The 72,089-nt window shown below is 41.6% G+C and overlaps 2 protein-coding genes across 3 annotated transcripts; both read right to left on the reverse strand.

The window, feature by feature from the left end:
* Positions 1 to 3,464: 3,464 nt before the first annotated feature.
* Positions 3,465 to 25,919, reverse strand: LOC112106040. Its single transcript, XM_024199078.1, has 5 exons — positions 25,819 to 25,919; positions 20,860 to 20,879; positions 19,006 to 19,096; positions 11,812 to 11,933; positions 3,465 to 7,000 (listed from the first exon to the last, which is right to left on the reverse strand). Exons 3-5 carry the CDS (start codon positions 19,019 to 19,021, stop codon positions 6,062 to 6,064), a joined length of 1,077 nt encoding a protein of 358 aa, XP_024054846.1. The 5' UTR covers positions 19,022 to 19,096; positions 20,860 to 20,879; positions 25,819 to 25,919; the 3' UTR covers positions 3,465 to 6,061.
* An 870-nt stretch (positions 25,920 to 26,789) lies between these two features.
* Positions 26,790 to 44,479, reverse strand: ANP32E (acidic nuclear phosphoprotein 32 family member E). 2 transcript variants are annotated; one of them, XM_024199080.3, is made up of 7 exons: positions 44,232 to 44,479; positions 40,765 to 40,914; positions 39,164 to 39,286; positions 37,501 to 37,666; positions 35,799 to 35,956; positions 32,837 to 32,888; positions 26,790 to 30,005 (listed from the first exon to the last, which is right to left on the reverse strand). In XM_024199080.3, the coding sequence occupies exons 1-7, from the start codon at positions 44,283 to 44,285 to the stop codon at positions 29,938 to 29,940; spliced, it is 771 nt and encodes a 256-aa protein (XP_024054848.1). In that variant the 5' UTR covers positions 44,286 to 44,479; the 3' UTR covers positions 26,790 to 29,937. The 2 variants fall into 2 exon arrangements, with proteins under 2 accessions (XP_024054848.1, XP_024054847.1); XM_024199079.2 differs by having other exon boundaries at positions 26,790 to 30,002; positions 44,232 to 44,376.
* Positions 44,480 to 72,089: the final 27,610 nt, after the last annotated feature.

Here is a 72,089-nt window from a genome sequence, read left to right on the forward strand (position 1 = left end):
AATCACCACGAGAAATGCAGTTTTCATGGATATGTGCATGTAGGAGCAGGTCACTATTGGTTCAAATGGGGGGCTGGTGAGACAGCATAGAAACAGGCTGAGATACCAAGTTGGAGTGGGGTCTCGTACTTCAGGGTAACGGTTTTGGAGACCTTTAAGGAATCTTTTTGTCATTGGGTGGGTAAATACCGACTGACTTTCTATTTTGGAGTGGAATACAGTAATGGCAGCCAAATGTATGCAAACAGAACTTTTGGATAGCCCCAATCTCTTGAGTTCTAAGAATGTAATCCTGAATGAATGGTAAAGGAATGGTAATTAATGGGATATGTTTGGTGTCGCACCAATTCCGAAACCTTTTCCATTTTGTAAGTATAGCAAGTTGTCGAACATCTGCTATTTAAAAGAATCTCCTTTACTCCTTCTGAACAGGTCAACTCCGGATCCTGAAACCATGAGGGAGCCAAGCCTTCAGATGGAGAAGTTCTAAGTTCTAGGATGGAGAATCTGGCCTCTCTCCTGGGAGAGGAGGTGTGGAGTAGACAGCAGGATGATCGGTGGACAGATCGCCATGCGCAAGAGGTAAGGGTATCATATATGTTGTGGCCATGTTGGGGCTATGAGGATGACTCTGGCTTGTTCCACTTGTATCTTGTGGGGCACTCTAAATAGTAGGGGAAAGGGTGGGAAAGCATATAGGGAGGGGTGAATCCCACGTAATGAAGAAGGTGTCCACCAGAGATTGGTGACCTAGACCTGCTCTTGAGCAAAATTGTGGGCATTTGGTCTTTTGGGGAGTGGCAAACAGATCTATGTTTGGGAATCCCCAGCGATTGAATATGTGTTGTAGGAGTTTTGTGTTCATCTCCTACTCGTGTTCTTGTGAGAACCTCCTGCTCACTGAGTCTGCTGTGGTGTTCAGGTGTTCAGATAGGTAAGTGGCAGAGATATTGATGCATTGTTGGATACACCAGTTCCACAATTTCAGAGCTTCTGTACATAGGGATTGGGACCTCACTCTCCCCTGTTTGTTGATACAGAGCATGCAGGCGAGGTTGTCTATCATTACTGTTATGGTCCTTTGTCTGATTACTGGTAGAAAGTGTCGGCATGCATTGTGGACTGTTCATAATTCTAGGAGGTTGATGTGCAATACAGATTCTGAGGGGGACCACTTGCCCTGTACAGTGTGAATCTGTAGATGTGCTCTCTCCAACCAAGTAGTGAGGCGTTGGTCATCAGTATCAAGGATGGTGCTGGTTGGAGGATGGGGACCCCCATACAGATATTTCGGGGTTGTGTCCAACAGTCTAATGAGTCCTTGATCTTGATCAGTATTGAGAGCAGTTTGTTTAGCCTGTGTCTGTGGGATACATACACTGTGTGTAGCCATCCCTGAAGGCAGCAAATGTGCAACCTGGCATGTTTAACCATGAACGTGGCCACTGCTATATGACCGAGCAGCTGTAGACAAGTCCTGGCGGAGATTGATGGGCTAGTTCTCATGGTGGAAATGAGACTGGTTACTGTGGAAAATCCATGAGCTGGGAGAAAGGGTTTGGCCTTTATAGCATCCAGTAGGTCCCCAATAAATTCAAGATGGAGTACTGGCAACAGTATCGATTTTTGTATGTTTATCTGGAGACCAATGGTGCCAGTAAAAGTTTTAGCTTCAATTCACAGTCCTCTCTGGACTGAGCCTTCAATTTGAGGCAGTGGGTACACTTTTGTGATATGTGCCCCTCACCCAAACAGCATATGCACCGTGAGTGGCCATCACTCACTGAGATGTCCTCATGACAGCAGAGACACCTTAAACCTGGGGAATCCGGGCATAGCGCTGGGTAAGGAGAACTTCCTGGTAGAAACAGGTAGTGTAGAAAAGGAAACCTACACTAATCTAAAAGTAACAGGGAGGAAAGAGCCAAGGGGAAAAAAATGTTTTATGAGGGGGTAAAGGGAAGAAAAAAATTAAAGGAAACAGCTGCTAACTAGGAAATAGAAATGAAAGTACTAGTATTATTAAGGGAAGTAAAGATGTACGCAGTGCTCTGCTAAGGATTCTGTCCCAGACCAAGGTGGTTGAGAAGGAACTGAGGGTGTTTGGACCGCACAGCGCTAAATAGATGCCGCTCATGTCACAAGATGAGGAGGAGCGCATGTATGGCACAACGGGCACTGCAATCAAAGAGCTCCAATTCCAGGCACAGGGACTCTACACCTACAGCGGAGCACCCATATGGACAGTACTCAAAGAAGAAGCTTCACACCCATGGACAGGAAGTTCCAGTAAGGCAAGAAACCATTCATGTTCCTTCTTTCGTGGCCCCCTTCCACAGGTTTTCTACACTGGGGAAATCTGGCCTAAGGTTTGATTAGAAGTTTTAGAATATTGTAAAGATAAGATATTTTAACATTTAGGGGGAGATTTTCAAAGGCACAAACGGGAGTTAGGTGCCCAACTTCTATTTACTTTCAGTGGAAGTTGGTGCCTATGTGCCGTATATGACTTTGAAAATCTCCCCTTTATTCTGTATTTTTGTGCATATTTTAAATAACTAAATCTCTTACTCACCAATCAGATAGCAAATAGCTAGGACTTTCACAAGCTATTGCTGTATTTTAAGGCACAAGGGAAAGGGGGTAGACATCCTGCCAAACACCTTGTTATACAGAATATGGCTCTTTGTAATATGCAATTAAAAATAATTGAAAGTACTAAACTGGAAATTACTATCATGTAACTGGAGTCTTGATATTAGGAACTGATTTCACAGCACTTAAACTCCTTTAGAAAAAAACAATAAATTTTGTTGGCATTTGACTTCTGGTTAACACGGTGTAATGTGATCACAGTAACAGTATTACAGTCCAATCCTGCACTCCTTACAGAAGGAAAGCTGAATTTGACTTCAGTGAGACTTTTCCCTGTGTGAAAAATTCAGGATTGGGCCTTTAATAACAATTTACACTATTAAGCAACATATTTAATAATATCAGCTGTCAAAGAGGTATGGTTTAATGATGGGAACAGAGGCCTGGGGCCAGGACTTTCTGATTTCCAATCCCTGCCTTGACAATTACTTCTACTGTGGGTTTCTGTAAATCTTCTTATTCACTTGGGCAAGTCTACTTAATATTTCCCTTCTGTAAAATGATGTTTGCAACGTTTATTGACCTAGGTATTATCAGGACTGATGTTTATAAAGCATTCTGAACAAGAAAAATATTGATTATTATACCATCCTGCCCACCATCTTGCATGCAGAACTTTTCTTCAACATAGTGATGGGTTTTGCATAAAAATCAATGGCAAGATATTCCCCATAGTTACATTTTTTTCCTATGCCCACTCTATTTTCTTGTTAACTGTACTAAAACAGAGAAACTTTACAAATGACTGTTTTATAAATAGCAGATGGTTGGCTTTTGCAACCAATACAACAAAAATATTTTCTAAAGGATAATGAAAGACATTTTTATATAAATGTACAGTAGAAAATACAATATAAGATATAAACAATTATTTTACAAGGAACGCACAAGATAAAAGGTACACTGAAATACACAAGGGAAATATAAAAGTTTGTACAAAATAAAGAATATCTATTTTAACACTGCTAAAGAAAATACAGGGCAGGGTAGACAGGCCAGAAGCAGGACACAAATATTTTACCCACAAATATTCTGCACCCAGTGAAGCTCCAATGGAATTTCAAGAGGAAACTGTGGCCAGTGTGGGTCTGTAGTAGAGAGGCCCCAATAAAGCCAAACTATGAAGGAAGCTGCTGAGAGTACGGGCTCATAGGCATTGGGCCTCTGAACGGATGATCAGGGCCTATCACGGATTCTCTGGGAACCACTAGATTTGTGCACTGAGTCCATAGTCTCCCCAGCCCCTCCACACAGATAGTGGTGATACCCTACAAGGGGATCTTCATGGAGATTACTGCCTCAGAGCCACATCATGGTTCGGCCCTGACCTTCAACACAGTTTATATCAGTAGTATAGAGTGTCCCGTAGAGTGTATGACATATGCACTAAAAGATGCAATTAATTCTAATTAGCTAACTATGAAAGCTCCAAGTCTGAAACTAGTCTAAGGTTAGTTACAATACATCTCTTTTTATATATGCTATAGTTTTATCCTCTAAAGCAGAATTTTAAAAAAGGAAGAAAAAAATGGGGGAAAACCCAGAGAAAGGAATTCCAGCACAGATCTTTACAACTCAGACTGGCCTGATAGGTTAGTGTTAAAAGACTATATTACATTTGATAGTGTTTTCAACAAAGACTAGTAGCTGCTCCATGATAGCAAGTTCTCAGCATGTTGGTAAGATGATTCGTTAAAGCTGAATTCCATTCAACACTATCTTTGGAAGAAAATTTGAATGAATATTCAGCGTATGACCCATCATTTTTTAAAGTGGCCCATCTGCTGAGGACTAACTGACCCTCTTGATTTCAAGAATTAACATTGTGCATGTGATTGTGTACTTTGACTTAATATAGTATTAATTATTTCACTATGTTAATATTAAGAGTAATTATTTCACTTATTGTCCCTTGAAGTTTAGCATTAATGTAAAGGTGTATTCCAGCCAAAATCAACCCCAGATACAGTTCCTTCTGACAGTCTATTTCTAGACAAGATGGGAATAATTTGCAGAGGGGCTATGAGTGGAAGGCATGACCACATCAGTGAGCATACATGGATAGACATCTCAATCATATCCCCTGACTATTAGATCACATCATATATAAAGCCCCTTCTGCAGCTCTAGTCATGGAAAGTCTGTGGGGAAACCACTTTCTGATTGTGACTGTAAGAGACTAGAATAAGTACAGCCAACTTCTGCCCTGTGCTCCTATTGCTGGCTGTGGGTTTTCTGGAGGCTGGCTATTTTGCAGTGCCAGAATTTGGCCCACTGAACTGTGTAGAAGTTACAAAGACAAAAAGAAAGTCAAGGATATGCAAGTGAAAATATTGGAATAGAGCCCAAAGGGCAATCAACCCTTTTAGAGTCTGCACTTATGCGATGTTATTTTAATGGACTTGCTTACTGTTTATCCAAAGTAACTTCAGCTACTGTATATGCTTGATATAACACACTCATGTGAATGAACACAGAGAATCAATATATTTGAATATGAACTTAAAAGTCTAGCTAAACAAAGTCATATTTCAATAAAGTACCATTAAATACTAACAAACTTCTAATATTTTATTTTGGTGGTAAAATACTTGAATTCACTTTGGCTGAATAACATTAGCTTGAAGAATTTTTATTAAACAAATTAATGATTTTTTCTAGGAAAAGAAAAAGTTCAAATCCACTTCTTTTTCAGTTTCTTTTCCTTCTACCCTAGAGACTGAAATTGAGATGAAGATATTTTTATAGAGCTTAACTTTGCTTTTTTCCTCCCAATTTGCAATATGAGAATTTATTTCACCTCAACACTTTTAGATTTTAGTCAGTGTTTCACAGGAATTTTTTAAATTGAGGCATGTTAAGGAGTTTCTGAGGGGGTTTTGGCAGAAGTTTTGGTCAAATGTTTAACATTTTCCTGTGCCTGCTTCAGCATCTGCTGTAGTAAAATACTAATGAATATCTTTAATTCTCTTAGCAGTTCATGCATGTGGCCAAGTTGCATTTGTTTTGATCTGCTGTTAGGATTGTTTGGTATGTGTTTTACTGTTTCTGACAGCTTCAAATGAGTAACTAGGCTAGCAGTGTTTGCTTCCTTTCTGTGCCAATTACTTGTCTTCTGTCTCTTAAAATGAGTTGACATCATTATGGTACTTCCAAATTTGCTGTGAATGGGGATTTTCTAGTAATCAATCCTACATTTACTATTTTGTGGTGAATTTTATAAACTGATTTTTTTCATCTGTTTATCTTTTAAACCTTCGAATAAAAGCTATAATTTTGTGCCTCTAGATCTTTCTGCCATTCCCTTTTCTATTTTCTTTATCTGCTTTACCGTTTCTTTGTTCCCTTTGGTTTTTAAAACACTATTCTGTTCATTTGCTCTAACTGTATTGAGTCTGAATTTATGCTAAGAATTATGTTTTGTTTTTTTTAAAGAAACAGAATGAGGAGTTTTCCAAGAGTTCATGTGTGACATCTTTCTTTTCTTTTCTGCTCTTCCCATATGTTTTGGGAAGGACAGTATTCCTGGAGGCTGAGCAGTACTTTTTGATAATATTAGAATTTTCAAGTTTGGTTTTTGTGTTCCTATGGAAACATGAGACTTATTTGGGGATTTTTTTATTTTAAGACTAATATCAATTCCTGTAACTTTTTCATTACCAACTGTTCTGTGTCTTGCAAGGTATTTAAGAAAATCACCAAATTTCTGCAAGAAATTATTCAAAGATCTTTCTCTTGTATTTCTTCTAAAACCAATTAGGTTTCTCCTTAGTCTTTTTGATAATTTACTCTGAACAGTAACTGGCGTAACATAAACTGTCAAATAGTTGGATGAGTTATCGTGAACTACTGGATTTTTAAAAACCTTTACTCTTTTCTGTATGTATATTTCTCTTTTTCTTCTTTCCTTCAGTACTAACATTTGCTCCTTCTTGGCATTACTTGTTGAGTTCTTTTTTCTCCAGTTAGCTTTTCTGTTCTTAATATATTTAGTATATTTTAATGTTTGTTGTTTTTTGGCTTTTCCAGTACAGGGATATAATCCTCTGACACATTTAGGAGTTTGTTTCTGATTTCTAAACTTTATATTCCTATCTTGTTCCTGCATTTTGCCTTTACAGGTCTGTTTGTTTTCTATCATAAATATTTGTGTTTTATTGTATTTTCTGGAAATCCAGCTGTCATTTCTTGTGGCCCTTAGTATTGACTTTGCTAAAATAAATCTTTTCCTCCTTTTTTCCAAAGGTATTCTTCTCCTTTTTTCAGAAGCCCACCTAATCTTCTGTGAAACATCAGAGTCTATGTAAGTATTTCGCTTTTTCTGAGTAATGATCTCCTGAAGATTCTAAAAAAGAAAAAATAATATAATAAATTTTAGTATGCTCCATAGTGCATGTGTGTGTGTAATTTAGATAGATAGATAGATAGATAGATCTGCTATCTGCTGCAAGTCACAGACTACCTATTTACATCTGTAAGGTACCTAGAAATTGTCATACTGGACTTTTCCACCTAGTCCAGTATCCTGTCTTTGACAGTGGCTGTTACCAGAGAAATGAACAAGAAATCCCACAATGAACAGTTTGGAACAACTGCAGAAGGTTAGGAATAACAGGAGAAGCTGCATCCTGACATCCATAAATTAGTGGTCGGTTTATAAGCTGAAGCATGAAGGTTTATAATTGTACAAAAAAAACTTAACTTATGTAACTGTAGATGTTCTCATTATTCATGTAAATGTCCCTATTCCATTTTTGAATCCTGCTATACTCTTAGCCACAATGATAGCTTGTAGTAATGAGTACCACAGGTTAATTATGCTTTTTTGTTTTGTTTTCCCATACAAACACACTATTGCCTGGTTTCTGAAGTGTTTTGGGATTTTTTTTGTTCAAATGCTTTAAGAAAACACATAATGTTGATTTAAAAATACAAGGGGAGGCCTATCTTAATTGTATAAGCAGTCTGCAAGCTACAGACTAAATTTAATATATACATATTAATTCTTCACATTGATGCTTGTGTAGTCATTTATACATGTGCAAATTGAGTATAAAATATCACCAAAATCAGAGTGGCAGCATTTTACACCTTACTTTCATTCAGTTTGCACATTGTAAATGACTACACAAGATACAAGGAAGTGGAGAATCAGACCTTGTCTACATTGAGAATTTATCCTGCTTGCAGCAATCATTAGTTAGCTATCAGTGCAGCTGCACTGTTGCAAACCCTGACTCTAGACAAGGAAAGCTATGATTTGCACCAGTGGCGCATACTCCTACCTGAAACTGAAGGGAAGCTCCCCTAGTACACATAGGAGTTTTCCTTATCTACATTTGAGGTTTACATTAGTTCAGCTATAATAGATGGTCATTGATTAGGAATTTGCTCTGATTTCAACAAGGCAAGTAAGGTCCTCAGGCTCTTAAGTCCATAGTTATAGACTCATAGACTTTAAGGTCAAAAGAACATTACATAAGAACGGCCATACTGGGTCAGACCAAAGCTCCATCCAGCCCAGTATCCTCTCTACCAACAGTGGCCAATGCCAGACACCCCAGAGGGAGTGAACCTAACAGGTAATGATCAAGTGATCTCTCTCCTGGCATCCATCTCCACCCTCTGACAAACAGAGGCTAGGGACACCATTCCTTACCCGTCCTGGCTAATAGCCATTAATGGACTTAACCGCCATGAATTTATCTAGTTCTCTTTTAAACCCTGTTATAGTCCTAGCCTTCACAACCTCCTCAGGCAAAGAGTTCCACAGGTTGACTGTGTGCTGTGTGAAGAAGTATCAGAGGGGTAGCCGTGTTAGTCTGGATCTGTAAAAAGCAACAAAGAGTTCTGCGGCACCTTAAAGATTAACAGATGTATTGGAGCATAAGCTTTCGTGGGTGAATACCCACTTTGTCACCCACGAAAGCTTATGCTCCAATACATCTGTTAGTCTTTAAGGTGCCACAGGACTCTTTGTTGTGTGAAGAAGAACTTCCTTTTATTTGCTTTAAACCTGCTTTCATTTGGTGGCCCCTAGTTCTTATATTATGGGAACAAGTAAATAGCTTTTCCTTATTCACTTTCTCCACACCACTCATGATTTTATATACCTCTATCATATCCCCCCTTAGTCTCCTCTTTTCCCTTGGGGAGAGGGATAGCTCAGTGGTTTGAGCATTGGGCTGCTAAACCAAGGATAGTGAGTTCAATCCTTGAGGGGGCCACTTAGGGATCTGGAGCAAAAATCAGTACTTAGTCCTGCTAGTGAAGGCAGGGGGCTGGACTCAATGACCTTTCAAGGTCCCTTCTAGTTCTAGGAGTTAGGATATCTCCATTCCAAGCTGAAAAGTCCTAGCCTCTTTAATCTCTCCTCATATGGGACCATTCCAAACCCCTAATCATTTTAGTAGCCCTTCTCTGAACCTTTTCTAATGCCAGTATATCTTTTTTGAGATGAGGAGACCACATCTATACGCAGTATTCAAGATGTGGGCGTACCATGGATTTATATAAGGGCAATAAGATAGTCTCCATCTTATTCTCTATCCCTTTTTAAATTATTCCTAACATCCTGTTTGCTTTTTTGACTGCCGCTGCACAGTGCGTGGACGTCTTCAGAGAACTATCCACGATGACTCCAAGATCTCTTTCCTGATTAGTTGTAGCTAAATTAGCCTCCATTATATTGTATGTATAGTTGGGGTTATTTTTTCCAATGTGCATTACTTTACATTTATCCACATTAAATTTCATTTACCATTTTGTTGCCCAATCACTTAGTTTTTTGAGATCTTTTTGAAGTTCTTCACAGTCTGCTTTGGTCTTAATTATCTTGAGCAGTTTAGTATCATCTGCAAACTTTGCCACCTCACTGTTTACCCCTTTCTCCAGATCATTTATGAATAAGTTGAATAGGATTGGTCCTAGGACTGACCCTTGGGGAACACCACTAGTTACCCCTCTCCATTCTGAAAATTTACCATTTATTCCTACCCTTTGTTCCCTGTCTTTTAACTAGTTCTCAATCCATGAAAGGATCTTCCCTCTTATCCCATGACAACTTAATTTACATAAGAGACTTTGGTGAAGGACCTTGTCAAAGGCTTTCTGGAAATCTAAGTACACTATGTCCACTGGATCCCCCTTGTCCACATGTTTGTTGACCCCTTCAACGAACTCTAATAGATTAGTAAGACATGATTTCCCGTTACAGAAACCATGTTGACTTTTGCCCAACAATTTATGTTCTTCTATGTGTGTGACAATTTTATTCTTTACTATTGTTTCAACTAATTTGCCCGGTACTGACGTTAGACTTACCAGTCCATAACTGCCAGGATCACCTCTACAGCCCTTTTTAAATATTGGCGTTACATTAGCTATCTTCCAGTCATTGGGTACAGAAGCCGATTTAAAGGACAGGTTACAAACCATACTAGTTAATAGTTCCGCAATTTCCATTTGAGTTCTTTCAGAACTCTTGGGTAGATGTCATCTGGTCCCAGTGACTTGTTACTGTTAAGTTTATCAATTAATTCCCAAACCTCTTCTAGTGACACTTCAATCTGTGACAATTCCTCAGATTTGTCACCTACAAAGGACAGCTCAGGTCTGGGAGTCTCCCTAACATCCTCAGCCGTTAAGACTGAAGCAAAGAATTCATTTAGTTTCTCCGCAATTATTTTATCGTCTTTAAGTGCTCCTTTTTTATCTCGATCGTCTGTTCTTCAAACTCCTTTTTGGCTTTTCTTATTACATTTTTACACTTAATTTGGCAGTGTTTATGCTCCTTTTTATTCACCTCACTTGGATTTGACTTCCACTTTTTAAAAGATGCCTTTTTATCTCTCACTGCTTCTTTTACATGGCTGTTAAGCCACGGTGATTCTTTTTTAGTTCTTTTACTGTGTTTTTTAATTTGAGGTATACATTTAAATTGGGCCTCTATTATGGTGTCTTTGAAAAGTGTCCATGCAGCTTGCAGGGATTTCCCTCTAGTCACTGTACCTTTTAATTTCTGTTTAACTAACCTCCTCATTTTTGCATAGTTCCCCTTTCTGAAATTAATTACCACAGTGTTGGGCTGTTGAGGTGTTCTTCCCACCACAGGAATGTTAAATGGACCATTGTGATCATGTCTGACCTACTGCACGTTTCAGGTCGCAGAACCCCACCCAGAGACTCACCATCTTATATCACTAGAACAAGTAACTCTTTAATAGACATTTTTTCATACCACATTTGAAGGGTGGGGCTGCTATTGTACTAAAATAAATTAAAATAATTTAATTAAGAATAAGTTGTTTACAGAACTATTATTGTATATTTATTATTCATATAGAGAGATTTATTGTGCAACCAATAATATATGTACAATATTAATCACTTATAGATGATGTATTTCATTTGTCACAAATTTATGGGGCTTAGTTGCATTTTTTATGTTACTAGGTTTAAGTAATACTTGCATTGTTTTTACAAATTTGCAACACAAAATAGAGCAGCACAAAAGTTGAATAGCCACTTAAGTTCCAAACATAGGAGTCTCTATTGTATCTGAAGCTTTGGATTTATGTGCAGATCTTCTAATAGTGCTCTGTGTGCAAATCCTCTAAACAGAGATACCAGCGGAAGAATGGATTTAAGAAAATTTACTGGTTTATTTTTTAGAAACACAAATTCTAAATAAAAAACAATGGTGGTTGGCCCCAAATCTTCTATTAAAGGCATGTTTCCAGGCATGGGGAGGCTATCCCTGCAGCCCTCCCCCTTCCGCATGAGACCCCACTCTCTGCGGCAGGAGCCCTGAGCCCCCTGCCCACCCCCACCCCCCAAGGCCAGAGAAGCCCTGGGCCGTCTGGAACCCCGAGCCACCCTTCCCTACCCCCACCACCGGAGGAGCCCCAGGCCAGACCAAGCAGCCACAACCTCGGGCTGGCCCGAGGACCCCACTCCAGTGTTCCACAGCAGTGGCTCCCTGGCCTGTTATATCCACCGCCCATGGCCTATGCCTCCCTACTCACACACCCTTAACCCTCATCTGCACAACATGGGGGAAATCAGCCACAATGTGTCCTCTATGCTTGGTCCAAGTAATAGAATGATCAGTCTTTATATTGTATTTGGTAATTGTATCTAACTTTCCATTCTTACCTTCAAAGGTAACTGTTTCCTAGGTATTACTTCTGTTGGTTCCAAATCTCCCAGAATCTTTGACATTATTTCATTAATTTCTTCATTGCTCTGGTGCATATGTGATGTCAATAATTCCTCCTCTGTTGAAATAAGTCATCATAAAAAAACCTGTCAAAGGGATGCACTAAATATATCAAACAAACAATAGCTTGAGTTCCATTTTTGGAAATTATTTGATAAAGTATATTTGTTTAGAATACATCTGAACATTTTATATGTTTTAAAATGGGCTGGATAAAAGGAGGACATTACAAAGGGGTTCAGAACCATGCAGAGTCAATTAGATACCTTAACCTCATTTTATATATATTATGAAGATGCTAGTCGTGACTCCATAGTAAAAGAAATCTTGAAAAATATAGTTAAAGTGTGAATTTATTTAATCAGTTCTGTAGGGAAAAAAAATATTACTTCCCAAACTCACAGTGCTTTTTAATGGGATCAAATATTTTAATTTTTGTGAAAGCTTTATGTGATTCCATTGAATAGGTTTAATAAAATTAGAAGCATTTAAAAATATATATTGTTTTTCATGTACACTGATTTTATAACATTTCTTTGTGCCCCTCTGGTTTAATATTGCTAGAAATTAGAAACGTAAAACTAATTAGTATAGGATATGTGTTTAATTTAACATTTACACAATAAAGTACAGCTTATTCCATAACTACTTCCATTTATGCCACGGTATTGACAACGAATACATTTGATGATGAATGCATTTTATGATAATGTAAGGAAAGCATTTTATTTACTACAGATAGAGAAGGCATTTTGCTGCAATGAAGCCAATTTAGGCCTGGTCTACACTACGAGTTTAGGTCGAATTTAGCAGCGTTAAATTGAATTAAGCCTGGACATGTCCACACGACGAAGCCCTTTTTTTCGACTTAAAGGGCCCTTTAAACCGGTTTCTTTACTCCACCTCCGACGAGGGGATTAGCGCTGAAATCAGCCTTTCCGGGTCGGATTTGGGGTAGTGTGGACGGAATTCGACGGTATTGGCCTCCAGGAGCTATCCCAGAGTGCTTCATTGTGACCGCTCTGGACAGCACTCTCAACTCAGATGCACTGACCAGGTAGACAGGAAAAGCCCCGCGAACTTTTGAATTTCATTTCCTGTTTGCCCAGCGTGGAGAGCACAGGTGACCACACAGAGCTCATCAGCACAGGTAACCATGGAGTCCCAGGATCGCAAAAGAGCTCCAGCATGGACCGAACGGGAGGTACGGGATCTGCTCGCCATATGGGGAGACGAATCAGTGCTAGCTGAACTCCGTAGCAGTAAACGAAATGGCAAAATATTAGAAAAAGTCTCAAAGGCCATGAAGGACAGAGGCCATAACAGGGACGCACAGCAGTGCCGCGTGAAAATTAAGGAGCTAAGGTAAGCCTACCACAAAGCCAGAGAGGCAAACAGAAGGTCCGGGGCAGAGCCGCAGACATGCGCTTCTATGCGGAGCTGCATGCCATGCTAGGGGGTGCAGTCACCACTACCCCAACCGTGTGCTTTGACTCCATCAATGGAGAAGCATGCAACAGGGAAGCGGGTTCGGGGTATGAGGAAGATGATGATGAAGACAATGAAGATAGCTCACAGCAAGGAAGCAGAGAAACCGGTTTCCCCAACAGCCAGGATATGTTTATCACCCTGGACCTGGAACAAGTAACCCCCGATCTCACCCAAGGCGTGCTCCCAGATCCTGAGAGTGCACAAGGGACCTCTGGTGAGTGTACCTTTGTAAATATTACACATGATTTAAAAGCAAGTGTGTTTAATGATTAATGATTAATTTGCCCTGGCAATCGCGGCCAGTACAGCTACTGGAAAAGTCTGTTAACGTGTATGGGGATGGAGCGGAAATCCTCCAGGGACATCTCCAGAAAGCTCTCCTTCATGTACTCCCAAAGCCTTTGCAAAAGGTTTCTGGGGAGGGCTGTCTTATCCCGTCCGCCATGGTAGGACACTTTACCACGCCAGGCCAGTAGTACGTAGTCTGGAATCATTGCATAACAAAGCATGGCAGCGTATGGTCCCGGTGTTTGCTGGCATGCAGACAACATCCATTCCTTATCTCTCTTTGTTATCCTCAGGAGAGTGATATCATTCACGGTCACCTGGTTGAAATGGGGTGATTTTATTAAGGGGACATTCAGAGGTGCCCGTTCCTGCTCAGCTGAACAGAAATGTTCCCCGCTGTTAGCCACGTGGTGGGGGGGAGGGGTGAAGTGATCATCCCAGAGAATTGGGTGTGGCAGGGGGAGGGGGGTTAGTTGGGTTTGTGCTGCATGTTAACCCGGAAACCGCAGCCCCTCCTTTTACATTGCAAACCCATTGTAAATGGCCAACCCAACGGGTGCGTGGTATGGGAAATGAGGACGCTGCTGTTTGAAACCATTCCCACATATTATGAAGGTTAAAAAAGCCAAAAGACTATGGCTTACCATGGCTGCCTGCAAGCCGAATTCTGTTGCCTGGCACTGCGTGAGTGATCTCTCACACCAAACCGGCAGGCCCTCAATATAAGAGGAAAAATGCGGCCTTGTAACAAAAGCACATGTGCTGTGTAATGTGAACAGCAAAATTTAACGTGAAAGAGTGTACCCATTGTTCTCTAAAATGTGTCTTTTTTAACCACCTCTCCCTTCTCCTCCACCAGCTGCAAATGTTTCTCCTTCGCAGAGGCTAGTGAAGATTAGAAGGAGAAAACGGCAGACTTGGGATGATATGTTCTTGGAGCTCCAGATGTCCTCCCATGCTGACAGAGCACAGCAGAATGCGTGGAGGCAGTCAATGTCAGAGTGCAGAAAAGCACAATATGAACGAGAGGAGAGGTGGCGGGCTGAATCGCGGGCTGAAGAGAGCAAGTGGCGGGCTGAAGAGGATAGGTGGCGTCAGCTTGCTGACAGAAGGCAAGAGTTGATGCTCCGGCTGCTGGAGCATCAAACTGATATGCTCCAGCGTATGGTTGAGCTGCAGGAAAGGCAGCAGGAGCAGAGACCGCCGCTACAGCCCCTGTGTAACCAATAGCCCTCCTCCCCAAGTTCCATAGCCTCCTCACCCAGACGCCCAAGAACGTGGTGGGGGGGCCTCTGGCCACCCAGCCACTCCACCCCAGATGATTGCCCAAGCATCAGAAGGCTGGCCTTCAATAAGAGTTAAAGTTTTAAAGTTTTAAACTGCAGTGTGTCCTTGTCCTTCACTCCTCCCCCACCCCTCCCGGGCTACCTTGGCAGTTATCCCCTTAGTTGTGTGATGAATTAATAAAGAATGCATGAATGTGAAGTAACAATGACTTTATTGCCTCTGCAAGCAGTGCTCGAAGGGGGGAGGGGAGGGTGGTTAGCTTACAGGAAAGTAGAGTGAACCTGGGGGGGGGTTCATCAAGGAGAAACAAACAGAAGTTTCACACCATAGCCTGGCCAGTCACAAAACTGGTTTTCAAAGCTTCTCTGATGTGCACCGCGCCCTGCTGTACTCTTCTAACCGTCCTGGTGTCTGGCTGCGCATAATCAGCGGCCAGGCGATTTGCCTCAACCTCCCACCCCACCATAAATGTCTCCCCCTTACTTTCACAGCGCACAGCAAGCAGCAATAACAATGGGGATATTGGCTTCGCTGAGGTCTATCCGAGTCAGTAAACTGCGCTAGCGCGCTTTTAAACGTCCAAATGCACATTCTACCACCATTCTGCACTTGCTCAGCCTATAGTTGAACAGGTCCTGACTACTGTCCAGGCTGCCTGTGTACGGCTTCATGAGCCATGGCATTAAGGGGTAGGCTGGGTCCCCAAGGATAACTATAGGCATTTCAATATCCCCAACGGTTATTTTCTGGTCCGGGAAGAAAGTCCCTTCCTCCAGCTTTTGAAATAGACCAGAATTCCTGAAGACGCGAGCAGCATGTACCTTTCCCGGCCATCCCACGTTGATGTTAGTGAAACGTCCCTTGTGATCCACCAGGGCTTGCAGCAGCATTGAAAAGTACTCTTTTCGGTTTATGTACTCGGTGGCTTGGTGCTCCAGTGACAAGATAGGGATATGGGTTCCGTCTATTGCCCCACCACAGTTAGGGAATCCCAATGCAGCAAAGCCATACACTATGACCTGCACGTTTCCCAGAGTCACTACCCTAGATATCAGCAGGTCTTTGATTGCGTTGATTACTTGGATCACAGCAGCTCCCACAGTAGATTTGCCCACTCCAAATTGATTCCCGACTGACTGGTAGCTGTCTGGCGTTGCAAGCTTCCACAGGGCTATCACCACTCGCTTCTCAACTGTGAGGGCTGCTCTCATCCTGGTATTCTGGCGCTTCAGGGCAGGGGAAAGCAAGTCACAAAGTTCCATGAAAGTGCCCTTACACATGCGAAAGTTTCGCAGCCACTGGGAATCGTCCCACACCTGCAACATGATGCGGTCCCACCAGTCTGTGCTTGTTTCCCGGGCCCAGAATCGGCATTCCACGGCATCAACCTGCCCCAGTAACACCATGATTTGCACATTGCTGGGGCCCGTACTTTGTGAGAGGTCTATGTCCATGTCAATTTCTTCATCACTCTTGTCGCCGTGCTGCAATCGCCTCCTCGCCTGGTTTTGCTTTGGCATGTTCTGGCTCTGCATATACTCCAGGACAATGCGCATGGTGTTCATAGTGCTCATAATTGCCGTGGTGATCTGAGCGGGCTCCATGATCCCAGTGCTATGGTGTCTGGGCTGAAAAAAGGCGCGAAACTATTGTCTGACTGCGGGAGGGAGGGGCGAGTGACGACATGGCTTACAGGGAATTAAAATCAACAAAGGTGGCTGTGCATCAGGGAGAAACACAAACAACTGTCACACAGAATGGCCCCCCCAAAGATTGAACTCAAAACCCTGGGTTTAGCAGGCCGTTGATTTCACGGAGGGAGGGGGAAGCAAATGAATACAGAACAAATCTGGTCCATCTATCTTTTACATCTTAGGCTGGCAGCAGACGGTGCAGCATGACTGATAGCCATCATCATCTTCTGGGTGCTTGGCAGAAGATGCTGCATTACGATTGCTTGCCATCATCGTCAAGACGGTGCAATAGGACTGCCGGCAGGACTGAGTCTCCAGGAGACAAAACATGACTGCCCAGGCGCCTCTGACCGAACTCACTGAGGAATATGACGATGATGGATACCAATCATAATACACCATCTACTGCCAAAAGGCAAGGAGCTGCTGCTGTATAGCAATGCAGTCCCACGTCTGCCGGCACCCAGATGACATATGGTGACGGTGAGCTGAGCTGAGCAGGCTCCATGCTTGCCGTGGTATGTCATCTGCACAGGTAACCCAGGAAAAAAGGCGCGAAACGATTGTCTGCCGTTGCTCTCACGGGGGGGGGGGGACCTGACGACATGTACCCAGAATCCCCCGCGACACTGTTTTTGCCTCATCAGGCATTGAGATCTCAACCCAGAATTCCAATGGCCGGCGGAGACTGCAGGATAGCTACCCACAGTGCAACGCTCCGGAAGTCGAGGCTAGCCTCTGTACTGTAGACGCGGTCCGCCGACTTAATGCACTTAGAGCATTTTATGTGGGGACACACACAATCGACTGTATAAAAATGATTTCTATAAAACCGGCTTCTATAAATTCGACCTAATTTCATAGTGTAGACATACCCTTAGACTGTATTAGATAAAAGCTGCAGTCCGGATTTACAGACTAAGGGCTTGTCTTCACTACCCGCCTGGATCGGCGGATAGAAATTGATCTCTTGGGGATCGAATTATCGCATCTCGTCGGGACGCGACAATCGATCCCCGAATCGACGCGCGTACTACACCAGCCCAGCGGGGTAAGTCACCTCACAGCGGGGTAAGTCGGATCGGATATGTCGAATTCAGCTGAATTTGCATATCTTAAATCAATCCCCCCCAGTGTAGACCTAGCCTTAGGCGCTTACTCCTACCCCGCTGTGAGGACGGCGACAAATCGACCGCCTCGGCTCCCCCATCGACGGCGCTTACTCCTACCTGGGCTGGTGGAGTACACGCATCGATTCGGGGATTGATTGTCGCGTCCCGACGAGACGCGATAATTCGATCCCCGAGAGATCGATTTCTACCCGCCAATCCAGGCGGGTAGTGAAGACAAGCCCTTAGATTAAGACGTCACAGCAGGGCCTCCAGAACCCCTGCCTTCATACCCCATGGCTGTCCTTGGCATCTTCCCCAGCTGTTCCATCTCCTCCTGTCAGAAGGCTTACCTCACCCTTATTTTTCCACTTCCCCTCCATCAGTATTTGTAATAACCCAATCACACAGACAGGCAACCAAAATCAATTCAATTAATTTTATTTCAATTCAGTAATACTTTATTGGCCTGATGAGTTATACAAGTATTGCCACAGTGTAAGAGAGACAGAACACTAACAGCTCTATCATAAGTAGGTACAATTTGCTCAGTATCAGCAGGGGACAATTTGTCTTTGCAACCTTTCACTTCTTGAGTAACAGTGCTTATATTCATATTGAGATTACTCTATTAACAAGTGTATGTAATAATGTTTCTAAACCAGAGTTCCATTTCTGAACAGTACTGCCCTCTTCATATACAGTGGAGCTGCTCTGTGCCAGGCTAGATCTCTAGCATAAATGAGACTGGTCTCATTTGTGCTGGGCTCCCACAAAGCCCAAAATATCTCAAGACATCAAGAAGGTTGTAAGGTTAATATTCAAAGCATTTTAAATTCGTAACTATTGTGCCAATCTGTATCTAGGTTTCAGGAGTCCTGAATCAATTCACCAAAACACAGTTTTGTAATTTAATATAATTAAGAAGCCTAAACTGATCCTTAGCCACATCTCAGAATCACCACAGAACAAATAGTCGCTACTCAGAACAAGAGAAGCCCCAAACTTGAATAGTACTATGTTTGGAGTTAGTCTGTGCTATTTACCTCCCCTTAATTAAGAAGCATCAAAGTTCCAAGCAATCGTTAATAGAATAAACAAAACAAAAAAGCTAACACAATACAGAATTATCCTTAATAAGAGTGCTTATGCAGATAAAACATATACAAAGCAGATTTAGACACTCCTACCAATTTTAGTCTTCGGTGCGTTAAATATTCAAATGATAGTTTCAGACAAGAGCAATATGATCTACTTTTACCTGATTCCTTTGGCATTATGATAATATCAGGTTTAGATCTTCTTGACTTCACTGAATCAGTTTTAAAGCTGTCAATCTGTGTTAATCTGACCTTTAAAAAACATAAGTGATTCAGGAAATACTGTGTTTACACTTCTAAAGGCAGTAGTGAATGTGTTTGTTTCACTCAAAAGAAAATGTAAATACAACTATCAAACAGGGGTGCTGGAACAATTTTTATAGTGGGGGTGCTGAGAGCCATTGAACCAAACTGTAAACCCTACATATAATGGAAACCACTTCATGCCAGGGGGTGCTGCAGCACCCACAACACCCCTGGTTCCAGCACCTATGCTATCAAAAGTCTAAATTCAATAGTAATTGTGAGATCTGACAGAATCATAGTAAAAGCCGGGATGGACTAAGCCAGAATTTGGATGTGAGAAACCTAAGGAACCTTCTGGAAGTAGTATTGGTCTTTAAATATCTGGTATTCTTTCTTTAGAGTCAGTGCTTAATCAAATGCTCTGTTGTAGAGCACTGTACTGCAAAATATGCAGAAGGTGTAAAATAAGTTCTTAGCATTTACTGTTGTTAAAGATCCCATGATAATTATGCTAAAGTATGTTAACCCTGATGTCCTGAATAAATTCTAATGTGGATACTCCTGTTCTGCCTACCTAAACTCTCCTTTCCAGTTTCATTTTTAGAAGGTATTTTCCACTTCCTTTACTAAGTTTAAGTATTATTGTTGCATGCTGCTAAACACTGGCTGAATTTCAACAGTAGATGAAGTAATTCCTGAATACAATTTATGCCAGCTCCATTTTTAAAGTATCTTGGGTTCTTTCTGATGAAAGAAGCTGTAACTGACTTACCTGTGATATTGTATAAGTATTTTAAAATCAAAATACATAAGAGTTATAATATAAACATAAAGTCATTATTATTAAATGTGTGTGAACCTATCGGTTAACTTAAATGAAGTGCTATAATAAAAGTTTAAAGTGCTTCAGTATCTAGCATCTAGATACTAGGTTAAATTCATCCATCATGAAACCCCATCAGTTTCAGTGGAGTTTGAAAAATGGGGAAAGTGTTCCATCATTCTTGCTCACAAAGTGCATCACAGAACTCAGTCTACACACAAGCTTACCTAAACCTTTGAGTTTCTTTCCAAAAGACTAGACAACACTCAGCTGTGTTATCAAGTAGTTATATATAGCAGGACTTATAGTTGTTTAAAAGTTTACAACAGCTGGAAACACTGGGTCTCTATCCAGGAACAAACTTTTGTTTTTAAACTTAACTTTTTAAAATGTAAGATAATAAAAAAGACACTTTCAGCAAAACAAAGTTCATCTGAAGCATGACATTTGGTTAATGATTTGCTTAATCGCTTTCATTACATAGGGAGAATATACCTTAAAAATGCTGCTCTGGTCAAAAAATTGACTCTAAAAATCACATTGTGGTGTCCCATTTGTAACTCTCCCTCAAGTATGACCAGCTCCAGAGTGCTCAGTACATATATCAAAATGATTTTTCTATAACCGGCACTGTGACCTGAAAATCCAACTGCATTATTACTGCCTCCTTACATCATCACTAACTAGTACAAAAGATCCTAAACTCAGAATTTAAAAGATGATTCTGTTGACAATGCATACAGATCTTTCAAATAAAACTGTATTGGCTCTGCAGTGCTAACAGTATTTAAAATTTGTTAGTGTCCATTAAGTAAACAGATCGAAATTGAAGGTGCACAAGAAGCAGAAATGTAGAGTAAGAAGGTGCCGGTTTTTGATAGTCACTTCTCTGATTACAACTATGTTTTAATATAGCCTTCCTAATAAATAATAAAAAAGATTTTACCTGGTATGCATTCTTGTGACCTGAGAGAAAAGAGAAAGTTGCATAGTTTAGAAGGATATTTGTGAGACATCTTACTTGACACTCTTTCCAAATACTTTCTTTTGATACTTAAACATTTCCATCCTTTGTTAATTAGAACATACAATCACTCAGCAGTTGTAGATTCTGAATCCAGTCTCCATTTTTATTATATATATTGAATTGTATAATCAATGTTATAAAATTAATTTTCAAAAACATGGAATCTTCCCTTTAATTTTACCAATTTTCCAATTGCATAGTTTACTGTCATTTAGGTGGTCTTAAATACTTTCATGTGTCTTTGATGTTTTAATCCTCGGGTTGGGGAACGCCTGGTTGAAAAAGGATCCTGGCGGCTCCTTTTTGGTTACTCTATGCATTGACATTGTCTACTGTTCTCCTGAACGTCTTATTTGTTTCCTTCTTTCCCTACTCAGTTCTTGCTTTCTGTGTTAAATTCTCACCCCTCACTCAGGTTGTCTCCCCCTTATCCACTAGATCTGTTCCATTTCTACCACTCTCTTGATTTTGCTTCCAATCCGGTTCATTTTTTATTATTGTGTTCAAATGCACTACCTTACCATTCTTTTCCTTTCCCAATCTGTTTCTAAATACTTTTACTCCCATCTCATTCAAAATATTCTCTGCCTCCTATCTTTCCCGCCCACATTCCACTCTTGTATGATCTGTGTGCTGCAGAAAAATTAGAATCCTAATCTCTAAATGGCAGGAGACAGGCCCTCTCCCACTTACCCTTCTATTCTGCATGTGAGCTGTCAGACAGTGCTTCAGAGAGTAGGATTCAAGTAACTTTCATTTTGCTACCCACCTGTCAGCAATGCATAAATGCAAATTTTTAATCTGACTTTATCTTTACTGTTGAAAGAAGAACTAGTAAATGCTAGAACACATCATGTATATTGTTTTAAAGCACCACATAAAAATGGCAAAAGTAACTCTTCTCTCCAACACAAAAATAAATATGTAACCTGAATCCATTTCATTTTCAGGGATAGGCTCCCATTCCCCAATGCCAGAAGCTGCCAGCTTTTATGTAATATGTGGTTTTCCTTTGATTTGTCCTGATATCCATTAAGTTTATTTTTGGATCTTCCCTCATTTTTGGCAGGCGAGTTAAGAGGAATGAGGATAGGGTTTCCTCATCTCAGTTATTTTTTAAAAAGGGACATGGTCAAGATGGAAAGTCCAAAACTGTCCAGGCAAAATCATCAGCCCTAGTAAATTAAGGCTACAACACAATAAAATCCCAGTTTTTTAGGTGACTGGCCACTGAGCAACAAATGCAGATCATGAACCTATGCATACAACATGGTGTCATCTCTCTCTACTGTGCCAGATTGCTTCATTCTTGTGATTAAGTAGGGTATTGGATCCATGTGAACTGCAGCACTCTCACAACTCCCTCCCCAGCCACTTTAGTCTGACCTACTAGCGAACTGGAGCCATTCCCATTCTCATGAATGTACGTACATTTTTGAGTATTTTAATATAAATGGAACACTGAATTGTGTTAGCCATATGACAAATTGCAATCACACGATACATGTAATTTGATAGATGTTTTGCTCTTGACGCAGGAACTTAATTCCAAGCAATTGCTAGGAGCCCTGCCAGGATTTCTAAGTCACAGACTTGCCCAATCTCTTCTTTCAGCAGCAGAACTCACTTACTCCCCACCTCCCCTATTGGCAGCAGGCCTGGAGTAGACAACAACCATCTATCCTGAGACCAGCACAAGAGGCAAGTCCTCATTCAATTCCCCCATTCCTCACGTTCCGCTGAAGTATCAGGGTAGCAACACTAACCACCTCCAACAGCAGGACCAAATGGAAGGCAATTCTTTGCTGAGCTACCCCATATCCAAGGGCCCAATTAAACTCATTTAAATCAATGAGAGTCTATCATTAAAGGAAGTCAGATTAGGCTCCAATAACAGAATGGGATTGCCCTCTGCTTATGACCCTGCTTTTGCCCAGGGTCCCCCTTTCATAGATGGGTTTATAGCGCTGCCAACTCTCATAATATTTTTTTAAAGCCCCATTTCCTTGAGGCATGTGATTAGTGAAGAATTTTGACCTTCATTTAAAGTTTCTAGCCCTTATAGATAGAGAAAAAATTGAAAATATGAACCAAGTGCATCCCAAACTCACAGAAACCAGAAGGCAAATAAAAGGAACCAACATTGTTTTAGTTTTAATTTATTTTTAAACCAATTTAATTATTATTTTGTGGCCTGACTCATGATTTTTTTAACCCTCGCGTTTAGCAACACCAGGTATATATCCCATTTTCTTTTAAACATCTCTTCCCCAAACTGATTGCTGCCAAACTCAAAACGTGCTACCCATCTTGCTTGTAAGGACATGGGGGCTTTTGGGGTTGCCAGTTCTCACAACTTTATCACAAATCTCACAATATTTGATGCTTTTCTTAAAGCCCCAGCTCCTGAATTCATGTGATTACATGAAAATCTCAGCTTGTCTTTAAAAAAGTATGTTTCTACCTCTCACAGTTGCAGAGAGAAGATTGAAAACATTACCCGTAAAGGCTACAGCACCAGAAGACAAATTATATATATATATATATATATATATATATATATATATATATATATTTTCTTTTTAAAAATCATGATTTTCAAGACAATCTCATAATTTTTGAGTGTATGGGATTGGCAACAGTGACTGGTTCAGTAGTTTTTTATATCAAAATTAAAATATACCCCTATGGGTGAAATGTTACCTGGGGTGAGATTAAAACAGCTAGCAAGTAAGAGAAACCAGAATTGGGTGCGTGTCCCACGGGGGATAAAAGCCATAGTGCCCAAATGTGCCTATGAGGGAGTTATGACATCTTGCCAGTACTTATTGAGAGGAAAGGTGGAGCAATGGCCTGATTGGCCTCAGAATCTCCCAGCAGACCAGCAACAAACTCACATGTAAGGAGCGGATCTGGGGTGGTGAGGATATTTTGTAAACTGTGTACCGTACTTGACAGAATTTGCCTTTTTTTTTATATTTGGTTAAACCAGGCAGCAACTGACAAATTAAACGTAACTTTTAAATCTATGAGGGAAATGATTATTTAAAACAATCCTTGAGCTCTCTCGCCCACTACAAAAACCACATTTTTCAGTCTAGATTTGAGGAGAAAGTTCAGGGTTTGGGGCTGGGTGTTTCTCTTCGGCGGGGGAGGGGGATGAAAAATATTAACCAGCTGACAGGAATTAATTTTATTTTTCGGACATTATGTAGCAAATGGTGGTTCAAAGGTGGAATTTATGGCACTGGGCGGGAGTTTCACCCCTCCTCCCTCTTCCCCTACAAAAATAAATCATTGAGCCACAGTGGGGCAAAAGGGCGGGGGCGGGAAGCGGAGGGGCTGGGGAGCGACCGTTGGAGCCGAGGGGGAAGCGCTCGTGCCACTTCAAAGCTTAATCCCCGCGCGCCGGCTGCGCACGAGGCTGGAGGGGAAGGAGAGGGGGAGGGGGAAAACTGCGGCAAATTTCAGCCAGTCAGCGGCGGGTCGCTGCCTAGCCCCTGCAGCTCAATTGGGGAAAACCCGTGGATAACGGCTTTCCCGCGCTCAGGGGCCAATCAGCTCTTGCCTCAAGCAGCCTGCGCTTGGCTGGGTGAAGGGGATGGGGCAGGGCGCCCCATTTTAATCACCACAGGCTTCTCTGAAAAGAGGCTGTTGTGTCCCACTTGTCAGTGTGCACTGAACCGGTGGGGAACAGAAACACAATGAGGAGATGCAGGACAGCACTGAGACACAAGCATAGCGGGGGGAGGGGAGAAGGACCACGAGAGAGCAAAATATGGGGCATAAAGCAGTCACACAAGGGAGGGAATAGGACTAAAGAGGAAGGGGCAGGAAGTGGGGAACAGGTAAATAGAGAAAGTATGAGGAAAAAATGTGCATGGGACTCTTGTGCAGGTTGTGACAAAATGGATGACATAAGCAACAGTGGGTCCTGTGGCACCTTTAAGACTAACAGAAGTATTGGGAGCATAAGCTTTCATGGGTAAGAACCTCACTTCTTCAGATGACTTGCATCTGAAGAAGTGAGGTTCTTACCCACGAAAGCTTATGCTCCCAATACTTCTGTTAGTCTTAAAGGTGCCACAGGACCCTCTGTTGCTTTTTACAGACTCAGACTAACAGGGCTACCCCTCTGATACATAAGCAACAGTATAAACAGAAATCAACTGTTCTTTAAGAGAAAGCACCGTTGATACTGACATAACTGCCCTACCCCAGGAACCCTTCCACTTTCCATAAATGTATCCAGGCAGTAACTGTAGCATAATTAACAGGGCAGACAAAAGCTGTTTTTTTTTTTTAAGGTTTACTAGACTGTAGAGAGAAAGGCACGCTAGTACAGGTCAGGACAACACACGAGCCTGTAAACATGGCACTCATTTTCAGAACACCTATCCCCATGAATGTCTCAAGTCTTCACGTTATTTTTGTATCTAAAGGGAAAGTACTGTGCACTACAGTTAAGTTTTCACCTCTATATATTGGCATATCGCAGTGTAATGTTTTTACTTTTTTGCAGACTTACAAGGCTATGAAACTGTACCAATTCACACCCAAGATATACTCACCTACCCTTTACCATTATAAAAGCCTCATATTTTACTCAGTCCCAACCATCGACCCTCTCCCCCCAAAAAACAAATCCACTGGGGAAATAGGCACATAGAATTTTGTGAAGCTAATTTAATGCCTTCAGTGCTTCAGAAATATATCAAGGGAGTAAGCAGTTGTCTAGGCCAGAAACAAGGGAGGTAACTAGCTTGCTCAAGTGTATCCAGGGGACTTTTGTCAAGGATCCTGGACCAATCTCAAAATCAAAGCAATAGGATCTCTAGCTCCTTGGAAAGTAGAGGGAATAGCTTTTTAAAGTCTTACCTGAAGGAGACCTCAATGTTTCTACATCAGAGAGTAAGAGACTGAGCCAGAAATTTAGTTCCAAGAGATATCTAGCTAACCACTTTTTAAAAAAGCAAGGTCCAAGCTCTTGTCTGTTCTCCCACTATCGATTTTACTTAACAAGATTGAACCAGATTTGTCTATTTACTGTCGTTGAATTGCATCAGTTTACGGAGAAGGCAGGCAGTGCTAGCACTTGCACACTCATTTCTGCATTGAGTTCATGGGGGAAAGCATTTCAATTCTCTTGACATCATTTTAGGTTTATATACAGCTGTCAAAAATCTCTCAGTGCAGAGACCTCACAGCAACAAAATTCAAGAACTAAATTTCTTGGTAAAATAAGGGCTAAGCTTAGGAAAATACAATTCTACAGAAAGTTATTTAATTAGAAGTTTCTTTCAGGAAGCTAATATGAATCTGGGTGGTCGGTTACTTAGAGTGTAAGGTCTTTGGGACAGTGACGGTATGGCATGTAGCAAATAGGACCTTGGTCTGTAGGAGCTACTGCAATGTAAATAAATATCAAAACCTGTTAACAAGTTCACTTAAAAAAAAAACAACAGCATGTCAGTCTACTATCTTCTTGGAATCATCGTTTCACAATTGTAGTTACTTGTTTCTCTGAAATATGGAATTCAAAATGCTATTGTGAAAAGTGCTATATAAGAGCTAGGTATTACTGTATTATACAAGGCAGAATTGATTCCCTCCCGCCCCCCCAATGACAACCCAACTGACATATGAACAACACTTAATGTATTTTAAAACTTGAGGGAAGTGCTATTACTTCAATAATAATGTTACAAGGACAGGTAGTTGCGGTTACAAAAAAAGTACAGTGTAAGTTTCCATTAACTGAGAACAATACTGGGAAATAGCAAATACTGCTTATTCCTTTGATACAAACAAAAAATGCAGCTATTGCATGGAAGCTATTTGCTAGAAAATTAATCCAATACAACAATACATTTTCAATTTATTTGAAATAATTCAGTTTGAAAAACTTTAATTTAAAATTTACAGCACACAGGGGGAAGAAACATTTTGTTACAACTAAAAGTCATCAGAAGAGTGCTGCAGGGTTTTTTTTGTTTTGTTTTATTTAACACTGTCATGGCTTTATTCAAAACACAGTTGCACAAAATCAATTACTTCAAAGTTTTTAAGGAAAGGGTTGATAAGGAACTGAACACACTATATACATACTGCCATACAAAGAGCATTAAAATAGGACAAAAACCTCTACAAAATATAAAACCCACCCTTACATATTTGCATGAAAAGACCACCCACCAAGCAAAAAAATGTTAAAAGTTATCTGGAGGCTCTATGTGTTACCTTAAAAAAAAGCTGTACTATCTTGGTTACGTGTCAAGCTGACTGGCAAATGTGGGAACTATATTTAAAATGGTAACACCGTGGAAAAGACTAAGTTACTTAGAAAGTCACAATTGCATGTGAGGCTCAGACTTTTGTCACCAGCAACTGATGCACCACATTGTGAACAGTTTTAAAAAATGTAAGCCTGCATGTTTTATGGAAGGATCTACTAAACCCTCCAAAGATAATTAAATAGTTTAATCTTTATAACATTGGATGATTTAAGGCAGACTTGTTGACTGAAACAAGACTGCTGATAATTTTAGTAATTTCCATCAAAAATCTCTTAATTTCAGTTTAACTCTGTATTTAAGTACAATTTATGTATGCCTCAGTACAAGACAGTCTAGTACAACCTTTATATTGAGAGATTTTTAAGTACATATTTGTAAATAGGAAGGTTTTATCATTTGCTGAGACTAAAAAAGTTAACATTCAAAGAAACATATAGGGGGAAAACTTTGAGATAGTAAAGATGAATACAAAGCAACTGCATTGAACACAGAGCCTCCATGACAAAACAAGGGGTGTGCACTTAATTAAGTTTTTTAATTCATTTAATATTCATACAACAAACATGGGAACTTAGATTGTGGTTGCAAATGTTGTTTCACCAAGTACTTTTCTAGTGTCTTTACAGATATCCATTTAAAATTTTAACCCATTTAATCAATATATTTCCAAATCTTTTGCCAACTGCCTCATACATTCCATTCAAATGCCTTTAAAAGTTGGCTATGCTTTACAACCACATGAACTATGATTTAAGGCTCTATTAAGGAAGAAAACCAACAAGAAATTGGGCTTTGTGGACTTCTTTGCTCATGCGGTTTGTCTTAACTTGATTCAGGAATCATGTATCACATATAGGCTGTGTCTATACAAGCTAGGAGTGTGATTCTCAGTAGTTCAGCCACAGCATGACTATAGCAGTATGGTTTAGCAGTGCTGAGTACAAACCCACCTGAACCCTATGGGTACATACTCAGCACAGCTAAGTCATGCTGCCATGCTAAATACTATTTATATTCATGCTAGCTCAATGAGAGCTAGCACAAGTATGTGTATGCAAGCTGGAAATCACACCCTTAACTCATGTTGTAGACGTAGCCTTAAAGTCTGCCAATGTGTGAAATGCCTTATTAAATATTTACAGGTAACTGTGCTATATGGGTGACTCCACTATACAGGTCCAGGAAATACCCCTGGTATCTTTCCACAGTTTAATCGCAGTTACTGTCAGCCAAGAAAGATATATAATAAAAAAATAGAGTCTCTTGAATAAAGCTGTGTGTGATATTTGGTTGAGTATCTATTTGAAACAATGCAAGTTAGTGTTGCATTGAGATGCCTTGTTTGAAATCCAAATTACAACTGCAAAAGAGGAGTGCTGTGTCTCTGAACTTCTATTTCGCATTGGCTCAAATGGGAAGGGAGAGAGGCCATTGGGGCAGAATTTATTAAGATCTGCCAGTCACAACTAACAGTCTGCCAGAGAAAAGCCTGGCCTGCACATCTTCTGCACTTGCAACTGACTACCTGAAGTAGAACAAGTTCCTGTAGCTTTCCAAGATAGAAAACTAAGAACTATTTACTGTTGAAATAGGGCCTTTAATGATTTAGCTGCAATCAGATACAAAAATTTAAAAAGTGACCTGCAAAGATGAGAGAATTGAGCTCACACTCATTTTTTGCCTTTTTATGCTTTATAAAGGCTTTAATTTTTTTTTTTTTTTTTAAATTTAGAAGAGTGTTTGATGGGGATACCTGCTTGTTTTTACATTAGAAATTGAGGTCCTGTCTCACCTTAAAGACTGATAATTGGGGAACTAATGAAATGACAACATAACGAGCCAAGTGAGTGAAAGTTAAGCAAGTAGCAGGGAAAAGGAGTTTTGGTTAGACTTAAAAACTTTGGATTGTTTTTTAGTTTGTTTGAAATACCTATTTAACTTCAATGACTAAACATTTTGAAGAAAGAAAGCCTTTGTTAAGGATGCCACATCTCCACCACTTCAATTAAAGCATGAGAGCTAATATACATCCTCAAACATATCCAACAAGTCCTCCAAGCACAGTTGAAATTCAGAACAAACAGGGAAAACTAGGCCTTAAACAAGTAATAACATAGTAAAAGAGGGCATAAGCTTCCTTCCATCCCTCCAAAAAAATAATTCACAGGTCACTTTTTTTTTTTTTTTTTAAAGTTAAAATAATCAAGTTGATTCCAAGTAGGACCTGTGGTCAGCTCAATTGGATATAACCAACTTTTCATTTGAAATAGACTGTTGACTTTATCACATTACAGCATCTTTGATTTCAGTTTATATATAACTTTAAAATCTTAAATGAAATTCACCATACTAAACCCATGTAAAAGTCTGTCTTTTTTAATTGTGGACTAATAATGACAAACACTGCAAGCTTGTATAAAACAAAAGAAGTCCAAATAAAATTCTAGGGGAAAACTTGACAATGGGTTCAGTGATTATAGGGTTGAAAGTTGTTTTCTACATATGTTCACTACCAGGCTATTACATCTTATTTGGAATGATAAAAAGGGCAAAAATAGTAAAACCACACCTTTCCTATAAAAAGTTAACATGTTATCTTCTGTAAGGACATCTATGGTACATGGAGACATACAGATCTGCATGATCACTATTGCGTATTCTGTAACTTAAAGAGTCTGGTCCTATTTATTTCTATAGTGACTTAATCATCCTCTTCCTCGCCCTCATCTTCAGGGTCTCGTTTCCTCTTCTCCCCTTGGACACCCTCTGCTGAGAAAAAGAAGTTTGTATATACTTGATTACACTCAATTTAAACATCAAGAAATTAACACGTGTTGTGCTCTTAGCTATAAAAACTAGCAGACTACTTCAAATTATCTTTCTTCTTCTTATATGCACTCATTACTATACATCTTTATGCTACTGATGGATTTTTTGAAACAACCAGTTTCTTATTTATTCTGAGTAACTCAAGCGAGACATATTAAACTGAACACACATTTCATACTGGAAACAGGTTATTCTTCAGTCTGATGTACATCTGAATCCTTTCATGTCTAGACTGTAAGTTACCGTATATACTCATTCATAAGCCGAATATTTTTGGTAAAAAAATGACGCATCAAAGAGCGGGGGTCGGCTTATAAACGGGTCTACACCAAAATTTGATGATTTTAAACTCTATGGAATCATTGAATTGAATATCTAATACATTGTCATTTTGTTTACCTGGAGCATCTGCAGGTATGGAGCCCCTCAGCTCCCTGTGGCCACAGTTCGCTGTTCCCAGCCAATGGGCGCCACTTCCCGCAACTCCCATTGGCTGGGAACAGCAGACCGTGGCTACTGGGAGCTCAGGGGCTCCGTGCCTGTGAACACTCCAGGTAAACAAAATGTCCAGGCCCGCTAGCGGCTTACCCTAAAGGGCCAGGAGCCAAAGTTTGCCAACCCCTGAAATATAAGGTCGGCTTATGAAAGGGTTTTTGCTATTTTTACCTATCCATCTTGGAGCGTCCGCTTATAAACGAACGGGCTAATGAACGAGTACGTATATATTCAGTAAACCAGATTATATAGAGATTTAAAATGGAGAGAAGACACATTTAACCTGATTTTGCTTTTACTAACCTACTTTTCTTAATTTTCAACAGTTTCATATAAGAAATGTGGCAATAATTAATCCAAGTGGCCTATTATGCACTCTTGTGGCCAAAATATGAAATGCAATTTAAAAAATTTAAGATTTGACATTCTCAAGCAATCATTTTCTGGCCATTTAAACATCCTCACTGACTGCTTTACTGTCACCGTAAATAAGACGAAGTGGACTGTTAACACCTTGAATGTGTCTTGAATGTCCCTTGAAATGTACATTAACTACTTATACTAAACAATCTGTTCCATCTTGTATTTAGCTGTGACACTCTGAGTACGTTTTCCAGACCTGAAGAGCTCTGGGTAAGCTTGAAAGCTCATCTCTCTCACCAACAGAAGTTGATCCAATACAAGATATTACCTCACCCACCTTTCTCTAATATCCTGGGACCAACATGGCTACGACACTGCATAGTTCAATATCGGTGATTTTAAAATCCAGATTACAAATCTCCAAAGAGGTATTCAGTTAAGCCAAGCATGTAGAACAAAAGTCTACTAATGCAATCAAGAATTTGTCTACTAGTCTACATTTAATATAGCAATTGGCTTCAAAGGGCTACACAAAAACTCTTTTCACCCTGTAAATCTCTAAATCTGGCCAGTCCTTACTGAAAATGAGCAGAACCACATAAGTAACTCACCCAACCCATCACAGTACGTAGATGTTTATTACACAGTAGCAGGATTACACTACTGCCACTAACAGAACAATTATTATTAATCTAGTATTCAAAAACATGCTGGGCATTTTATAAACATATAAACAGACACTCTAAAGGGAGGGAAGGGTACAATCCAACGTTTTTCTTTTTTGCACTTTTTTTTGGCCACCACTTTTGTCTATTTGCCATTTGATTGGCAGTTTGTTTGTAGCCTATTAAGTGTAAGGCTTACCCAATTTCTCATCGATTCTTTTCATACTTATTGTATGCATAAATATACAGAAGTATCCCATTGGTACCATGCAAAGAGAACTCAATATTCTCAGACAGAGTTTAAGATCATTCCCTCTAACAATATGACATGCCACTATTCCTTGATACTAGCAATACACTTTGTACCAATATATTCTCCAAGTAGGATGAATTTCCTTTATTTTTGTTAGTTAACAGGCAGCTCGTCACTTTGCTTGTTTATATTCTCAACGTTCTTAGGTCTCGAGATGAAGTCAAACAGAACTCTTTTCCCTCAGACATCTATTTCCAAGCCTTCGTCTATATTTATAGGAACTACATAAGACAGTAATGTATGGAATTTCACTTAAACTCTTTAAGAAGCTACTGAAAGAGACTAGTTGGATTTTTTCCCCCATCTAATGGGAATGAAGCCCTTAAACAGGACATTAGGTTTTGTTTTTCCTTAAATGACACCCTCTTAAAATATTTTATGCAGATGCCATGGGGGTGGGTGGGGTGGGAGGGCTTTGCAAGGGATCCCAAAAGTGCTGCTTTTAAGTCCTAACCAGGGAATTCAGACACTTCTGATGCATTATTAATGAACCTCTTTTAAACCTGCGATAAATGAAGTTTACAAAGTTCATGCAACATCCCCACCTTAGGAAGTTAGATTTCTGTAGCTCCCTCATTTGGCAACTTTCCCCTTATACACTTCAGGACACTAAAATACTTCTATAAAAATGCTTAGAAAATTGTTTTTGTTCACTTTTACTCAAAAGTTAAGTGTTAAGATATACTGGTTAAGGGAGAAGAGATAGCTGAGCAGCCGTGCATTACTTCATATGCTAAATGCCTAACTTTTGAAATCTTTCATAACCCCATATCAGGATACCTTCTTTCCCTGTGTTTACATACCTTCAAACAGACCAGTTAGACAGACATAATTTATACCAAATGGATTGCTAGTCTCAACCTCCTAAATTACAGAAGTTGAAAGAATCAATTCAGAAAGGTTCTGAAACATGCTACTTTCACAATGAAACTTACCTTCTTCCTCATCACCTCTTTCTTCAACATAGTCGTCGTCATCTTCTTCATCCTTCACAATATGAAATATTTAATCAGATTTTTACAAATTGCAGTATACCTAGGGTTAGTTTAAGCAGCCTATACTTTAGAGAAAACTGAACAAAGCACTTATTCTGTTTAGTGATCACAGTCTGTATTTACTTTCTTTCAGTTTATTACTCTACAGCTGTATGAAGACAGGAGGCCAAATTCTGCTCTATATTGCACTTAACTGGGTTGCACAGATATATAAAATCAGAATTTGGCCTGTAGTCTGAGTTTTTTCTTGTTACTTCCCACTTATCAGTCCTTTGTGATTCCACCAGGAACTTCCTTAATGTGTCATTTTGTAAGACAGTACAACAAATAAGCTTTTATCAAAATGTTACAGAAATAGAGGATTGTGAAAATATATGGAGAAACTATGGCAGCAAGAAAAGATGAACTAGGAACAGATCTAATTTTTTGCTACTAATGTCAATAAAGAAAAAAAAATACAGTAAATGTCAGAGTTGTTTCTAAACAATGAGAAGCAAGTTGCTCTTTCAGATTTGCAGTTGGCAAATGGGCTTAAATTGGACCAACTTGTTACTGCAAACCCCAGACAAGATCACACAACGTTGTGAGATCTCTGCAGTACAGCAAGATTCGATGAAAAACTGAACCTTATTTACTAAAGCAGGAACTGCTAATGTTATACACATTAATTACATTACACCATCTGGTAAAAATTTGAAGGCATTACAGTTAAAATTCTATCTATAATTTTGTCTTTAAACACAAAACAAATTTAAGACAGGCTCTTGCTGAATTTATAAGGGAAGCTTTGAATTAGACTACTTATTTCAAGGTCTGGTTTAAATGGCATATAATTTGGCTGATTCTAGCCCTCATTTATGCTTTCCAAAATATGATAAAAATCTGACCAGCTTGGACTTCCCGAATTGCATGCTCAATATAGGCCACTATCAGTAGCAAATAAAAAGCATCCTCACTATCTAGTTCTGTTGTGCTACCATGGTTTCCAACTCCTCTAAAGCCCTTTTTAATGCATGCTATAATTCCTTGTCGCCCAAAAGCAACTGTATAGAGACGCTACTGACTCATTGAAGATTTTAACGTTGAAGAATTTCTGTTCTCTTTCCAAACCCTTGTTTGTCCATTCTCCAGAGGAATTTCCAAAAGGTTCTTACTCAACTCCTCAAATCAAATTTAGTTCTACCTTCTTGTAGTGACTTTCAGCGATCACCTCCTCAAAACCTTTTATCAGAGCATTGAGATTACAGAATTCTGTAAGACTATACAAAGCACTGAAAGTTCTATAAATACTTCATTATGATTAATAAAATGAAGACCACCAAAGAACAGGGGTTCTCAAACTGTGGTGTGTGCATCACTGGTGGTACATGCACAACAGTCATGTGGAATGCAGGTTGGTTTGAAGAATAATATAGGTTGAACCTCTCTAGTCCGGCACCCTTGGGACCTGACCAGTACCTAACCAGAGAATTTGCCGAACGACGGGAGGTCAATATTGTAGCGAGCGAGTCTCTTTATTTTTATCTCAACGAGGTGAATAAACGGAACAACACTTGTGATGCTGCCTAGCCAAGGCTTACCAGCTCTCTTCATAACAAAGTGTTAGTACTGTTACACAGTTTTACTGTATTGGCACAAGGAAATAAATAGATAAAGCATAAAAAACACAAAATAAAATCATGCCGGACCGAGCGAGCCGAACTAGAGAGATTCAACCTGTATTAAAATAAGAATCTGTTATAACTACACTGAAAAGTTATGAAAGTGGTATTCCAAATACTTTTGGTTCTAAATGTAGTACAGAAGGTCTCAAGAGTGTGAGAACTGCTGCTATACAGAAACAAAAATAAATACACTTCCTCCATACAAAAAACAGGTTAAGTGTCTAGTTGTTAGAGACAGGATTCCTGTGTTTTATTGCTAACTGCCACTGATTCATGTAGCCATGATTAGGTCACCTCACTTCTTCCTGCGCTTAGTTCACACATCTAAACTTACCAGCCTCTCTCAATAAGCTTGTGTTAGTGAATGTTTGTAAAGGTCTCTGAGATCCTTGAATTAAGGTGGTAATTTTGATACTAGCTTTGCAGAAGTGCTGAGAGGAGTTACAGATGAACCAAGGGGATAAAAATTCCACCCCATGTAAAATAGGATTAGTTACAAAAAGTTTGATTTCCCCCCCCCCCCCCGTGTTTAATTTTAATATTACTCAGATAAAGTAGCATTGACTATTATTGTTGCTACTGTAGATTACCTAGTCAAAAACAAGGATATTTTCTTCACTTTGTCTATTTAAAAAAAAAAAAAAAAAAAAAAAGTTATCTACTTTACTCCAAAAAATATTCTAATCTGACAGTTTAGTTGGTAGTAGTGTACAATTTCAACATGGGGGAGGGGAGAGAGGGTCTTGATTTTTCTATCTTACAGAAATTGCAGACATTTTTCATTTTAGGTGGTGGGATGGAAGTTTAGAAAAATCAAAGCCATATTCTTGAGAGACATGCAGAGATATTTAGTTGATAGGCAACATTCATACTCAACTAAGTACACCGAACCCTCGCTAGAACGCATGTCTATATAGCGCAAATTCGCATATAACGCGGTCGCAGCCATGGATCCCAAATTTAATTACTTTAATTGCAATTCATTTTAACGCGGTACTACGCATGGATCCCAAATCCCGTGTTCTAGCGAGGGCCCAGTGTACTTCAGAGAAAGAACTTTATCAGCAAAATCTAAAGTGGTCTGTTGCTTTACATACAATGCTAGATTTAGAAGAATCAGTTTCTAGAAAACGCACCTGTGTTTAGCCATATAGCCTCATTAAAATCCTAAATCCCAGAAACAGAGTTTGTGAAATTAAAACTTCTTGGACTGAGTAGCTAAAAAAGTATAAATTTACCTGAATCTCCTCTTTCATCAGATATGAAAGGCCCACTTCCTCCTCCTCTTCTTCACCCTCCCCCAAATCTGAACCTCCATCATCTTCATCATCATCCTCTTCATACTCTCCTGGTGGACCAGCTTCATCCTCATCTTCATCATCATCCTCATCTCCTTCTGAAAGAAAGGAAATAGTTCCATATATCCTTGCTTAAAACTTGATGATTTGTTCATAAACTCATTTTACATGCTTCCCAAAAACCTAAGACAACTCAGTTCAGAGGTCTTCTCCGGAAATTTTAAAAAATGGACAGCATCCTGGAGAAAAGAGAGACTATTTAAAATATATGAAGACTATAAATGTATAAAACATAACTTAACAAGCATTTAGATACCAAGGGTGATAGGGCAAGGTCCCTGATCCTGCAAGTGACTCTTCTGCACATGCAGATCCCTAAGCCTGCAGCGATCCTCAGAGAAGTCAGAGGGAAAGGGGGAGGAGGGGTGTCTGCTGCACAGAGTCACTTGTAGATCAAGGTCTAAAATTTAAAAAGGACAGACAGCTTAACACAATACTCTTGACTGAACTTTATTTCCTATTAGTTCCAGGAAACACCTACAGTTTAGAGAAGAGATCTCATTTTTATTTTGTACATTTGCAGCAGCACATAGGCAGTTTTGTATAGGGTATTTTATGCAGCTACAGGGAAAGACATTTTAAATGCAAGTGTGAACCACAAAGGCTGGCAGGTGGAATTTAGGGACAGGTTTAGTATCAAACTATTTTTTAAACTTTTTTTTAAATTTACTAAATTTCTGGTTGATGCCTATTAAGAGATTTTCAGATACTATTAGGTTTACTTATCTTTTGTTTACACTTTCAAAATAGAGCATTTGACACATTTAGCTTCTCTTTGGTGACATTCTCTTAAAGCACACAACTCAGATTTAAGTATGAGGACAGATCTAATTTAAAGCGAAGTACAATCCACCAGAATAGCAGCATGGAGACACTCATGGATAGCTCTATGTGAAACAAACATTTCAGATGTCTTTCGTAACTCTTCGGACCATGATCACTAAAGCTAACAGTATTTAAAGAAAGGCTTGCATTGAAATCAATGCAGAAATTGTAATAACTTTGCACTTCTACAGAGCCTTCCATCTAATTTCAGAACCATTTATAAACAAACATGAATGAATTAGCCCTCAATAGCAACGAAGAAGGTGGTATCCCTATTTTAGCAATAAGGAAAACCGATGCTTGAGGTCACAAGGGGATTCCAATACTAGCTGTGCGCCACAGGCCTCCTGCTCATTGACTCCCACTCTTGTGATACAAGTATGCTTACTGAAATATAATTTCCACATAGATCAGATACGAAGTGAGAAAACTCTCCTCAAAACAGCTTTAACAAAATGGACTACCAGTAGCTCGCTTACTTATTACTTTTAATGTAATCATATCTTTACTCAAGTACAAGCCTCTCTCATCTAACAAGAATTGCAAAACATTCTTGACTATGTTCTGAGTGCAGTTCTTCCTATTATAACTCAGCATAAGCATCATTTGAATGAGAATGCTACAGATCTATACTGCAAAAATGTAGCTTATGTTATTGTGCTACTGAAGTCCAAGAGTCACTCTAGTCTCAACTTTAGATATTGATAATGTAAAGTATATTTTTAGTTATTAGCTATAGCACATTTAGAAAAATTACCCTCATCTTCCTCCTCTTCTGAGTCAGGTGCCTCGTTATCTTCCTGATCAAATCCATCTAGATATGTGATTTGGTGAAGCAGCTCAAAAACGCTTTCTCTGTAATCCTCCAGGTTTGTGATCTCACAATTGAACAAGTCGAGACTCTTCAAGTTTTTAAGATTTTGCTGAAAATGAAGAATTAAGAGTACACATCTTTTTCTTCCAGTTAACACACACTAACTACTTGGTACCTTGAACCTTTGTCAAGTTGCAAGTCTTAGCCTAAACATAATAGGCTGTGTACTCAGCTACACAATTTACTTTGTAGTCACCACCTTGGTCCTCCATTCTCTGCAATGACTCCCCATATATATATATATATATATATATATACATACACACACACACATACACACACACACACATACAGAGTTCAGTATAAAGTCTCTGTTCTGATAATTATAAAAGCCCCCCCATAAGGTCACTAAGATATCACTTGTCCCTCTGCATCCATGAGCTTTCTTAACAGCTATCTTCCACGAGAAGAGTGAAACTATTCAGGAGGTGGCTTGCGAGGGCAGAAGAGAGAACTTAAGACAGGCACTGGACCTACTCTGTGGAACTTACCCCTCATTTCTACTCACACAAGCCAATCCCTAGGAGCTAATCAACCTATTTCTCCTATAAACTTGGAAGAAATAAAGGTGGGTTCCCACCCCCCCCGTTTTTTAGATACCCAAGAGTGGCTCCGATCCTGCAATTAAAGGGGTCATTACATCAAAACACACTACAGAACTTGTAGTGCTCCATGAAGAGTCTATAACACCAGCTGGCGTGCAGCAAGCCAGGGTACACCTAACAGACCTTGTAGATAAGCTTAAAAAGAGTTCTAGTAGAAGTGACTCCCAAACTTTTCCCATACTGCAGAACATCTCTTCAAAAAGATAGTGGGAGGTGTCCATGAAACTCTCAGTCACTTAACATTCTTGTAGCAACTATAATTGCTTACACAGAAAAGTAATTAGGCAAGTAATTATTGTATTTTTAGTTTCTTTCAGTGTATTTTAGCAACTGAAAGACAAGGAGGATCAGCAATATATAGATAGCCAGCACTACACGGACTACAGACCACAGTTTGACAACCTCTGATCTGGTCTATGCCCCGGCTAACACAGGATAGCTTCCGATAGTAAATTTTCAAATACTATCTTGATTGAACTATGGGATGATGAATTTATTACAGCAGAGTTATTCAATACAGGACTGATTGGGATACTGACAATTTTAGAAAGAAAACACCCAAGTGTTACTTGAACTGGCAAAAAAACCTGAAGTATGGAAAAAGTAAACAATATTTTGCTCTCTGGATACCTTTCAGTGTTGTTGAATCTATACACAGGCAGCTAAACCACCTAGTTCATTATTGTTTTGTATTTTACTGATCTCCTATGTAACACTAGCTTAAACCCCATTTATTGCATTTATTCATTGTACTTGCAAGGCATTCCTATTGTCAGCCACTTACAACCAATACTATTGTGTTCAATATTATGATCTCATTTTTTTTTAACCTTTGATACTTTTTTTTTTTTTAATTTAGAGATTTAACAGTGCCTTACAAAAGTCTTTAAAAACCAAAACAAAAAACCAAAACAAAACCAAAAAAACTACTTTATACTTACAAGGGCCTCCACAGTGCTAAGATCTTTGATTTTGTTGCCACTTAGATTTAGGTATGTGAGATTCGGACATTTTTCTGCCAGGACTTCCAGGCCTCCTGAAATGATGTTGTCACTCAATTCCAACTATTATACACAAAAATTGGATAATTAGATGGTTGGTTTCACTACTCTCGAAATTAAGAGCTTGTATTTTATTATAACAATATTGAGGGGAGGGATAGCTCAGTGGTTTGAGTATGGGGCTGCTAAACCCAGGGTTGTGAGCTCAATCCTTGAGGGGGCCACTTAGGAATCTGGGGCAAAAATCTGTCTGGGGATTGGTCCTGCTTTGAGCAGGGGGTTGGACTAGATGACCTCTTGAGGTCCCTTCCAACCCTGATATTCTAGGAACAATAAATGCATCACAAGACCACTTGACTTCCTATAAAACCCTCAGACTACTTACATAAAATAAAGTTTGCTTAAAAACAAAGGAACCTATATTATGTGTACATATTTCCAAAGCCTAACATATTACTTATTTCCACAGCACTTTACTATGTGCCTGGTCCAGATAATTAATTTAAGTTTCATACTTGGGTCCCCATCCTTCACTTTAAGTCTGTGTGTCCCATTGACTACAACTGGACTATTCACACTTAGCAGTTAGTTTATCATATGCTTAAATTTTTTCAGGATTGGGACCTTACATTTTTAACAGGAAGTGAAACTTGACTGATCCTTGTACAGGTTTTATTTAGACACAATGGGCAAAATCCTGGTTCCATTAGTCATGGGTGAAACTCTCAGTTACTCCAATAGAACTGATGTTTCATCCTCTGGATGGGTTTTCACCTAATATATTTCATCTCCAGCCCCTTCCTCTCTCTTTCTATTCAACTGCATGAAATATCTTTAACCTAACCATAAAAGTAAAAAGTAATATTGTAGTTTTGATCACTGCTTCAGACATTAATCGGTGCAAGTTACATGTGTTAATTGTCAATCTCTGTTTGAAAGACTACTTTGAAGTTTACAGAAATTACAAAGGATAATTTCTAATTTGAAGCAATTAGGTTCAGGATCTCAGATTTCATTTTTAAATTAGTTATGCACATGACAGAGTACACACATTAATCACCTTGTATGAATATTATCGGTGTATTTTATTAATAAAATAATTAAAAGCCACAGCATCAATGAAAATGCTACTATCATGAGAAGGATATACCAGAAACTAATTTCTAGTGTTGAATAGATAAGCCACTTATTGTTCCAAGAGTTCTTGGACAAGAATAATTTGAACATAATTTTAAAATACCCACACCAATTTTAAATCTTGAAAAGTTTAAACTGGTATAATTTCACAGCCCTGCAAACACATTTTAGTAAGACATTTCAATATGACGCAAATGTGATTGTGAATACTGAAAGGGTACAAGAAGCTGTGTTAACCAAAGATTTTTACATAAAGAGGTGTATACATTTGGCAAAAGAGAACTGACTTTTAGTCTAGAGATACCAAGTATCAGAGGGGTAGCCGTGTTAGTCTGTATCCACAAAAACGAGAAGTCCGGTGGCACCTTAAAGACTAACAGCCTTTAAAGTCTAGAGTTACATACCTTTCGGAGCTTACTTAAGGTGGGGAGTCTGGCCAGTGATGTCAGTTCTACATTGGCCATACTGAGAAACTCTAGCTCTTTAAATGACTCATTCAGGCCTTCAATTTCACCATTGCTGGATCGACAGTTATCAAGCACCAACTCTGTCACCTTCAAACAGAATATAAAGTCATTCTTAGGGTTAATGAAGACCATTAAGCATGCTGAACTTTATCTAAACCAACAGCTTGAAGATTTAACCAATTAAGACAACACCTTTTATTTTTCACTTAGGCAAAAACTGAAATTATCAGAGGCCTACAGTCAACAAAATTAACATTGCCAACCTACTAAAAAAGTACATAGTGTATACTTGCAGCAGTCGAGTTTGAAGCATGGTCATATAAAAAGGAATATATGTAAGAGGCAAACTTTAGCATGTAAATGGTCAGAAATATATGGCTTCAGACAACACAACCAAAATGATGCACGTAGGCCTTTATATGGATAGAAACATAGGAGTTGCCAAACAAGATCAGATCAATGGTCCATCAAATAAAGTATCCTGTTTCAGATAAAGGACAGTACCAGATGCATCAGAGGAAGGTGCAAGGAACCCTATGCACACTGGACAATTAAGGAATAATATGCCAATAAAGGAAATGCCATCACTTAAGTGGTTAGCTTATATCCAGAAGCATGAACGTTTAATATCCCCAAATTTTGTTAATTCAACTAATTTAACTGGATATTCTCATTACCCATAAAAGAACCTAATCCTTTTCCAAATCCTACTAAAGCTCTTCGCCTCAATATCTTGTGGCAGTGAGTTCCACAGGTTAATTATGCGTTAAAGTATTTCCTTCTATGCGTTTTAAATGTGTTACTCTATTTCACAGAATGTCTTATATTTACCCTTTCTCATAATAAGATTGCCTAATTAACCTTCTTTATATCATTTACTGTTTTGTATACCCCTCTTGTGGGTTATAACAGGCATGGGCACTACATTTCCCCACAAAACTCTGACATTTTAAATGTCCTAGCTGGGGGGGGGGAGAAGAGAAGGATCCAGCCCAATATTAGTATGTAAAGTTCAGCTTTGAAATAAGGGTGGCTCTGAAGAACATCACACTTGTTGATTGACAACTTATTGGTCATTTTGGTGGATAATAGACAAATAAGAGGTACAAAATGTAGAGCCTTATTTCACATCACTACGGAGAGGGGAAAGTACAAGTGGCATCTTGGCTTTAGTCTTACTTTTGTCAGTTTGAGCTAAAGCCTCAACATTGTTTTAAATAAAATGTGTAGAGGTTTTTTCTATAAAAACAAAAACAAACAAATATTTTATAAAACACTGGAACTATTCTGTTGGGGCTACTCCAGTCTCTTCAGTTAAATGTTTATGCTAATCTAAATGCATATTTAGGCTTTTAAAAACATCTGGCCCAGAAATTATCAAAATATGTATTGTTTATTCAACTAATGTTTTTTATGCACTTCTACATTCACAGTAAATCAGGTCAATCTCTCAGCCTGGCACTAAGTAACAACACTTTCTGATATCAACCTATCTGGACTTTACTCTTGGGGCACCTAGACGTACTAGTCAATAGCATTCTTACTGACCTAAATGCTGGAGCCACAAATCATTTGTTGGCTGAGTTCAACAGCAGGGAAGCGGAAGACTGCAAGTTGATCACACAGCAGTCAATGAAATTACCATAGGAGATTAACTGTACCTCACCCCCCTAAAAAAGTAGAGTGCACCAAAATCCTTCCCAATGCAGAACACAATAGATATAAATGAGTATGATCACCTGAAAATGACTGCCTTAAACTTCTGTTAAATACATTTGTTTGAAGTTCCAGACAATCTATAGGAACACACTTATCTATATACAATTGAATCTTACAATGTAAGCACACACCCTGGGGCTCCCCCATTTAAGAAGAGGTTCATTATGATTAGAATTGCTTTTATCTGCCTGAAGAGGAAATAAAACGTTAAGAAAAATATTTGACATGCAATCTGCACATTGCCATGCACTTCAGGACTTTCATCCTACTTCGCTATAGTAGAAACAAAAAGTTTCACTATAAGCAGGTTCCATTTCCACTGGACTTTTGTTTTGAAGTTAAGTTAGAGCGGCAGGGGCTGGCGTTCTCTGCAGCACTCTACAGCTCCAGTCCACTCCCATCACAGAGTTACTTAGAGGAGCTACCTGACTCTAGCTGCATGGCGGGCATAGAGACGCGAACCCTGTTGTACGTGACCTCGCAAAACCGAACCTTATTGCTTGGTGGGTGGAGGTACAAACGAGAAGCCTATCTTGTCTCTGATGACTGAGCAGGACCTAACAGCAATCGCCTTATCTGCCTTTAGCCATTAGGAAGGCCGGTTATAAGCAGTCTGATTTCAAGGAAAAGAGAGGAGGGTGCCATTACCCCATCATGCGCTCACTGGGCAGAGCTGAAAACTCAGGGAAGGAAGGGGGTGGGAAGGAGAAAGAAGAGAATAAAAACGATGTAATTCAAAATAAACAGCTCCAAATGTCAGAAGAGAAAGAAGGGGGGGGGAAGCATTTTACAAAGAGGTTTTATAAAAATTGCCTGCCTCTTGCAGATTACTGGGAAAGGACTGCAGGAAATCAGTCATGTACCCAGACCGTTCTAAAATGGATTCGGTGCAACTCTGACCTGTTTACAATATCCACGTAGTAGAAGTTAAAAATAAATAAGGCAAATCACGGCAGCGATGGCAACCAGAAGAGGGATCATAAAAGTTACGGATTCCAACGTGTTCATCGGCCCCAAAAAGCAGCTCTAGCTTGAAGGGTCGTAAAAAACCTCCCCAAAACCTACAGATACTGAAGCATGGTGGGTGACCCACATTTTCCCGTGCACAAGAGTTAAGTTAGCAGAGAAGGCGGGGAAAGGAGAAAGAAGTTCTCACTCTAAATCCAGCATTGACACCAAACGGGGAAACACCCTTAATTTCCATCGAGAACTAGCCTGCAAAAAGCTAAGAAGGGAGTCCCCCAAACGTGGGCGACCCCGATCCGCAGCTCCGAGAAGGGGCTGCCGGGGAAGGGTGTTCATTTCTGCTCTCGGGTCACCCCGAGGACCCTCTTAGACCGGGCCAATCGCCCGGGGCAGGGGGCCCATCCCAGGCACGGGCTGCCCCACTTGTCCAGCGCCGCGCTCGCTTTGCCGGGGCTGGACGCCCGGCCACGGGGTGGGAGTGGGGGGCAGGCGGAGAGGGCTGCGGAGACACCGCGGCGGTCTGCGGAACAGCCAGGGGTTACGCGGGTGCACAAGCCGCCTCCCCAGGAACCTTTAGAAGCTCGAGGCGGAGGGAAGGGGGGGGGAGGAAACGCAGCGGCCTCGCAGCGCGGAGGCGCCCGCCCCACGTGGCGGCTGCCCCCCGGGCGATGTATCAGCTGTTCAGCAATGGGGAGCCGGGGGGCGTCACATCCCCTCACCTTCTCCGGGGCCCGATTCCTCAACTCCAGCGTGATGCGCTTCTTCATCTCCATCTCCCCCCCTCCCTGAGGCCCCCGCGCCGCGAGGGAGGGACGCGCCGCTGGGCCGACGCCGCTGTTGCAAATGGAGGCAAGAGTTGGGGCTCGAACTCCTCCAGCAGCCGCCCCACCCCCTCCCCTGGTACAAACACGCAGCTCCTGCCTCCTCAATGGCCGCTCGCGCACTGAGCCTCCATGACACGGCGCACGGGGCCCCCTCCCGGACGCCCCGCCTTCGCGGAAGCGTTGCCTCCCCGCCACCCATTGGCCCAGAAGGGCTTCACTTCGGGGTGAGGGGATTGGCTCCTCCGGACGCCCGTCAAAGTGCGCCTCTTTCGAGCCCCGCCCCGCCCGGCGTGGCGCGGCGCGGCGCTTTTCCTGTCTTTGTGGGCTTGGCGCGCGGCTAGCCCATGTGGTCTCCACCGCAGGGGTAGGGTCCTGCCTAGTGAACGCGTGTGCAGACAGCTGACGTAAGGGGTGTCTTGTGTATGGCCGTGGTACAGGTATGCGCGAAACTTGCAAGGCAAAACTGCATTAAATAAATATCTGTGCCCTCCCAGGCTCGGGTACAAACTGGTTTCTGGCCCTAGTGCCCAAACTCCATTGGCTAAATTGAGACCATTTAGCACTTATTTTGTGTTCTACAAATCTAGGGTCAGGGCTGGGGCAGAGTGTTGGGGTGCAGGAGAGGATGGGTATGCTGGCTCTGGGAGAGGGCTTAGGGCTGGTTTGGGGTGCTGGCTCTGGGAGGGGGCTCAGGGCTGGGGCTTGGTGTGCAGGAGGGGGTTTGGGGTGCTGGCTCTGGGAAGGGGCTGGGGTACGGCCTCCCGCTGGGCAGCACTTACCTTTAAGGCAGGCTCCCTGCCTACCCTGGCCCCACGCCGCTCCTGGAAGGGGCCAACATTTTGTGATGATGTTCCTTTGGGAGAGTTGTGGCAAGCAACAAGAGAGTTTGGTCTCTGCCTTAATCTCTCTAACTAGAGTTAATTCTTGAGTCAGAATTGCTTTCTAGGAAATGGGTATTAGTGTTTGGGCTGAAATTCCTGAAACGGGATCGCCTGTATGCTGTTTGTGATCATCTCTGTTCAGGGATGTATATAGTGTAAAATAAACAATTTGCACTAAGAATATACCCAGAATCCACATCACTGATTTCTCCTATGGACGGCATACCTGCAATGTCCTAACATCTGCGACTGCCTTGCACACGGGCAACATAAGGACCTCAAAACATCTTTTAAAAAGATTAACATATCTACGAGAAAGGTATTATTAGACTCCTTTTATAGATGGGTAAACAAAGGCCTGGTCTACACTGGGGGGGGGGAGGGGATCGATCTAAGATACGCAACTTCAGCTACGAGAAAAGTCGACTTCAGCTACGCTAATCTTAGATCGACTTAAAATTACTTACTTCGCCTCCTCGCGGCGCAGGATCGACGGCCGCAGCTCCCCCGTCGACTTTGCTTCTGCCTCTCACCGAGCTGGAGTTCAGCAGTTGATGGGAGAGCGATAGGGGATCGATTTATCGCGCCTTCACTACACGCGATAAATCGATCCCCGATGGATGGATCGCTACCCAGCGGGTAGTGTAGACGTACCCAAAGGGACAAATACATCAACTTCTCCAAGCCCATGTCAGTCAGTGGTAGGACTGGGAACAGAATCCATGAGCCTTAATGGCTACCCTCCCTGCTCTAACTACTACACAGTACACCACCTTAGAACACAATCATGTGTAGGTGACTAAAACTATGCAGGATGTGGCATGGTGAAAGTAGATGTATAAACAAGCCTTATATTCAGCTGCTTTTGCTAAAGTACTTAAATGAGGATGATTCTTTCCTTTTTAGGGTAAAAATATACATGAAACTTTGAATGTGGCTAACTTTTGCTACCATTTTAAACATTGAAATTTTCTAGTCCTCTTTTTTTAAGGCTTCAATCCTGTAAATTGCTGAGCTCTCTAGTACAATCCAGTGGAACACTGAAGCATGCGAATAACTATGCCCACAAATCATTGACTTCAGTGGGATTACTTGCATATTTAACTTTAAGCACATGCTAAAAGTGCAAAGCGTGTTGCAGGATTTAGCCCTAACAGATAATGTAAATATTTCTTTATTGATTTCAGTAGCCTTACAAGTAATGATTTAGACATGAATAGACTGGGGCATTTCAAGAATTCTATGTCAGTACAAAAAAGTGGAAATGTCAGCAGTTACGTCAGACCTTGTAGAAAGTCGGTGGGAAAATATTTCCTGTTTCATATACAATGTGCTTTTAATATGAAACTACAGAAGGGTGCATCTGGCAGGGGTTAAGAAATGCTATGGCAAAAAATACTGATTATTCTGTCACTCCGAAACACATTTGGATTAGAAAGCGCTCTTTTTTATCACTCTCAAGAGAATAAAAATTCACTTGCTAATGCAACAAAAATAGTGGTGTCTCATTTTTGTTTTAGGAGCAAATTGTGAAGATATTTCTTGTTTTCTATAGTGTAGTGGGGAGGTAGCATAACTTTAGTTAAGGTTGAGACTAGCTTACTGTTTAACAGTCATTATTTTTAAATCCTCTAAAATCCACATGCTTACTTGGATGTCTTGAAAATTGCTGTACCTTATGGAGATCTGAGGTAGGGTTAGTGAACCGAATTTGAGGGAGTTTGAGCAAGGGATTCCCGAGATAAAGACTCTACCAAAAATTAAATGACATCAACATTTTACATCTTACAAATACGATTTTTTTGCACACCTGTGGAACTGAAACTGGCTGTGATCCTCCATAAACTGATATCATCCACTCAGGATTGATTTCAGCTATAGTCTGCATTCCTCTGCTCCTTTGGGAAGCAGTATTTTTAATATTCAAGGTAATATTGGATCTACAATGTGGCTCTACCCAAGGTGACAAATCTGAGAACTGGAACCCATACAGAGTATCATAAAACAATTACAACCCATACTTGATGGGGACCGCATCCTGAACGAAATCTTTCTTGAAAGAAATCTGGCCTTCAAACAACCCCCCAGACTTGCCAAGCAAGCTCCCCAAAGACCAGGACTCACCAACTCAAAATGGCACTAGACCCTGGCAGAAGCAACAAATGCTACGATGATCAATATTCCCCACAACACACTTTTCAAGACCCAGGGGTTCCATACCTGCTTATCACAACAGTGCATCAAATGCCCCAACAACAACTGTGCAGGTGAAACCAGACAATCACTGTGCTCTCAAATGACCTCATACAGAAAAATTATAAAAGACAAAAACACCTTATCATCTGTGGTCACAAAGTGATCATTCCACGTATGACCTCTCAATCCTCAGAGGAAACCTGAATAACAACTTCAAAATATGAGCTTGGGAACTTAACTGCTGGACACTAACAACCATGGATGTAACAGAGACACTGTTTTTTGGTTTATTACAACAATTTGTAACACAACTTACTTCCTGAGTAATTTCTCACTTCATTTTAGAACCCCTCTCAAGTCTCTCATTTGTTCTCATGCAGCTGGCTTGAGGCTCTGGCAAACCACAATGTTTGCAGGCAGCCTTAAATGACAATATGTTGGTGGCTCGAGGTGCTGTGCTGTGACCATTCGATTTGCCCAACATCCTTATACTGTAAGTTCAAGTCCTATCTGTGGCAGCTTTCTGAGAATGCATATTTGTTGCTCTCTGTCTGCCTTTTGAAGAGGTTCCTTCTTGAGGTTTTGCCTTGCGAGCAAAGCTTCTGACTGAAGAGCCAGTATTGTAAATTTCTCTAAAATCCACGTGCGTATTCAGACTTTACTTCAGAAGAATTGTAAAAGAAAATAAATTTAATTCCATAGAAGGAAAATGAAAGACTCTCTAGTAAGCAGCAGCATCATTCTCCTCACCCATTTCCTGAACAATGGGACTGCCTTTATAAAAGAAAATCAAGTCACTGTGATTCTCATTGATGCCAGCATGATCAAAGAGGTTGCTGAGCATCAGAAAATGCACCCAAATAGAGAGCTCTGTTTTAAGGTCTTCCATAAAGTCAACATTGACTAATATGGTACCAGGATACCGTTGTGTCAGTCAAAACAATAACATGAAAAATAAAAAGAATACAAATTTCAACTTTGTACAACAATTCATCCAATCAACATAAACCAAAGGTGCATACCTATCAATTTCAATTGTGAGTGCAATAGTTTCTGTGAAAAAGGACCCCGAATGTATTGTCAGATTTTAGAACATTTTAGTCTCATGGCCCTTTTTAAAACATTCATAGTAAACATCAAGTTGTATTTTTCTTCCACAAACTGCTGTAGAAAAATAAGTAATACATAAGTGACAATAAAATCTAAAAATGAAACACTAAACCAAAAGACAAAATATTTGTAGATCTTTTTTTCACCTCGTTTCAAATGGAAATCCGGGTGCAACTGTAACTGTGGCAGTTCCACCCCACCATAGTATTATTGTACTGCTTTACGTCCAGGAGTAGAGAGAGGGGTGCAAATTGAAGCACTTGGTAAAGGAGTTCGTCAGGTATCAGTTATAATATCAGATTATTTTAATAATCAAACGGAGGTTATCTTAAAAACTGTTATGTCACAAAAGGAGCGAAAGTATGTATACCTCTTGGTGGAAATCTGCAGTAGTTTGGTCAAGAGGTTCCTTAGGCCTTGGCTACACTTGAGAATTCACAGCGCTGCCGCGAGTGTAGTCACACCGCCAGCGCTGCGAGAGCTCTCTCGCAGCGCTGCAAGTACTCCACCTCTCCGAGGGGAATAGCTTGCAGCGCTGCGAGCGAGCGTGCAGCGCTGCAGGCCCTGATTACACTGGCGTTTTACAGCGCTGCACTCGCTGCGCTCGGGGGGGGGCGTTTTCACACCCCCGAGCGCAGCAAGTTGCAGCGCTGTACAGCGCCAGTGTAGCCAAGGCCTTAGTTTAGAGGCGTGAGCCAGAGTGACATAGTTCTCCCACTACTAGAAAGGGACCAAGTGACCTTCTCCTTTGGATCATATGAACTGGAACCATAAACTCCCTAAACATTAAATCTCACCAAATGAGGGTCAATCCATCCTCATCATCATATCCACTCATTATACTCCACACCCGAACACAACCACTCTATGAACTTCATACCCTCATATCTCAGTGTCTGTACTGTGACCCATCAACCTTTTACGCTCAATCGAGGATATTGCAGATTATGTATTCCTCATACCACTTGATCTTAAGCCAAACTTTGCACCCTCGATAATCTGTATGTTATTCCCTGATAACCAGAAACTTCTATGCTCAAACTCTGTTCACAATTTTCTTTTTAACATCATTTTAATAAAATTTTAAAATCTGTTCCACCACAGGGGCTGGGGTAGATTTTGAGTTAGAGGAGAGGAAATCACCCATTGGAATGAATAGGTCAGTTCACATCTCTAAGAGCTATTGTGGCAGGTTGTATGCATCTCCATGGGGTTTTCTGATTTATATGGGAACATCCTGTTGCCAATTCACACCTCTGCAATCCCATGCTGCAGCAGATTATGCAGAGCCACTTCTCTTTATACTAGCCTTTGAAGTAGAGACCAAAGTCTAATGCTCCCACCCACTCTGAGTTTCAATGGGACATAGTAGGCTCCTAAGTGCTCACTTCTGAAAAAGGAACCTAGACTCCTAAAGCCTACACTACAGAGCTTACAAGAGCACAGCTGCACGCATGCAGCTGCCCCGCTGTAGCATTGCTAGTACAGACTCTCTAAAGTTTAGAGTCTAAACAAATGGGAGAGAGATCTCCCATCGACTTAATTCCTCCAGCTCCCGCGAGCGGTGGTAGCTGTGTCAGCAGGAGAGTTCCTGACAACATAGCGCTGTCCACACCATCGCTTAGGTCGGTGTGACTTACATCACTCGGGGGTGGCTTATTCACACCCCGAGTGATATAATTTATGCCGATTTAAGATGTAGTGTGTACATAGCCTAAATCAGTTATGTACTTTTAAAAACATTGCCCCTTATTCACTGAGAAACTGAGAGCAGAGACCTATTTTATATTGAAAAATTCACGTTGTAAGCACTGTAGCTAGGTTGGTGTAAGGATTCTTCAGTCAACCTAAGTACCCCCACTTGGAAAGGTAGATTAACTACACTGATGAAAAAACTCCTTCCATCAGTGCCAGAAACATCTACACCAGGGGTCGGCAACCTTTCAGAAGTGGTGTGCCAAGTCTTCATTTATTCACTCTAATTTAAGGTTTTGCGTGCCGGTAATACATTTTAACATTTTTAGAAGGTCTCTTTCTAAAAGTCTATAATATATAACTAAACTATTGTTGCATGTAAAGTAAATAAGGTTTTTAAAATGTTTAAGAAGCTTCATTTAAAATTAAATTAAAATGCAGAGCCCCCCCTGGCCAGAACCCGGGCAGTGTGAATGCCACTGAAAATCAGCTTGTGTGCCGCACACGTGCCATAGGTTGCCTACCCCTGATCTACATTATGGTGCTGCAGCAATAGCCGTGCCACTGTAGCAGCAGTAGTGTAGATATGGCTTGAGTTTAGAAAAGTTTGAGTTTAGGCCTTTGGTAAAAGCTTCCTTCTTTCATGAAAACAGTTATGAAAGTCTTCAAAAACAGAAATAGGAAAATCCTCTTTAGAAGTAAAAGCTGATTATAAATTGAAGGTTTTGTCAGTCCTGATTTAAGAACCAAGTTGCAGTAGCTAGATAGTTAACAGTGTGGGGAACAGTAAAATAGGGTATGTTTGGTATTCTTTATTGCATAAACTGAGCAACAAAAAGGTGTAAACATGTATAAACAACCTGCTAGGAACCAGAATTGTTAAACATGGAATGATAGCCAGATTCAGTGCAGATGCTGGCTTCACCAAGTGGCTTCTGATACAGCACTGAACAAAGAAGAATTTTTAGACAATGTTCTTTGAGAAAGGAGTCCAGACAACTTTTTTTTTTCCCCCTCATTCCAGGAATGTGCAGCCATACAATTCCACATTAAAAAAAGTTCGTCTTTTCAAAGCAATGGTCTAAGGTTTTAAAACATCAAAAAATCACCTCTGTTGAATTCAGTACATTTAGTAAATTGTCAATGTAATGCATTAGACCAAAGATCCCACAGCAGAAAAGTTTGTTCTTTTTTTCCCCTAATAGAAGCTTTATGGATTGGACTCGTAGTATTAAGTACTGGCTGAGGATAAAGTATCACAGACAGGATGCAACGCAAGAGGCCATCTGGCCTAAGCATTAGCAGATCTTGTTAACTGTCCAACTGCAGGCATTGGTGCCTGTCTCTGATGATGGCAGCCGGCAGGAGGTGGTGCAAGAGAGTTGTAGTGCAGTGTGTGTGTGTGTGTGTGTGTGTGTGTGTTGCAGGATCCAAGAAGAGCTTTAAACCTGGCTGTACTTTTAGAAAACTACAGGATCTTTTATGCTAGTCAGAAGGTACTGTATTAACAGCATAAATCGTTGAATAGTTTTTGATTGGGCAACCTTGTAAATAGATGTGTTAGGTCATTCAAACTTTTATTTACTAATAGTGTGGTGATAATACTAAGTTTTCTTATCAACATATGTTTCTTCCTTTTTTTGCTGATACATAAACAGCTAAGACCCTGTGAGGTAATTTTCAAAAGTAAAACTTGTTAACGTTATACTATGTGCCAGATATTTGAACACAACAAATTACACTTCTAAGTCTTTGTGAAATTAATACAGATATGTACATAACCAAGCATCTAGCAGCAATATAATACAGTTTAAAGACCTGTGTTCCTCCACACGCTGTGTGGTGTGGAGGGGAGCAAAACCATAGAAAAAGTCGACAGTAGTGGGGATATGTATAGAGAAATCATGTATTTTTAGGATGTTCCTCTCCACCTTGTGTAAGCATCTTCGTACCTTTTCCAAAAGAACTGGGCAACAGATGAGACATGAGGGAAAAGGAGGCAAGAGAAAAAAGAGATGATGTCAGATAAGATTTTAAATGAAGTGGCAAAGTGAGGACACAAAGATATAACAGGAGGATGTGGATGCAAAGAATCCTACACCAACAGCTTTGAGATTGTATGAAGAGATAGAGCGAAAGCTAGTGTTAGAGTAATGGAGGGAACACAGAGGGTATTTGTGTAAGGAGAAACATATATACTTATGTCATCACAGGTAACTTACAGGCTATCTTTGCAAGTGGTAGATTACATTAGGCCATAGAAAATCATAGAACCCTGGTGTTGGGAACATGTGTTGCTCAAATCTGCCACACAAATGCCCATCCGCTGGGATATATGTCTTTATATTAACATCAAACATTAGTTTGCTTTGGTTTTTATTTGAAATAACTATGTTAGCATCTTGTAAGTTTGTTGCAGACATGCTGTTCAGCTTCATTGTCTGCATGGACAATCAAAACTTCCCTCCCTGAATGACGTAGGACAGGATTCTGTGCAGTCCCTGACTTTATTTAATGTCTCAATATCATATCTCACCCAAAGGACAGCCCCAGATTCGTTTATGCTGGTCTCATGGCCATGGCAGTGCAAATCAAAAATTTGGAAGAAGCCGCTACTAAGTAGCTAACCAACAATTTACTTCAGGGTGGACAGTACTGTCAGACCAGAAGTTTGTGCTCTGCCTCAACCAAAGCAGTTATCAATGAACCCCATCTGCATAGTACAGTAACTCCTCACTTAACATTGTCCTGGTTAACATTGTTTTGTTGTTACGTTGTTGATCAATTCGAGAACATGGTCATTTAAAGTTGTGCAATGCTCCCTTATAATGTCGTTTGGCAGCTGCCTGCTTTGGCCACTGCTTGCAGAAAGATCAGCCCGTTGGAGCTAGCTGGTGGGGGCTTGGAACCAGGTGTGATGGGTTGGATCACAGAACCCCCCCCCCCCGGGAGCTGCCAACTGATGTGCCAAGACTACCCCTGCTCCTATTTTCCCTGCCAGCTCAGGACTCCAGCACCCTGTCTTGCTGAGCCAGACACTCCCGTCTGCCCCAACACAGACCCAGGGTCTGAATTACTTGCCCCAAAGCTGCAGGTTTACCTGAAAACAGCTCACAGAAGTGTGCTTGTCTTTAGCACTCAGATGCCCAACTCCCAATGGGGTCTAAACCCAAATAAATCCGTTTTACCCTGTATAAAGCTTATACAGGGTAAACTCATAAATTGTTCGCCCTCTATAACATTGATAGAGTGATATGCACGTTGTTTGCTCCCCCAGGTAGTAATACGTACTTTGAGTTAATTAATAAGGAAAAAAATGATTTTATTAAATACAGAAAGTAGGATTTAAGTGGTTCCAAGTAGTAACAGACAGAACAAAGTAAGTCACCAAGCAAAATAAAATAAAATGCGCAAATCTATGTCTAATCAAACACTGAATACAGATAAGATCCTCACCAGTTCCAGTATGCTCCCTTTTACAGTCTAATCTCCTTTTAGCCTGGGTCCAGCAATCACTCACACCCCCTGTAGTTACTGTCCTTTGTTCCAGTTTCCTTCCAGTATTCTGAGGGGTGGAGAAGCTCCTTTAGCTAGCTAAAGACAAAATGGTGCTGTCTCCCACGGGTTTAAATAGACTTTCTCTTGTGGGTGGAGACCTCACTCCTATGGAAAGTCCAGCTCCAAGATGGAGTTCTGGAGTCACCTGGGCAAGTCACATGTCCCTGCATGACTCAGTCTTTACAGGCCGAAGCCATTGCCCACATGGTATCTTGTATGTCTCCAGGAAGACTTCTTATGTGGATTGGAGCATTCCATGATGCATTGTTCCCCAAGTGCTTCCTGATTAGGTACTTAACCTTGCGAATTCCTTCCTAAAGAAACTGACCAAATGCCTCACAAAGCTTACTTAGAAACCAAGCAAGTATATAGCCCATATTCTTAACCTCAAGTAGAAAATGATATATGTGTACAAATAGGATGAATAGATATAGTAGACCATAACCTTTACGGAGATATGTTACATGGCACAGGCAGCACAAAACATATTCCAGTTATGTCATACATACATTTATAAGCACCCCCCCATAAAGCCTTATGGGGTACACTGTCACATCAGGGTTGACCAGAAGCCCCTGTGTCACCTCCCCTAAGTTCCCTGTGCGGCAGCCGCCCAGCAGGCTATCAGTTGCCGGGCAGTTCAGGTGTCCCTCCCTGACTTCTTCTGGCGCTGGTGGGTGCTCGACCCCCGCCTCTGCCCCCGGCCCCACCCTGACTCCACCCCTGCCCTGCCCCCTCCCGCCCCCATTCCAACCCTTTCCCCAAAGTCTCCGCCCCCTCCCTGCCCCTATTCGACTCCTTCCCCAAATCCCCGCCCCGGCCCCGCCTCCTCCCCTGAGCGGAGGGAGGAGCAGAGATGCTGCATGCTCAGAGGAGGAGGTGGAGGCAGAGGAGGAGGTGAGGCGGTGGGGCTGGGAGCTTGGCTGCCGGTGGGTGCAGAGCACCCACTCATTTTTCCCTGTGGGTGCTCCAGCCCCAGAGCACCCACGGAGTCAGCGCCTATGCTCTTGCCCTCTGCCTTGGAGCTGCTCCTGGGAGCTTCCTGCTTGCTGGGCGGGGGTGTGTGGAGGGAAATAAGAGGTGCTAATGTCAGCGTGTCTCCCTCCCCCCGCTCCTGTACCCCATCTCCATAGAGCGGGGTGAGGGGAGAGCGGAACACGACAGGACTGAGGGAGCTTGCTGGCAGCAGCTGCTGTCTCAATTTGCAAATCTACTTAAAACTTAGATGGGGCCAGCGTACTTAAAGGGGCAATGCATGTCTGTCTCTCACACACACGGTGTGTGTCTCTGTCTCTCTGCCATGCTCTGTCTCCTCCCTCCATTTGTGCTGCCTTGTAGAGTGTGAGACTACATTAACAATAATGTGTTAACCCTTGAGGGCTCAGCTGAGTGCTAGTTCATCATTTAGCAGTAAGGCTCCCTGGGAAATATCCCACCCTCTGACTCCACCACCTCAACCAAGCTTCACAATCATCATTGCTGTGCACAGTATTAAATTGTTTGTTTAAAACTTATACTGTGTGTATATATGTGTGTGTGTGTGTGTGTGTATATATATATATATATATGTGTCTTTTGTCTGGCGAAAAAAAAATCCCTGGATCCTAACCCTGCCTATTTACATTAATTCTTGTGGGGAAATTGGATTCGCTTAACATTGTTTCGCTTAAAGTAGCATTTTTCAGGAACATAACTACAACATTGAGTGAGGAGTTACTGTACTAGCTAATCAAATTATCAGTGATGTTCTTTTGCTGTCAGCTAACTCAGTCATCCGATTGGGAGAATCTTTGATTACAGTCTGATGTTCAGTTGATTCCTCAGAGATGGGGCAGCAAAGGTTGAGACAACACTGTCATCTCATGCCTGTTTGGGGCCATAAATGTTTAATGCTGGTGAAAGATGTCATGTGGACAGAGACTGATGCCTGCTGTTTAGAGGGGTAGTGTGGTTTGGTGATCATGGAGACAAGAGCTCCTAACTTCTAATCCTGAGTCTGACATTATTTGGGAAAATCAATTTATCTGTCTATGACTGAGTCTCTTGCCTGTAAAATGGAGATAATAGTTAGCCACCACCAGGGATAGGAGGATATATTAGTTAAAATATAAGGCTCTATAGAAATGCCAGATTATTAATCAACGGAACAGATAGGCTGCAATAGCATCCTCTGTAGTTGCTCCCCCACTGTGCCTTAACCAGAGGGATCACATGCATGAGTGAGAGGAGAATTCACTCTCCAGGGTCCAGTCAATCCTTGAATTCTCTGATGTGATTGCCAATAAGGAAGCCAGTTAGCGCCGAATGTGGAGGCATTTTTTGTGACTTGTCTACTAGGAATTGGCCAGAGACTGACTCATCAACTCATTTCACATAACTAAACAGTAATGACTTTTGATTGCTACTGTTACAGGCTGAATTTGAACTCATGATCTAAAAATAAAGAGACTCAATATCCCTGAGCCAGCCAGTCCCCTTATTTAAAGACATTAATCATTTCTGTAATCACCTTATTTCCATACATCTTTAGTTTTCATTTGAAGAAAGCAGATAATATAAAACATTAACTTCATTGCCCATGATTAAATATGTATTTATGGTTACATACATTACATTTATTTTAAAACTCTAACATTACATTTACAACTATGACATTATTCTTTTTGCTATCTCTGTTATATCACTTCCCCCCACCCTGTGCCTGTCTTGTGTATTTAGAGTGTAAGTTCTTTGGAACAAGGACTGTCTATTATTTTGTGTTTGTACAGTGCCTAGCACAATGGGACTTCATTCTTGGTTGGTCTCTAGGCACTACTGTAATAATAATAATATAAATGCTAAGTCTGGCATGCTTTGAACACGTGCATTTCTTGCACATATTCGACTGACAATTCTTTACTCACAAAACTGCACCTGTATCATAGGATAGATAGGTAGATAGATAGATAAAAACTGTTGAACTGATGCAACATTCAGAAGTGTTTTATTTCTTTTTCTAGTCATTACAAGCATAGGTCAAAATTATTTTAAAAGGAAAACAGCTTTTTGAAAAGATCATAATAGTAATTCATTAAAAACCCAGAAGGTGGCGCTGGTAACTAACAGAAATACAGTACAGCATGAGCTGTATTACTGGAAACCCATGCTGAAGGAACTGGGACTTTGTTGTGTGTGGGAAATGACTAAACAGACTCATGTCATTTTCCTGAAAAATTCCCCTTTCTACTCTGAAGGGACTGATGAGCCCAAAATGTTGATTCTGGCCTGAGTCAAGTAAGGTCTGACGTGAGAACCATATTTACAAACAGCTCCTCTGCTACAGTTATGTTTCACTCAGGCCATTTCTCCTGCTGCCCTTCCTCCATTCTAACCAATACCCACCTCTCTTACTACTCTGACCCCTTCCTGAGACTTCTTCTGCTCCTCTGCCACACTTCCAGGTCTCCAGGTGCCAGGACCTCTGTCCAGCTGCTCTGTCTTTACATTCGTCCAGGCCCAACAGGATGGAGTTCTGCTCCACTCTGAGTTTCCTGACCCTCCTGTAAAAACAATTGCTACTGAAATGAAAGTCCTCACGACTCTGCTTTTGTTTACTTTCTATTTCCACCCTGTACTGGGGTGGTCACCCCGTTCCGGCCCTGAAGGGGTTAAAGCAGCCCTGGAGAGGGCTGTGGCGGGGAAAAGTCAGGCTGGTTGGGGGAAGCAGCCGCAGCTGGGGCCACGCCCCAATCAGGCCACAGCTGGCCCTATAAGAGGGCTGAGGGCCAGCGGCTGGAAGACACTCTCTCTCTAGCTTTAGGGAGAGAATAGGGTTACCATCCGTCCGGGTTTCCCCAGACATGTCCGGCTTTTGGGTCTTTAAATAGCCGTCCGGGGGGAATTTGTCAAACGCTAAAAATGTCCGGGATTTCCCCCCGGACGGCTATCTAAAGACCCAAAAGCGGCTGACAGGGCAGCCGCGCCGGATTGAGCTGCTCACTTGGGGTCGCTCCGGCAGCAAAAGCCCCTCCCCCGCTTCCCCTGCAGCTTCAGCACGCCGGTAGCAAAACGGGAGCAGGAGCTGTTTGTGCCGCTACACAGCTCTGGTTTGAAACTAGAGTGGCCCAGAAAGCCACCCCCCTGCCCATGGCAGCCGGCCCCTGATTGGCCAGCCCTGCTCTCTCCCCCGCGCTGGGGCCGAGTCAAGAAACAGGGAGCAGGAGGGTTGGATGGGTCAGGGGTTCTGGGGGGACCTGTCAGGGGGCAGGGGTGTGAAGAGGGATTGGGGCAGTCAGGGGACAGGGAGCAGGGGGAGGGTTGGATGGGTCAGGGGTTCTGGGGGTGGCCTGTCAGGAGGCGGGGGTGTGGAGAGGGATTGGGGCAGTCAGGGGACAGGGAGGGTTAGATGGGTTGCGGGTTCGGGGGGGGGCAGTCAGGGAACAGGCAGCGGTTGGATAGGTGTGGGAGTCCCGGGGATCTGGTGGGGGCAAGGGTGTGGATAGGAGTCAGAACAGTCAGGGGACAGGTAGGGTGGGGGGGTCTCAGGAGGGGGCAGTTGGGGACAAAGATAAGGGAGGCTTAGATAAGGGGTGGGGTCCCGGGGGGTGATTAGGGGCAGGGGTCCCGGGAAGGGGCGATCAGGGGACAAGGAGCAGGGAGGGTTGGGGGTTCTGTGGGGGGCAGTCAGGGGGGCGGGAATTGGGAGGGAGTGGCTAGGGGGCGGGGCTACACCCCCCCCCCCCGAGTGTCCTCTTTTTTGAAAGTTCAAATATGGTAACCCTAGGAGAGAAGGACCTGGCTGCCTGGGAAGCTGAGGAGGGTTCCTAGGGTGGAGCAGTGCTGGGGAAGGGCAGAGGGAGCTGGGAAGCTCCAGCCTAGCTAAGCCCCAGGCTGCAGGCCGAGTTAAGGCCCACAGAAAGGGTACTAGGGCTGCAGAGGGGCAGCCCAGGAATAGGCAGAGGCAGCTGGTCCAACCCCCCTTGCTGATGATGAGGGGTTTACAGACCACCATCTGCTCCAGTGAGCGGGGGCTAAATGGAGTCTGGCAGTAGCCACTGAGGCAAGGTGGGGACAGGGGGTTGGGGGTTCCCTGGGGTGGGGAGACCCAGAGTGAGGGGGTACTGTGGTGGGCAGAACCCCTAAGCGAAGGACACAGGGCCGGCAGCAGGCAAGACATCAGCTGGCAGAGTGTGCTCTGGAGCTGGAAAAGAGCTAATTCCTTGGACAACCAGCAGGAGGCGCAGCGCCAGTGAGTCATTGCCCCGCCACACACCCTCTTTTCACATGTCGCACAGATGTATAAGCCAGTTATGTATTGTGGCAAGACTATTTTTGCTTGATTAGAAATAAAACAAATAGGCCCAATACTGCAAATCGTTACTTGCATAGGAATTGCCATACCGGCTCAGATTGATAGTCCCACTAGACTTGTATTCCATCTCTATCAGTAACCAGTTTCAGATGCTTCAAAGGAAGAAGCAAGAAATTGTTATGGACAGTTACGCAATAACCTTCCTATATGGGAAATTTCTTCCTAACTCCAGTCTGTTAGAGGCTGGTTTATGGCCTGAAAGAGGTTTTATATCCTTTTTAAAAAAAGTATTGTGTGTAAAATAACTGCGGATGTCCTCATTATACAAACAAATTTCCATTATTTAACTCTACTAAGCTCTTGACCCCAGTGATACTATTATTAATCATGTTTATTACAGCAGAGTCTAGGGACCAGCCAAGAATGGAGTCCCATTGTGTACAAACACAAAGTAATAGATAGTCCCTGCCCTGAAGAGCTCACAAACTAAATAGACAAGACAGACATGGGATAGGGGAAAGCAGTGCTTAATTTGTGCCAAGGCTTGCCAGGGCTGAGCCCGCTGGCACCTCTAGGCTTGGCAGTTCATAGCTCCAGCACCTCTGGGCTTGCCACATCAGTTATGAAAGTAAAAATATTGCTTGAGCCCTGACACCTCTTTCATTACACTTTAAGAACTGGGGGAAAGGATATAACTTGGAAGCAGTATGAACAATGTGATTGTGGGAAACATTATGTTAATGTTGTTTTAGAGTGGGGGTGTTCAATTAGCAGCGATTAGCTAAATGGAAAGACAAGGAAAGAGAGAGGAGTGATGGGAACAGAGCAGATGAGAAGAGAGTCAGAAGGAGGCAATGAGGGGCAGTTGTTGAGTGAGGCAGCTGTGGAGAGACTGAGGGAGGGGCGTGGGAAGGGTTGGAGCAGACAGCCAATCAACACAGGAGAGAATCTCTTGAGAGATCTTGCAGCACTGAGTTCCACACGTTAATTAGGCCTTGTGTAAGAAGGCATTGTCTTTTGTCAGTTACATATTTGTTGCATTTCCGTTTCACTTGAATGTTCCCTTGATCTTATACTATGTGAGAGGGTACATGGGAGTGCCTGAATTAGATTCTCCACCATTTTTTATTTTGTATGTCTCAATCATGTCCTTTCTTATTCTTCTCCTCTCCAAAGCAGTCCCACTTTTTTCAGTCTCTCCTCATATAGAAATATCTAATCATTTGTCATCTGTGTCTGAGCCCCCTCTCTTTCTGACATATCTACTTACAGGACTACTCATGTGAGAGAGTTTGCAGGATCTATGATCAATAGGAAGCCAGAGACCTGAAACTCTGTCTAGAGTGAACAGGAACACAGACATAAACATGGCTAGCCAGCAACATCCATTTTAAATGTAATGGGATGGAGGTGATTGTTTTAGGGGAGGTGAACCGGTAAGTACGCTTACTCTATAGTCCCCTTTATATCTTGTTTGTTTCAACTGTCTATAAGGCAGACCTTTTCTGGATGCAGCTGAAACTATTCAAGAGTGGATCCAAAGGCTAGTATAGTTCCCTTTGCATTCCAGGGAGATATCATCAGCTGATCCAGTGATGTCAGAACATCAGATAGCACTAAAAGATCTGGAGTGATCAGCCAGTGCTTCATTTTATTGGCACATATTTCATATTTACAATAGAACCCAGTCAATGATAGTGAGGAAATGTGAGAGGAAGAAATACAGAAGATACGAAGAGCTAGTCAACATTTATGCAATTTATACTAATTGTGAGGAAATATAGCTGTTAGATTTATTTTATATTTTTGTGTTTCTACATAAATACATAAACTGCAATAAAAAAAAAGATGACTGATTCACTGTAGGGGAAGTAATTTACAAGTGTGGCAGAGTTCTTTGTTTTCCTCCTTGAGGAATGTTCTAATTCAAAGCAAAGCTGTTCACATCTGAAATAAAGGGAAAAAAATAAACAAGTTATAATGGTGACTTTCAATCTATTTTTAATTTACAGTATACAGTGATAAGGGACAAATCTTCAACTGGTATGAGTTGTCCATTGAAGTCAATGGAGCTTGGATTTTATTATGAACAGTTTGCATAGCTGTACCCCAAACTTAGTAAATTTTAGGAGCAAACATCAAACCAGATTTAGTGGAACTGAGCACAGCTCAAAGAATGCAAAGGACAATAAAATTGTTCCGATAAAGAGAAGTCAACATTTTATATAAGAGACCATTTGCTAGGATCTAATGAAGATGGATTTTTTTTTTTTTGAGGATGAGATTTACATATAGTCACTGTGTGTTTGGAAGAGCCTTGAATCATGACTACTGAAATCTCAGAGGCAAATCCTCACCTGGTGTAAATTGTCCATTGAACTTGATGGAGCTATGACAAAAGTTTTGTTCCAAAAGTCAATGGGAATTAGGCTCATAAATCACTTAGGTGATTTTGAAATTTTTATCTTAAATGACTTGTCCGTATCCTACTAAACTGTGACATTGACTATTGCGGACTCTTCTCTGGTCTTCAGGGTGCTTACCATGTCTCTCCACAGTCCATCCAAAACTCTGCTACCAAATCATCTTCCCACCTGTCATTTTGATCATCTCATCCCCTAATTCATATCCATCCACCAGCTCTACTTTGCACTACATATCAATTTCAAGGTCCTTACCCTTGCTTTCATCTCCAACCTTGTCTCCCTTTGCATTCCCCCAGTTTTTTCCATTCTGCCATTGATATCAGCCTTGATTTCCCCCTTCATTTCTTTCTCCCATTCCCAGCTTTTGTAGCTTCATTTGCCAAGCCTTCACTCCAACCTCATTTGGATCCCTTCTAAGAACTCGCCTCTGCCATGTCACTTGCGAAAGCATAGCCAATTACCCCCATAACTGAAATTAATGGATACACCAAGGTGTTTCAATGTCTTACCAAGTTACTGCATAATCTAATTTTTGTACTCCTTTCCCTTCTTTCTTTCCCCTTTTTTGTCTGACTTTGGCTCTCACTAGTGTCCTATCTGGTTTTTACATTGCAAGCTTTATGTAACAGGGACAGGATCCTTTCTTTTAGCTTTGAAATTCCTAGCACATATTTGGGTGCTCAGAATGAGTTGTAATTTTCACTTGGAGTTATAGCACACAGCCTGCTGCTGCCTTGGAAACTAGTGAACTGTTTGCTGGATCAGGAAATCAACAATGATGACACACAAATACCCAAGTAACAATACAGAACCTCAGTACCTTCTACAAAAGAAGTGTGAATTGTTGTAGCAAAAAACATAGAAGATGGAGAAGGACAAATAAGAAGGGAAGATGGCCCTGGAGTGATGATCCTGCAGACTCTGTCAAATCCTGTAAAGTTAACAAAATCAGTCATTCTGAATACTGTCGCATCAAAGCTAGAGTTAAGGTTCATTGCCCCTTGTCGTGTCTGTAGGACGTAACTGGGGAGAGTGGTTCAGCTACTTTGGAGACTCATTAGCAGATATTTGTTCACTGTCTTTAAGAGTAGCAAGGCTGCTGAGTCGTGCAGTGGCATTGAGAGGGATATCAACAGATTATTAGATATTTGGAGAGGTGACATATCTTTTTCCTATCCCCCTTCTCTAGAGCCCTTCAATAATCATGCACTTGGTTTATGCAGTGTAGTAGTAGCCATATTGGTCCCAGGATATTAGAGAGATAAGGTGGGTGAGGTAATATCTTTTATTGGACCAACTTCTGTAAGATGGTCCAAAAAAAGGTATTACTCATCCACCTTGTCTCTTTAATGCACTTGGTTTGACTAACGACACCCTAACCATCAGCCTGTCACGCGGTCCTACTGCAGAACATAAGAATGGCCATACTGGGTCAGACCAAAGGTCTATCTAGCCCAATATCCTGTCTTCCGACAGTGGCCAATGCCAGTTTCACCAGAGGGAATGAACAGAACAGGTAATCATCAAGTGATCCATCCCCTGTCACCCATTCCCAGTTTCTGGCAAACAGAGGCTAAATCCATGTTATGACAAGATAAAACTGAATCCATTCTATGCTAGATATGCAGGAGTGTCCATGATTTTGGGTGAGTTTGATACTCTTCCATTATACAGCCGAACTAGAAATTATTGCAGTAAATATTTTTCCTGACATTTGCTTTTTCTGCATTAATTGCAAAAATAACCAGATCTACAGCATGTTTGTTATGGGTTTCAGTTTGAAAATTTGATGAATATTTTGTGGCCAGATTTATTTAATTTAACATTTTTGAATCAAGAATTTGGTAAGTGTTTTTGTAAATAAACCACCTGTAAGATGCATCTACTGGTGGCACAGTGCAGTGCTGCAATTATGTCTCTGCCTCAGTTTCCCGCATTGGGCTTTCAATAAGTCCAATGAGGCTTATGTATATTGAACAGTGCCCCTTCAGGGGTCGGGTTTATTTAACCCAAGAGTGGAACATTTACACAAATAGGGCTCCACCCCAGCATCCTAGCTGGAGGTGGAAGAGGCTGAATTAATCTTCATCCATCTACCCCATTTATGTCCAGGTCATTGACCAGTGAGGCCCTATTGACCCAAACCTCTCTTCTGGAGTCAGAGTCTCTTGTCATCCAGTAGGGAAGGTCTCCCCTCTTGAGTCAAGGTCCCCACAGAGGTCATACCATGACAACCCTTCCTTGGAGCAGCATGTAATTTCCTGGTGCTCCTGCTGCTGTCTGATGAAGTCTGTCCATTGGGACCAGTTTTTGCGGGGACTTGGCATTCATAGCTCCCTCCAACCTCTCCCACCTACAAGCATTCTGGGACTTAAGTGATGCATAGTCTTTATGCTGGCCCTCTGCATACAGGTGACTATCCCTCTCCTTGAATAATTTGATTTTCTTAGCATATTTTTCAAATAGATTTCTAAAAATGGTCAGATAATTTATCCACCTCATTGCAACAACCTTTACAGCAAATAATTGCATCTTTGTGTTTTGAGGAATAGGAAAGAAACTATTTAACCTACCTTTCCAAATGAAGTTTCGGATTCACCATAATAATCTGTGGGGTATTCTGGAGAATAATAATCTGTGGGGTATTCTGGAGAATAATAATCTGTGGAGTTTTCTGGAGGATAATCATCTGTGTAATTGTCTAAATGACAAAATGATTTTGGATGAGTCTATTTGCATCTTGTACAAATATATTTAGAGTTATTGAAGGTGCCTCTCACATACCCAGAGTATCTATGTTCTATTTAAAATCACACATCAGAACAGATGAACACCTCTCCCAGCCTACTTTGTGCTCTATGCATGTCAAACATTTTGAACGTTGGAAAACACAAGAAGCCCCCAAACAAAATTATCTTTGTTAAGATGGAGTTAAGGATATGAGCACATACAGTAAGACAGAAGAGTATAGAGACAGTCTTGGTCTTAGACACTGTGATGTTTTCTATTAACACTTTAGACTCTCAAAGTTGATCAGAAAATTCAAAACTGATATTTTTTGATACATGTAAATATTGGTACTTAGCTGTTTGTTAGCTCTTTCAGGAACAATTTAAATATAAAGTTTAAATATTTTATTTTCCAAATCAAGGTACAATGTTCATATTTAACTTGATGTCTGCACCAATATTTATATTCATAATTGCACAGGGTAATACTTCAGAACACCCAGGGAGATACCAACAGACCTTCCCGTAAGTGTGATATGCATGTGTTAAATGGGGCTGGGTGGTGACTGCGCTTCATACAAGCTGCTGATTGCTCTCTGGGCAGTGTGTCCTCATAACCAAATTTCCTCGTGTCCTTAATGTTTGGGTTGCTTTTTGGAGTACTTGAGCAATTGTAACTGTTACACAACAGAGGGTTTTTCTCCTGGGATATTTTGAAACTTGCATGCAACCACAGCATTCCTGGGGTTGGAGTGTGTATTAGGATGGGGATATAGAGAAAACAAAGTAAAATAATTAAGTAATTCAAGGGTATATGTTTTAACAGCCAAACTTTAATGTTTCCCATCAGAGGGACGCCATCTGCACCTGTTGCACATGTGGTACACATTTTCACATTCAGAAGGTACATTTCTGTGTAAGTAGGCTCTGAATGAGCTCTCCCCTGACATCTAGTGATGAACTAGGGGAAAGATCTGAGGAGAAGACTTTGCAAACACACCTCTTCCTAGAGAGGATCAGGAGAAAGACCCACATTGCCAAAGTGATCTATTTTGGGTTAAAATTCACTTTAGTATTGAATACAGGAATAATGAAATGTTGTTATCCTTATTGTATGAGTAAATGGCAGCAGGTCTGTACTTAGCATGCCCTGATTGAGGGGGTCACCCTCCATTTAACTTCATTCAGTAAGAAGGGCATAGTGATGCGAAATCCAAGTAAGAGTTCTTACCTGGTGGTGTGGACCTGTTTAAAGGGTCCTAGAAGCCTGGTTTGATTTTTGCCCCCACCCCACCCCAGTGTTAAGAGCCAACTAGATTCATTTTTCCTGAGTGACCACTAGAGCTGAACTCGTTGTTAATTGATCTGAGGGGGATGAACCTTAGCCCTAGTATGGAGACAGCATTGTGCAGAAGAGGCAATCAGCAGAGAGGTTCCCCACTACCCAGTGAAATCATTGAGAACTGGGCTAAGTGGTGGAATCTCAGAACAGCATCGCAGAGAGAGGCGGCGGTGATGACTGTGGCAGGAAACAGCGGCAGAGACTGCAAAGACACTGATGAGCAGAGGAGCCAGACGAGGGGCTGCAACCTGATACACCCTACATAGATGTGTGCCAGGCTCTCTCTCGCCACAGAAGGGACAGGGGTTGTGGGAGTTTGTGAACCATGCCAGGTACGTGCCTGTGCTTATGGCTCCGTGGAGGAGCCTCCAACTAATATTTCTGGTGGGCCGTGGAACCAGCGTGGAGTACAGACTGACCCACCTGGGTTCCTCGCCCTCCTTAGGTGACTGCAGGTCCCACCACTCAGCGTCAGGACAGGACACAAGAGTGAGGAAGTGGATGGTATGAAGCATGAGCACATACAGAGGTTCTCTGGGTGCAGTTTGGAGGCAGACTGGCTGGCTATCATGCTGCTGGCTCCTGTGGCATATCAGGGCATCTGGAGAGGCTCATGGAGGTGATGGGCGGGGGGGAGGGGATGGGACAGTGGTGTAGTGGTAAAATAAATGCATAAACTAACCTAAACTAAACTCCACATTCCCCAGATGAGAAGTGGGTAAATTCCATTTACCCTTGACTGCACTATGGGTCAGGGAGGACTACATAGAGAAGGAAGAGAACTCATTGAGGAAGGAGACCCAGGAGAGGAGGGCGAGGGGAGTTCCCTCTCTCTGGGAAGGGCCTGGGGAAGGCAGGCTGCAGAGAACTACAGAAGGTAGGTTAGGCTTCTGTGGGAGACCTGGCGATAGGGCCTGTAAGAAGTAGGCTGGTCTCTACGAGAAGTTGCCAGAGTCCCTGGGGAAGGGAGGGGAGGCAAAGCAGTGGGCAAACCTGCTAGGAAAAAAACTGGCTAGGAAGTCTGCAGGGAAAAGCCCTGGGAGACAGAGTTCTGCCAAAGGAGCAGAGCAGAAATTCGGCAGTCCCTGGAAGAAGTAGCATAGTCCAAGAGGGGCAAAAGGACCTTTTGTTAGGATGTTGGTGTGGATTCTTTCATTGTACTTTTGTTACCCCAGAAGGAGACAGAACTGGAAAGAGGTGACTTGGCTGGAGGGCTAGACCATAGAAGACATAGCCACAAACAGGCCATCACAGGGCCCAAGAAGTGATCAATAGGGGTCGTTAGAGGCTAAGACGACTGTAACACCGTGACCTGGCGCTAGGGGTTCAATGGCAGTGAATGTAGCTATAGGCGCTGACTCCATGGGTTCTCTGGGGCTGGAGCACCCACAGGGAAAAATTGGTGGGTCTCTGCACCCACTGGCAGCCAAGCTCCCCTCCCCACCTCACCTCCGCCTCCTCCCCTGAGCGTGTCGCGTCCCCGCTTCTCCACCTACCTCCCAGCGCTTGCCACCGCAAAACAGCTGTTTCGGGGCGTAACAAGCTCTGGGAGGGGGAGGAGTGGGAACGCGGAGCGCTCAGGGGAGGAGGTGGGGCCGGGGTGGGGATTTGGGGAAGGGGTTGGAATGGGGGCAGGGTGGGAGGGGCAGGGGTGGAGTCGGGGCAGGGGCAGGGCCAGGGGCAGAGGGGAGGTTGAGCACCCACCGATGCAGAAGTCGGCGCCTATGAACATAGCCACTTACACTCCCTTTCAGTCATACTGTAAAATCTGCACCTGTTCTTTGAACAGCACGGAAGCTGTGAACAATACATGTCAAAAGAAATTTGAAAACACTGAAAAACAAATATATATATTTTTTTTCTAAAAGAATGCAAGAAAAAGCTTAAATTCAGGGTAGATCGTTTTGACACGTTTATGATCTGTTTACATATTTTATACAACTTGATCAAAGTGCCGTATATTCTCTCACCATAGAAATAAAATGTGTAGTTCCAAAAGGAAAAATTGTTATATGATTCCCAACCTTCTCCAGCAGCATTTCCTGGCGGGACATGGGGAAAGCAATACATTAGTGCAATACAAATACAAGTGCAATACGTTTCCAGGCAGGGGGGAGGAGAGGGGGAAGCAGTACATTAGTGCAAAAAGCAATACAAACCTGTCTTCATACATCCTGAGAACTGAGATTCTCATAGGGTCAGATTGTGAACGCCTCACTCCCACTGGTGAACAGCTACTCACATGAATATTGACATTGATTTATTGGGATTTCTTGTGCCGGCAATTGCTCCCTAGTGGGAGTAAGGAGGTCACAGAATGGCCCATAATTAGCTTTGAGAACCTTGGATGAAAGGCATCATATTACAAAATGATTGAGAATTGTGTGTGAGAACTCCTATTTTCCTGTAAAGGTATGTATTTGGAGCTATTGAGCCATGCTGGGCAATGATCACATATCCAATGCTGAAGTTTTTTGTACTCTTCTATGGGTCAGTGTAGCGGGGTGGTCACCCGCTCCTGGCCTGAAAGTCCTTGGAGAGGGCTGGGGCTGGGAGCCTTAGGCTGGGCTGATTGGGAGGCAGCCTCAGCTGTGGCCATGCCCCAAACAGACTCAGCTGGCCCCATAAAAGATAGGGAAGCCAGGGGCAGACACACAGTCTTCTCTAGCTGTAGAGGGAGCTAGGCCTGGCTGCAGGGAGCTAGAGAAGGTACCTGGAGTGGAGCAGGGCTGGGGGAAGGCCAAGGGAGCTCCAGCCTGGAAACCCCCCCAGGCTGTGGCCTAGTAGAAGGCCAAACAGGTACTGAGGTTGCAGGGGACAGCCCAAGGCTAGGTGGAGGCAGAAAAACCCAACCTTGCTTGTAATGAGTGGCTTATATTACAGTATGCCCCAGGGAACGGGGGCTAGTTGGTGACTGGCAGTAACCTGACTGAGGCAAGGTGGGGATAGGAGAGTGGGGGTTCCCTGGGGAGGGGAGACCCTGAGAGTGAGGGGTTACTGCCAGGGGCAGCACCCCAGATAACAGGGCATCGGAGTCCAGGGACGTGGGGCCTAGCGGCAGTGGGGCGCTCCAAGGCTGGAAATGAGCTAATTCCCAAGACACCAGCAGGAGGCGCTGCAGGGGTGAGTCCCACGTCGCTACAGTCAGTATGTTTAACATGGATATCAATTTCTCTGATCTGTCTATGAATTTTAAAAAATTCTCCCATTACCTTAGTATCTAGACACCATAAACTGGATTTTGAATAATATTACTGCTTTCTCTTAAAGATCGAGCCCTCTCCACTTCCTTTATCTCAAGCTTCTTAAAATGAGATTACGCTTCTGATTGGAATAAGCTTTCTAAATGCCTAGCCTTACTGAAATTGTACAGTTTTAAAGACTCAAGAAAGGGGAAATGGCTAAATATCAGTCAAACTCAGACTTTTGAAAAGTTAGTTAAACTCCTTTTCAGGCGGTAATATTGCAAGGCAGTTGGATTTTGGGGAAAGGCCCATTTGTGCAAACAGTTACTGCCATGCATAGGCATGCTCCCATGTGTAGATCCCAACCTGGCCTTTTAATGATCAGGGTTGGGGTGTGGTTCAGTGTCTTGGGTCAGTATTTTTTTCTCTTCACCCCCCAATGGTTGTTCATTGTTCTGTGAGGGAGTTATCAATTTACCTACCAGATAAATTGATTTCTGCATGTTTGTAAAGACCTTTGGCATGAGAGTTATTGGTGTTTAGCCATGCCTCTTGTATCTGTCATGATAGTCCTGCTATTTCATTTCATTGGGGTTTAGGTCTAGTGTTCTGTTACTCATTAGGCAAATGCACATGCTATCAAGACAGGAAATAGAAGAACATCACCTTGAGTTTGATTCCCATATTGACTTTACCTTTATTACACTATTTGGGATAAGATTATTAATTGCTTACATATTTATTATGTGATTCTGATGAGAGGTGGACTGGCATCCCACATTTTGACACCCTCACACTTTAGAGGGGTTTGAAATCCGTGCTTGAATTTTTTCAATCAGAGTCTATATAGCAGCTGACCTAGAAGCCCAAATCTAAATAAACCTAGTCTGTAAAGATGCTTGAAAATTGGACCCAAACTCAGATCTAGATTTCTCTGTGAGCCAACTTGTAACCCTGTGTTTCCAAAGCATCCCAGAACTTGGGAGGAAGCTTGGAATCCCCAGAACTGAACCTGCATCTGAATTGTGTAGCTTGCACCCATCTCCAATTCAAATGTAAATAAAGCCCTAAATAATTGTTCAGTCTTTAAAAATGTGCTGTCCTTTTTTGCTTTTATAGTATAAACTTTAACCTCTGCTCCTAGTTACAAATTCTTCCATGTCTTAAACTTGCTTTAGCAGCCTCTCTTCAAAAGCATTGTTCCGATCCAATCCCTTTAAAAATATTATATTGGAACTATGGATATCGCCTTGTAATTGTGGCACAAATAAGTGTATTTGTTATTTATTAATTGGCTGATGAAGGGTAAGGAAATGAGAAAAGAACTTGTAATTTGTATCTGGAAATCCCCAGCAAGTGAGGATCTGACATCAGTGCTTATAACAGCTTCTTTGGCATTTTCTTCAGCAGAGTCAAAAGTAAATAAATTTAAAAACAGGAAGTTGAAAGTATGCAATTAAAACAATTGTAAAGCTAAAAGAAAAATGAAAATTACATTTTAAGACCTTTTTCTTTTTTGTGTGTGTATCAAATACAATTAAAAACATACCAAAAGCGACTGAATTGTATAGGTGAAGCAAAGTTAGTTTAATATTTTGTGTTGTGGGGAAAAAATACTGAAAATGATAAAGGTGTTTCTGTAACAGAAGGATCATAAAATGCCTAATGGAGTTCACCAACAGACTTTTATACAAATCTATTAATAGTTGTGCCCATCATTGCAAAGCAAAAACCTCTGGGTTGAAATGTGGCAGGTGTTTAACAGCACTGCCATCAAACAGATTAGGAAGAAAAGAATGCTTTTCCTATTAGAAACTGCTAGAGGACTTTAGGAAGACAGAATGTAATTATCTAAGGTGGAGCTTGGCCAGAACCCCTGGGTTAACAACAACCCCACTCTTACAAAAAGGCTTCACAAGATCTTTAGTGAATCAAGTTTACAGGACATTGGCTTTGCATTTCATTTGAAAGGTGGCAGGCCCTGCAGCACAATGCCATCTATCGCCAACATAGGGCTTTGGTGCTGTGCTGATCTACAAGAGGACCTGATGCCTACTTACTTTCTGAAACTGCTGCTGACACTTTAGCTTGAAGGGCTCCCATCAAGAATTGCACCAGCCAGCCTGACCCTGCTTAAAATGAGCAATCTAAGGGATCCTAGCACGTGGCAGTTTGACTGCTGCGGTAGATTTTTCCACTTTCTAAATTTCCTTTCAGTTTGGAAAGGTTTTGTTCCATTTCACATTCAGGTAATAGAGGAGAGTAGTGCCTCCCAAGCAGCATCTATTGTGCTTCATCCTTCAGAAGCAAACCATTGGCTAGTCAGTCTTCCCCTCCTCCTGTGTGTCAGAGCACCCTTCTGAAGACACTGCATGTGTCTTTTGGGGCACCTAGTAAGACCACATGCATCACGCCTGTGCTAACCCTACTCTGGTTTTAAGATCCAAATTGCCTCCCTTGCTTTTAAAATACTCTACAAATCATTCCAGTCTCTCTTACATACTTTGTTGCTCCCTGTTGTCCTCCTTGCTCATCTAACAATGGTCTCCTTCTTACCTTTCCTCACGGTGGTGCAAGAGCCGCCTTCTCTGGATCATAAGGCTTTCTGCATCTCTTCCTCAGCCACCCTACAGCTTGCTTCAGATACCCACTGAAAACCTCTCATCTGCCTTTCCTGTGCCTCTTCATGTCTCTGTCTCCACTATTATTTAACTATATTATATGCAGCTATTCTGTAAAGTATTTTAGGATACAATTTTACATGGAAAGGATGGTATAATGTAAAACTGTACCCTGTAAGCTTACATCCATTGCACTTTACTCAGGTGGTTTTTGATCCCTGTCTTTCACTTATTTATTCACCTTTCCCTCTCCTTCATTTGTTATGCTAATCACATGGCCAAATCAAAATAAGAGTCCAAACAAATGATTGCTAACTGCTGAAGAAACAACATTCTTTTATAAGCACCTGGTAGGTACGATTTCTTGATCAGTACAGTTAACAGCATCACTTAATTAACTGCAATCTACAGAAAAGTAAAAGTAAAATATTTACCCAGTAAAGTCTGGAAAACCATGGCTGCTGTTAGTAAAAAGGCCATTCTGTCACAGCTGGTTCAGCCCACTGACTGCTTCTTATCCTTGTCCTATCCTGTAATTTTTTGAGGAACCAATGCAGGTGCTTGGTGTATAACAGGAAATGACACTGCTCTAAGGGTTGGAACAGTGTATTATGAGAAAAGGCAGGACAGTCTTGCCCAAGTTGTTTTTCCCCCCAGAAGATTGCCTACAGCCATACACTGTTCTGCAAACTGAGCTGCAGCTCTTCCTGTTAAAATGCG

This window comes from Terrapene carolina, unplaced genomic scaffold (assembly GCF_002925995.2).
Source record: "Terrapene carolina triunguis isolate 2854851 unplaced genomic scaffold, T_m_triunguis-2.0 Scaffold227, whole genome shotgun sequence".
In the NCBI taxonomy this organism is placed as follows: Eukaryota; Metazoa; Chordata; order Testudines; family Emydidae; genus Terrapene; species Terrapene triunguis.

What these genes read in the sequence shown, in the direction of transcription:
- LOC112106040 (XM_024199078.1), bottom strand. An exon ending in GGAAACAGTTACCTTTGAAG is followed by an intron (nt 7,001 to 11,811) that starts GTAAGAATGGAA and finishes TTTCTTTTTTAG; the next exon opens with AATCTTCAGGAGATCATTAC.
- ANP32E (XM_024199080.3), bottom strand. Translation starts at nt 44,285, where the DNA reads ATGGAGATGAAGAAGCGCATCACGCTGGAGTTGAGGAATCGGGCCCCG. An exon ending in GGAATCGGGCCCCGGAGAAG is followed by an intron (nt 40,915 to 44,231) that starts GTGAGGGGATGT and finishes TTCTGTTTGAAG; the next exon opens with GTGACAGAGTTGGTGCTTGA. An exon ending in CCTTAAGTAAGCTCCGAAAG is followed by an intron (nt 39,287 to 40,764) that starts GTATGTAACTCT and finishes TGTGTATAATAG; the next exon opens with TTGGAATTGAGTGACAACAT.